The 72,089-nt window shown below is 43.9% G+C and overlaps 4 protein-coding genes across 4 annotated transcripts; all 4 read left to right on the plus strand.

Annotated features, from left to right (window-relative positions):
- Positions 1 to 2,661: 2,661 nt before the first annotated feature.
- LOC121844461 (zinc finger protein 79-like) lies at positions 2,662 to 6,895 on the plus strand. Its single transcript, XM_042314583.1, has 3 exons — positions 2,662 to 2,666; positions 4,750 to 4,850; positions 5,701 to 6,895. The coding sequence occupies exons 1-3, from the start codon at positions 2,662 to 2,664 to the stop codon at positions 6,465 to 6,467; spliced, it is 873 nt and encodes a 290-aa protein (XP_042170517.1). The 3' UTR covers positions 6,468 to 6,895.
- A 22,095-nt stretch (positions 6,896 to 28,990) lies between these two features.
- Positions 28,991 to 37,725, plus strand: LOC112242103 (vegetative cell wall protein gp1-like). The gene is made up of 2 exons (XM_024410070.2): positions 28,991 to 31,130; positions 37,612 to 37,725. Exon 1 carries the CDS (start codon positions 29,671 to 29,673, stop codon positions 31,018 to 31,020), a length of 1,350 nt encoding a protein of 449 aa, XP_024265838.2. The 5' UTR covers positions 28,991 to 29,670; the 3' UTR covers positions 31,021 to 31,130; positions 37,612 to 37,725.
- Positions 37,726 to 38,162: 437 nt separating this feature from the next.
- LOC121844463 (zinc finger protein 20-like) lies at positions 38,163 to 39,602 on the plus strand. The gene is given in 1 exon segment (XM_042314585.1): positions 38,163 to 39,602. A coding segment is annotated over 1 exon segment (777 nt). The 5' UTR covers positions 38,163 to 38,349; the 3' UTR covers positions 39,127 to 39,602.
- Positions 39,603 to 55,980: 16,378 nt separating this feature from the next.
- LOC121844465 (zinc finger protein 558-like) lies at positions 55,981 to 59,772 on the plus strand. Its single transcript, XM_042314586.1, has 2 exons — positions 55,981 to 56,214; positions 58,735 to 59,772. Exons 1-2 carry the CDS (start codon positions 56,037 to 56,039, stop codon positions 59,274 to 59,276), a joined length of 720 nt encoding a protein of 239 aa, XP_042170520.1. The 5' UTR covers positions 55,981 to 56,036; the 3' UTR covers positions 59,277 to 59,772.
- Positions 59,773 to 72,089: the final 12,317 nt, after the last annotated feature.

A 72,089-nucleotide genomic window follows, 5' to 3' on the forward strand; every position in this document is an offset into this window, starting at 1 on the left:
GAGTCTTACTTCAGTAAAGCTATCAATTCTTCCACTCTAGTGGGGACACTTCAAGGCTGAAAAGGGGACACGTCAAGGCTGAAAAGGGGACACGTCAAGGCTGAAAAGGGGACACGTCAAGGCTGAAAAGGGGACACTTAAAGGCTGAAAAGGGGACACGTCAAGGCTGAAAAGGGGACACGTCAAGGCTGAAAAGGGGACACGTCAAGGCTGAAAAGGGGACAGACACGTCAAGGCTGAAAAGGGGGACACGTCAAGGCTGAAAAGGGGACATGTCAAGGCTGAAAAGGGGACACTTCAAGACTGAAAAGGGGACAGACACGTCAAGGCTTAAAGGGGGACCTAATAGATAAATAGACTAGTCAGTATAGGATACATGTATTAGACCTAATAGATAAATAGACTAGTCAGTATAGGATACATGTATTAGACTAGTCAGTATAGGATACATGTATTAGACCTAATAGATAAATAGATTAGTCAGTATAGAATACATGTAATAGACTAGTCAGTATAGAATACATGTAATAGACTAGTCAGTATAGGATACATGTAATAGACTAGTCAGTATAGGATACATGTAATAGACTAGTCAGTATAGGATATAGACTAGTCATGTATTAGACTAGTCAGTATAGGATACATGTAATAGACTAGTCAGTATAGGATACATGTAATAGACTAGTCAGTATAGGATACATGTAATAGACTAGTCAGTATAGGATACATGTAATAGACTAGTCAGTATAGGATACATGTAATAGACTAGTCAGTATAGGATACATGTAATAGACTAGTCAGTATAGGATACATGTATTAGACCTAATAGATAAATAGACTAGTCAGTATAGGATACATGTAATAGACTAGTCAGTATAGGATACATGTATTAGACCTAATAGATAAATAGACTAGTCAGTATAGGATACATGTATTAGACCTAATAGATAAATAGACTAGTCAGTATAGGATACATGTAATAGACTAGTCAGTATAGGATACATGTATTAGACCTAATAGATAAATAGACTAGTCAGTATAGGATACATGTAATAGACTAGTCAGTATAGGATACATGTAATAGACTAGTCAGTATAGGATACATGTATAGGATACATGCAATAATAGACTAGTCAGTATAGGATACATGTAATAGACTAGTCAGTATAGGATACATGTATTAGACCTAATAGATAAATAGACTAGTCAGTATAGGATACATGTATTAGACCTAGTCAGTATAGGATACAAATAGACTAGTCAGTATAGGATACATGTAATAGACTAGTCAGTATAGGATACATGTAATAGACTAGTCAGTATAGGATACATGTAATAGACTAGTCAGTATAGGATACATGTAATAGACTAGTCAGTATAGGATACATGTAATAGACTAGTCAGTATAGGATACATGTAGAATAGACATGTAATAGACTAGTCAGTATAGGATACATGTAATAGACTAGTCAGTATAGGATACATGTAATAGACTAGTCAGTATAGGATACATGTAATAGACTAGTCAGTATAGGATACATGTAATAGACTAGTCAGTATAGGATACATGTAATAGACTAGTCAGTATAGGATACATGTAATAGACTAGTCAGTATAGGATACATGTAATAGACTAGTCAGTATAGGATACATGTAATAGACTAGTCAGTATAGGATACATGTAATAGACTAGTCAGTATAGGATACATGTATTAGACTATATGTATATGTAATATGTAAAGTGTTAGTCCCATGTTTCATGACCTGAAATAAAAGATCCCAGAAATGTTCCATACGGCACACAAAGTTTATTTCTCTCACATTTTGTGCACAAATTTGTTTACATCCCTGTTAGTGAGCAATTGATCCTTTGCCAAGATAATCCAATTCACCTGACAGGTGTGTCATATCAAGAAGCTGATTAAACTGGTGCAGCTTGTGCTGGGGACAATACGGGGCCACTCTAAAATGTGCAGTTTTGTCACACAACACAATGCCACAGATGTCTCAAGTTTTGAGGGAGCGCGCAATTGGCATGCGGACTTGCCGGAATGTCCACCAGAGCTGTTTTACAGAAAATGTCCTGTTCATTTCTCTACCATAAGCCGCCTCCAATGTTGTTTTAGAGAATTTGTCAGTACGTCCAACTGGCCAAGAAACCGCATGTGTAACCATGCCCACCCAGGACCTCCACATTCGGGATCGTCTGAGACCGACCACCTGGACAGCTGATGAAACTGAGGAGTATTTCTGTCTGTAATAAAGCCCTTTTGTGGGGAAAAACTCATTCTGATTGGCTAGGCCTGGCTTCCCGTGGGTGGGCCTATGCCCTCTCAGGGCCGAGGGCCACCCATGGCTGCGCCCCTGCCCATAGATCAGGCCCTAATAAATGTATTTCAACTGAGTTCTGAACTGTAACTAAGTTTAATAGTTGAAATTGTTGCATATTGCATTTATATGTTTTTGTTAGAGGAATTCTAAATTCCTATGTATTTTGTAGCCAAAATCAAATTCACACTCATTCTAATTCATTAATGAGTTGTAAGTTCATTAATTATGCATGAAGTAGATTGAGACCAGTCTTAAAAGCCAAAGGTAACAGCGTTTATTTCAAGAGAGTACTCCCCACATACACATTTTTCCACAGGTTATAAACTGAAAATGACGTCAGCGTTTTCTAAACGTTCTATCTATTTCACAAGTAGAGGGGCCCTCTAGCTCTCGAGCCTTCGCGTTATCAGCACGAAGTCAAGGCCAGTCAGTATAAATCAACATTCTAGACAGCCTGGAGATGGGCCGTTCCTACCACCTGGAGATTGTACAACTGAATGAACTAAGGAACAGACCTTCATTGTTACTAAACTCCTGACTACTTTATATACAATTGGGAATGGGAGCAAGAGAGAAAATTCACATGTACAGTACATTATAGCATTTGGACTAGTCAGTTCTGATTGGAATGTGTACATAATTAGTCATTTCAACCATAATTTCCTCTAACAGTTTTGTTCAGTATAGATAGACAGGGCATCATTGTATCTGTCTCATTATGGCGTCTGTGAGAGCATTGAGGCCATCTTCATTTTGAAGTAGTTGGTCATCCACTACTTCTATGACTTGGTAAACAAACTGAAAGGGTACATACTGCCCCCCTAGAGGGTTTGAACAGGTACACTGGCAGTAAGGAAGTATAATTCATTGGCTGATCCCTCTTGATGACCTGGATGGAATCATGTGGTCCTTCCTTAACCAATAGGAAGTCCCATCCAGTTGACTACTTCAAAATGGTGAAAGTCCTCAATGACAATGGCGCTGCCCATGCTAAAACAGACTATGAGAATAGCCCATGCTAAAACAGACAATCTCTATGAGAATAGCCAATGCTAAAACAGACTATGAGAATAGCCCATGCTAAAACAGACTATCTCTATGAGAATAGCCCATGCTAAAACAGACAATCTCTATGAGAATAGCCAATGCTAAAACAGACTAAGAGAATAGCCCATGCTAAAACAGACTTTTGGCCACTAGAGTCCTCTATCTATCTCTATGAGAATAGCCCATGCTAAAACAGAGTTTTGGCCACTAGAGTTCTCTATCTATCTCTATGAGAATAGCATTGAGGGTTGTTGGTAAGATTGACGTCACTACACTAATTAGGACAAGGAATTGGAGCAACAACAACCTCTGATCTCATCGATAGAAAAGTGTATGTAACTAAACCTGTATTTGGCGTTCCGTGAAGTGTCTTAGAATTTAGGAACTAAACCTGTATTTGGCGTTCCGTGAAGTGTCTTAGAATTTAGGAACTAAAGCCAATACTTTGAGTATAAACCCTTTGTTGCAGAATAGTGGTAATCAAAATGTAAAATGAAAGAAAAAAGCTGAATAAAGGTGTATGAAAATGATATGATATATACGACTGATATTTTTATCTAAGTAAAAATAAAATGAATCTATAAGAAATTGCCTTAAAGTATGTTTTAAATTATCACTCGTAATCATTCAACACAGTTTCCTTTTGTATGTCTTCATATCAATGATTATTTAATTAATAAAATTAAAATAAAAATGTTAATCAACTGCGTTACCAACTCCAGTTAGCAGATGGCGATATCCGCATTTAATGAGATGTTGCTAATGTGACGTATAATCTAGTGGACGGAACGCTTCTTCAACAACATGGCTACTGATTCAATCACCTCGGAACCTGCATAAAACATATACATTAAAGCGCTTTAGACGTTTCAGTTAGTTTAAAACACATTTATGTCGTATCTAGTTACCCTTAATTTCTATATTTATGTTTTTGTTAGCCATCTAGATGGGTGGTTAAATTACCAGTAGCCTAGAAGCTAATTAATGATAGCTAGCTAACGTTACCTCGCTAACATCCTCGACCATGAGTTCACTAAGCTACTCCCTCCCTGCTCAAGAAGAGGAGAACTGCTGGACGGAGAAAGAGGCTCCCGTGAAAGAGGAGGAGGAAGAGGAGGCTGTTACAGTTAAACAAGAAGTAGAGGGTGAGGCTTTTACAGTTAAACAAGAAGTAGAGGGTGAGACTGTTACAGTTAAACAAGAAGTAGAGGGTGAGACTGTTACAGTTAAACAAGAAGTAGAGGGTGAAGCTGTTGGAGTGAAAGAAGAGGAGGTGGATGTTACTGTGGAGGAAGAGAAAGAAGACGGTGCCGCTTTGGGAGTGAAAGAGGAGGAATTGACTGTCACAGTGAAAGAAGAAGATATTTTCAGAGTGAAAGAGGAGGATGCCGTCTTTGGAGTGAAGGAGGAGGGGGAGATTACTGTCACATGGGAGGAGGAGGAGGAAGAGATTGGAGATATAATTAACACCAGTGAGTACCGTCTCAAAAACAGAAGTACAAACTATGCAGTTGTTAAACTATTGTGTGGTTTTACTGAAGTTATATACTTGAATATGTTGTTCTGTACTGTAGAAATGGTTAAAGCTACACTGTCAGATAGTGTACACCATCAAACTGAGGGCCGTTAACAATGGGTCAATGCATCCTATGACATTGATCAAAATACTGTAGTCCTCATTATCTATTATTATAGAACTCTGCTCAGCCTGTAACCATGACATTATCTATTATTATAGAGCTCTGCTCAGCCTATAAACATGACATTATCTATTATTATAGAGCTCTGCTCAGCCTGTAACCATGACATTATCTATTATTATAGAGCTCTGCTCAGCCTGTAAACATGACATTATCTATTGTTATAGAGCTCTGCTCAGCCTGTAACCATGACATTATCTATTGTTATAGAGCTCTGCTCAGCCTATAAACATGACATTATCTATTGTTATAGAGCTCTGCTCAGCCTATAAACATGACATTATCTATTATTATAGAGCTCTGCTCAGCCTGTAACCATGACATTATCTATTGTTATAGAGCTCTGCTCAGCCTATAACCATGACATTATCTATTATTATAGAGCTCTGCTCAGCCTGTAACCATGACATTATCTATTGTTATAGAGCTCTGCTCATTCCATGAAAGCAGATTATATTTGAAGCTCTACATTATTATTATTATTATTATAGTAGCCACCAAGTTTTTCTTTAAATGAGGAATCATTTCTGGTTTAAACCTCATAGGTTGACAGTTTTATCATGTGCTGGTTTCATTCTGGTCTCTGATTAGTAGTTAATTAAATGCTATTTTTTGTCTTTAGCAGGAGAAAGACCAGACTCTCACTCTGACAGCAGGAAGAGTCCTTCAGGGGAACCAGACACAGAGACGCCCAAACCAGCAAGACGACACCACTGCTCCCAGTGTGGAAAGAGTTTTACTAAGTTACGGAATCTAAAAGAGCATGAGAGGACACACACAGGAGAAAAGCCTTTCCAATGTTCCCAGTGTGGAAAGAGTTTTACCGTGTTAACTAACCTGAAAAGGCATGAGAGAATACACACTGGAGAAAAGCCTTACCAATGTTCCCAATGTGAAAAGAGTTTTGCCGTGTTAGTTAACCTGAAAAGACATGAGAGAATACACACAGGAGAAAAGCCTTATCAATGTTCTCTGTGTGGCAAGAGTTTTACCCAGTTAAGGTCCCTGAAAAGGCATGAGAGAGTACACTCTGGAGAGAAGCCTTATCAATGTTCCCATTGTGGAAGGAGTTTTAGGTCGTCTGCAAACATGAAGGAGCATGAGAGGACACACACAGGAGAAAAGCCTTTCCAATGCTCACATTGTGGAAAGAGTTTTACCCATCTAGTGAGCCTGAAAAGACATGAGAGAATGCACACAGGAGAAATGCCCTACCAATGCTCCCATTGTGGAAAGAGTTTTTCCCAATCAGCAAAACTGAAAAGACATAAGAGAATGCACACTGGAGAGAAGCCTTTCAAATGCTCCCATTGTGGAAAGAGTTTTACCCAATCAGGGGGCCTGAAAAAGCATGAGATAAAGAAGAAGCTATGTTCTTTATGTTCTTGACTGAGTGTTTTTGTTAATGACAACTTCAATAAAACCTAATAAAAATATATTTTTGTTGTTGTTTTTACAATTTCAATACTTTAATTGAATACAGAGTACCTCCGTTTTTAAGTATATGTTCTCTGTGGATGGAGTGGAGCATTAAATATAGAGTCCTGGACAGAGTCTTGTCCATCAGTCGCTGTGGATGGAGTGGAACATTAAATATAGAGTCCTGGACAGAGTCTTGTCCATCAGTCGCTGTGGATGGAGTGGAGCATTAAATATAGAGTCCTGGACAGAGTCTTGTCCATCAGTCGCTGTGGATGGAGTGGAGCATTAAATATAGAGTCCTGGACAGAGTCTTGTCCATCAGTCGCTGTGGATGGAGTGGAACATTAAATATAGAGTCCTGGACAGAGTCTTGTCCATCAGTCGCTGTGGATGGAGTGGAAGCATTAAATATAGAGTCCTGGACAGAGTCTTGTCCATCAGTCGCTGTGGATGGAGTGGAACATTAAATATGAGTCCTGGACAGAGTCTTGTCCAAGTGGAACATTAAATATAGAGTCCTGGACAGAGTCTTGTCCATCAGTCGCTGTGGATGGAGTGGAACATTAAATATAGAGTCCTGGACAGAGTCTTGTCCATCAGTCAACTGTGGATGGAGTGGAACATTAAATATAGAGTCCTGGACAGAGTCTTGTCCATCAGTCTTGTCCTGTGGATGGAGTGGAACATTAAATATAGAGTCCTGGACAGAGTCTTGTCCATCAGTCGCTGTGGATGGAGTGGAACATTAAATATAGAGTCCTGGACAGAGTCTTGTCCATCAGTCGCTGTGGATGGAGTGGAACATTAAATATAGAGTCCTGGACAGAGTCTTGTCCATCTTGTCCAGTCCTCAGTCTTGTCGCTGTGGATGGAGTGGAACATTAAATATAGAGTCCTGGACAGAGTCTTGTCCATCAGTCGCTGTGGATGGAGTGGAACATTAAATATAGAGTCCTGGACAGAGTCTTGTCCATCAGTCGCTGTGGATGGAGTGGAACATTAAATATAGAGTCCTGGACAGAGTCTTGTCCATCAGTCGCTGTGGATGGAGTGGAACATTAAATATAGAGTCCTGGACAGAGTCTTGTCCATCAGTCGCTGTGGATGGAGTGGAACATTAAATATAGAGTCCTGGACAGAGTCTTGTCCATCAGTCGCTGTGGATGGAGTGGAACATTAAATATAGAGTCCTGGACAGAGTCTTGTCCATCAGTCGCTGTGGATGAAGTGGAACATTAAATATAGAGTCCTGGACAGAGTCTTGTCCATCAGTCGCTGTGGATGAAGTGGAACATTAAATATAGAGTCCTGGACAGAGTCTTGTCCATCAGTCGCTGTGGATGGAGTGGAACATTAAATATAGAGTCCTGGACAGAGTCTTGTCCATCAGTCGCTGTGGATGGAGTGGAACATTAAATATAGAGTCCTGGACAGAGTCTTGTCCATCAGTCGCTGTGGATGGAGTGGAGCCGAGACACAGCTCCTTGATATGTTGCCTGACCTCCTCTTCAGCTGTGATATAATAGTTTTATTATGTACATTAAACTAGACTTGGGGTTTCACAGTTTATCTTTTGTCGTAGTGATAAACTTTGCCTTTAGGGTTGGTCGTTGACCAGCTCCATTATTGCAATAGAAATGACAAATTCTCTCTAACTTGATTAGAATTTCCACGACACTCTGCTCGGGTCATGAAAATCCATTTCATGAAGCTCCAGACGAATAGTTATTGTGCTGATGATGTTGCTTCCAGAGGAATAGTTATTGTGCTGATGATGTTGCTTCCAGAGGAATAGTTATTGTGCTGATGATGTTGCTTCCAGAGGAATAGTTATTGTGCTGACGATGTTGCTTCCAGAGGAATAGTTATTGTGCTGATGATGTTGCTTCCAGAGGAATAGTTATTGTGCTGATGATGTTGCTTCCAGAGGAATAGTTATTGTGCTGATGATGTTGCTTCCAGAGGAATAGTTATTGTGCTGACGATGTTGCTTCCAGAGGAATAGTTATTGTGCTGATGATGTTGCTTCCAGAGGAATAGTTATTGTGCTGACGATGTTGCTTCCAGAGGCAGTTTGGAACTCGCTTCACCACTCGGCAGTCCCGTCCTGTGAGCTTGTGTGTCCTACCACTTTGTAGCTGAGCCGTTGTTGCTCCTAGACTTTTTCCAACTTCACGAGAACAGCACTTTCTGTTTGACTGGGGGGGCAACTCTAGCAGGGGAAGAACTTTGACGAACTGACTTGTTGGAAAGGTGAACATCGTATGACGGGTGCCACGTTGAAACTCACTGAGCTCTTCAGTAAGGCCATTCTGCCGCCCATGTTTGTCTATGGAGATTGCATGGCTGTGTGCTCGATTTTATACATATACACCTGTCAGCAACGGGTGTGGCTGCAATAGCAAAATACGCTCATTTGAAGGGGTGTCCACATACTTTTGTATATACAGTTGTAGCCGGGAAAATATTGGCACCCTTGCACTTTTTTCAAATAATACACAACATATTTTAGTGTCCACATAAGTATGTCTCCGGTTTGAAGTTGAGCAAAACCGGAATAATTTATGAAGTGTTAGCTTATTACACAAAGACATCCTAAAATGGCCTAGAAAATATCAGTGGCACCTTCTAGAAGTAGTGAAAAATATTCTCCTTTACTTTAGAATTGAACTCACCTGTGGTGAGTTGCAGGTACCTGCAATATAACAATCACTCATTCAGCCAGTTTGAATAAATAAAAGGACTCATTCAGCCAGTTTGAATAGAGAAAAATCACTCATTCAACCAGTTTGAATAGAGAAAAATCACTCATTCAACCAGTTTGAATAAATAAAAGGACTCATTCAGCCAGTTTGAATAGAGAAAAAAAACTCATTCAACCAGTTTGAATAGAGAAAAAGGACTCATTCAACCAGTTTGAATAGAGAAAAGGACTCATTCAACCAGTTTGAATAGAGAAAAGGACTCATTCAACCAGTTTGAATAGAGAAAAGGACTCATTCAACCAGTTTGAATAGAGAAAAGGACTCATTCAACCAGTTTGAATAGAGAAAAGGACTCATTCAACCAGTTTGAATAGAGAAAAGGACTCATTCAACCAGTTTGAATAGAGAAAAGGACTCATTCAACCAGTTTGAATAGAAAAGGACTCATTCAACCAGTTTGAATAGAGAAAAGGACTCATTCATCCAGTTTGAATAGAGAAAAGGACTCATTCAACCAGTTTGAATAGAGAAAAGGACTCATTCAACCAGTTTGAATAGAGAAAAGGACTCATTCAACCAGTTTGAATAGAGAAAAGGACTCATTCAACCAGTTTGAATAGAGAAAAGGACTCATTCAACCAGTTTGAATAGAGAAAAGGACTCCTTGTTGTTCCTGTTTCCACCGTACGTAATGTTATCGAGATGTTTGAGGCCCGTGCCACTAGTCAACCTCCCTGGACGTGGCCGCAACAGAACACTTGATGAAAGATCGCAGCGAAGGATTGTTCCAATGGTGGAGAAAGCACCTCTCAACTGCCACACAGATTCAACCTTCAGACACAAGGTACGACAGTTTAAACTCATACCGTCCACCTCTCAACTGCCCCACTACACTGCATAGGGCCGATAGGAAGACAGCAGTCACACACAGCGTGATGTTACAGCCCCACTACACTGCATAGGGCCGATGGGAAGACAGCAGTCACACACAGCGTGATGTTACAGCCCCACTACACTGCATAGGGCCGATAGGAAGACAGCAGTCACACACAGCGTGATGTTACAGCCCCACTACACTGCATAGGGCCGATAGGAAGACAGCAGTCACACACAGCGTGATGTTACAGCCCCACTACACTGCATAGGGCCGATGGGAAGACAGCAGTCACACACAGCGTGATGTTAAAGGATAAGCAGTCTATTCACTCTGCCATAATATGCCAGTAGGTCCCATCATACAGAAACACAACCATTAGCCTGAGCATTTCCCAATAGAAATGCACAACTATTACTGTAGAAAAACACACTATAGTGGAGGGACTTCATTATTCCTGCTGCCGCGGATATGGCTGTGACAATGCTGGAGGAAAAGGCCTAAAAAAAACTAGAGGGACAATGCCTTCATAAAACAACACTGTTTCACGACGCATCAGTGACGTGGCAGGAGACCGCTCCGCATACAAGCCAGTGAATTCTATGCATTACAGCTGGATGAGTCAACGGGCCTGGCACAGCTCCTGGTATATGTCTGTTACAGCTGGATGAGTCAACAGGCCTGGCACAGCTCCTGGTATATGTCTGTTACAGCTGGATGAGTCAACGGGCCTGGCACAGCTCCTGGTATATGTCTGTTACAGCTGGATGAGTCAACGGGCGTGGCGGGCCTCCTGGTATATGTCTGTTACAGCTGGATGAGTCAACGGACGTGGCGGGCCTGGCACAGCTCCTGGTATATGTCTGTTACAGCTGGATGAGTCAACGGACGTGGCGGGCCTGGGCCTGGTATATGTCTGTTACAGCTGGATGAGTCAACGGACGTGGCGGGCCTGGCCTGCTCCTGGTATATGTCTGTTACAGCTGGATGAGTCAACGGACGTGGCGGGCCTGGCCTGGTATATGTCCGTTACAGCTGGATGAGTCAACGGACGTGGCGGGCCTGGCCTGGTATATGTCCGTTACAGCTGGATGAGTCAACGGACGTGGCGGGCCTGGCCTGGTATATGTCCGTTACGTTTATGGGGGGTCAATTAAAGAAGACATCCTCTTCTGCAAACCACTGGAAACCAGGACAACAGGAGAGGATATTTTTAAAGTACTGGACAGCTTTGTGACAAATGGACTTTCTACTTTTAAACTCGGACAAGACAGAGATGCTTGTTCTAGGTCCCAAGAAACAAAGAGATCTTCTGTTGAATCTGACAATTAATCTTAATGGTTGTACAGTCGTCTCAAATAAAACTGTGAAGGACCTTGGCGTTACTCTGGACCCTGATCTCTCTTTTGAAGAACATATCAAGACTTTTTCAAGGACAGCTTTTTTCCATCTACGTAACATTGCAAAAATCAGAAACTTTCTGTCCAAAAATGATGCAGAAAAATTAATCCATGCTTTTGTCATTTCTAGGTTAGACTACTGCAATGCTCTACTTTCCGGCTACCCGGATAAAGCACTAAATAAACTTCAGTTAGTGCTAAATACGGCTGCTAGAATGATTGAGTGTAGTCTGGCCCAGGAGTGTGAAGGTGAACGGAAAGGCTCTGGAGCAACGAACAGCCCTTGCTGTCTCTGCCTGGCCGGATCCCCTCTTTCCACTGGGATTCTCTGCCTCTAACCCTATTACAGGGGCTGAGTCACTGGCTTACTGGACAGGCTCTCTCATGCCGTCCCTGGAGGGGTGCGTCACCTGAGTGGGTTGAGTCACTGTTGTGGTCATCCTGTCTGGGTTGGCGCCCCCCCCTTGGGTTGTGCCGTGGCGGAGATCTTTGTGGGCTATACTCAGCCTTGTCTCAGGATGGTAAGTTGGTGGTTGAAGATATCCCTCTAGTGGTGTGGGGGCTGTGCTTTGGCAAAGTGGGTGGGGTTATATCCTTCCTGTTTGGCCCTGTCATCAGATGGGGCCACAGTGTCTCCTGACCCCTCCTGTCTCAGCCTCCAGTATTTATGCTGCAGTAGTTTATGTGTCGGGGGGCTAGGGTCAGTTTGTTATATCTGGAGTACTTCTCCTGTCCTATCCGGTGTCCCGTGTGAATTTAAGTATGCTCTCTCTAATTCTCTCTTTCTTTCTCTCTCTCGGAGGACCTGAGCCCTAGGACCATGCCTCAGGACTAGCTGGCATGATGACTCCTTGCTGTCCCCAGTCCACCTGGCCATGCTGCTGTCAGTTTCAACTGTTCTGCCTGATTATTAATTTGACCATGCTGGTCCTAGGACCATGCCCCAGGACTACCTGACATGATGACTCCTTGCTGTCCCCAGTCCACCTGGCCATGCTGCTTTTTCCAGTTTCAACTTCCACCTGACTGTGCTGCTGCTCCAGTTTCAACTGTTCTGCCTTATTATTATTATTTGACCATGCTGGTCATTTATGAACATTTGAACATCTTGGCCATGTTCTGTTATAATCTCCACCTGGCACAGCCAGAAGAGGACTGGCCACCCCACATAGCCTGGTTCCTCTCTAGGTTTCTTCCTAGGTTTTGGCCTTTCTAGGGAGTTTTTCCTAGCCACCGTGCTTCTACACCTGCATTGCTTGCTGTTTGGGGTTTTAGGCTGGGTTTCTGTACAGCACTTTGAGATATCAGCTGATGTACTAAGGGCTATATAAATACATTTGATTTGATTTGACTTTGGTGGTCAAGATGTGTTGGTATCTGTACTGATGGCGCAAAAGCCATGACAGGGCATCCACCGAGAGGCTCTTGGGTCCACTGCAGCATCCGAGACCTTGGGAGCATCCACCCGTCCACTGAGATAATGGAGTTGTAACACGTGCAAGAGGTTGCTCCCACCGAGAGGCTCTTGGGTCCACTGCAGCATCCACCGAGAGGCTCTTGGGTCCACTGCAGCATCTTGGGTCCACTGCAGCATCCACCGAGAGGCTCTTGGGTCCACTGCTTCCACCGAGAGGCTCTTGGGGCATCCACCGAGAGGCTCTTGGGTCCACTGCAGCATCCACCGAGAGGCTCTTGGGTCCACTGCAGCATCCACCGAGAGGCTCTTGGGTCCACTGCAACATCCACCGAGAGGCTCTTGGGTCCACTGCAACATCCACCGAGAGGCTCTTGGGTCCACTGCAACATCCACCGAGAGGCTCTTGGGTCCACTGCAGCATCCACCGAGAGGCTCTTGCTGTCAAGGGAATGCCTGACAGCTTGAAAGACGTTTTGGACACTACAGTGAAAATGGATAACTTTGTTAAAGCAAAAGGCCCCTGAACTGTCATGTATTTTCTGCACTATGTAATGCTTTTACAACAACAGAAGTGCACTGGTGTCAAGATGGAAAGTAAATGACACGTTTTTTTTTTTTTTTTTTTTTTAATTGAGAGACGAGCTTAAAGTTTTCTTTACTGACCATAATTTTCACTTGTCTGACCCCTTGCATGATGACGAGTTTCTCACACGACTGGCCTATCTGGGTGATGTTTTTTCTCGCCCGAATGATCTGAATCTAGGATTACAGGGACTCTCCGCAACTATATTTAATGTGCGGGACAAAATTTAGGCTATGATTAAAATGTTAGAGCTCTTCTCTGTCTGCATTAACAAGGACAACACACAGATCGTTCCATTGTTGTATGATTTTTTTGTGTGCGAATGAACTCAAGCTTACGGACAAATGTCAAATGTGATATAGCGAAGCACCTGAGTGAGTTGGGTGCGCAATTACACAGGTACTTTCCCGAAACGGATGACACAAACAACTGGATTCGTTATCCCTTTCATGCCGTGCCTCCAGTCCACTTACCGATATCTGAACAAAGAGAGCCTCATCGAAATTGCAACAAGCTGTTCTGTGAAAATTTAATTTAAATCAGAAGCCACTGCCAGATTTCTGGATTGGGCTGCGCTCAGAGTATCCTGCCTTGGCAAATCGCGCTGTTAAGACACTGATGCCCTTTGTAACCACGTACCTATGTGAGAGTGGATTCTCGGCCCTCACTAGCATGAAAACTAAATACAGGCACAGACTGTGTGTGGATTTTTTTTTAGGACTCTCTCCAATACAACCCAACATCGCAGAGTTATGTGCATCCTTTCAAGCACACCCTTCTCATTAACCTGCGGTGAGTTATTCACAATTTTCAATGAACAAAATAAGGTTTTATATGTAAGATGGTTAAATAAAGAGCAAAATGATTGATTATTATAATATTATTATTTGTGCCCTGGTCCTATAAGAGCACTTTGTCACTTCCCACGAGCTGGGTTGTGACAAAAACTAATGTGTGTGTGGCAGGTTTACTATGATGGCAAAAACAAGATTTTGCGCTGACCCTGGTGGTGTTGTGAAACGGCTAGCTAGTTAAAAGCGTTTCAATCGGTGACGTCATTGCTTTGAGACCCGAAGTAGTGGTTTGGCTTTTGTGGAGAAATGCTTCGAGGGTGACTGTTGATGTGTGCAGAGGGTCCCTGGTTCGAGCCCAGGTTGGGGCGTGACGGACTGAAGTTATACTGTTACACTAGAGCTGGAGGTTAAATGTTTGAAGGTGTACGGGACTATAAAAAGTTTGGGAACCACAGCTGTAGACCATGTTATTCTGTTGAATAAGCTGTCCTGATAGGGTCATATAGACCATGTTATTATATTGAATAAGCTGTCCTGATAGGGTAATATAGACCATGTTATTCTGTTGAATAAGCTGTCCTGATAGGGTAATATAGACCATGTTATTCTGTCCTGATAGGGTAATATAGACCATGTTATTCTGTTGAATAAGCTGTCCTGATAGGGTAATATAGGCCATGTTATTATATTGAATAAGCTGTCCTGATAGGATAATATAGACCATGTTATTATATTGAATAAGCTGTCCTGATAGGGTAATATAGACCATGTTATTACATTGAATAAACTGTCCTGATAGGGTAATATAGACCATGTTATTCTGTTGAATAAGCTGTCCTGATAGGGTAATATAGACCATGTTATTCTGTTGAATAAGCTGTCCTGATAGGGTAATATAGACCATGTTATTCTGTTGAATAAGCTGTCCTGATAGGGTAATATAGACCATGTTATTCTGTTGAATAAGCTGTCCTGATAGGGTAATATAGACCATGTTATTCTGTTGAATAAGCTGTCCTGATAGGGTAATATAGACCATGTTATTCTGTCCTGATAGGGTAATATAGACCATGTTATTCTGTTGAATAAGCTGTCCTGATAGGGTAATATAGGCCATGTTATTATATTGAATAAGCTGTCCTGATAGGATAATATAGACCATGTTATTATATTGAATAAGCTGTCCTGATAGGGTAATATAGACCATGTTATTATATTGAATAAGCTGTCCTGATAGGGTAATATAGACCATGTTATTATGTTGAATAAGGCCTAGCCAATGGCTGAATTAGCTAGCTAGATTTATCTCCCCAGAGACCACCAAAGAAAATCCTGATTGGATATTTTTTCTCTTCAGTGTTAACGCTTTCCTTTTTAACAAAAAACTGAAGAATCAGAACATCATTGAAAATAATAATATAATAATTATTTGTAATTGCATTTTATAAATCCTTAGCCTTTCTTTGAAAGCGGAAAAGGCCCTCGTTGTTCGCCACTGTGTTTCAGTTAGTAATAATTTGTAGAGCGGCTCTATTTGCATTTTCTTTTACATTCTGAACGTCTAAATAATTCATGTTGTTCTGAAATATGAACACAGAAACACTGAACATTTTGAACTCTTTATTATGGCGGCGATTTGACAAAATTACAATTATGGTCCTGAATTGGACTCACATTTTTCTGGTCTCCGCCCCCCTCCCAGTCTCGGTCTTGAGTCGGTCTCGAACTCAACACTGATTAATCTTTTAATGACAGATAGTACAAAATATGTCCATAATTGTGCACATTTTCCATAATTTTCGCCATAATTATTCCTTTTCAAAGTAAACAGGATGGGACTCTTATCCTAAAGGATTCCAAAAACCTGTGACCCGGACGTACTTAGGTCTTCTTGCTTCGCAGCGGTCAACAAAGCTATTCTTTCAACCACCTCAGTAGCTTGATAGCCAACAATAAACCGAAACATTGACGGTCATAGGCCATTTTTGTGAACATTAACTAATCTTAGTGTTTTAAACACACGTCTGTTTTACGTATCTACTGGTTAAGTTTGACCTAATTTGTTCAATACATTTGCAAACCTGTTAAGGTTGATACTGAGCCTAGCACTAGGATAGTTGCTAATGCTAACTAGCTAGCTAACATCCCTGACCATGAGCTCATTAAATTATTCCCCCTCTGCTAAAGAAGAGGAGGTTTGTTGCACGGAGACCGAAGCTCTGGGGCTGAACATTGTCGTGAAAGAAGAAGATGAGGGTGTTACAGTGAAAGGAGATGAAGACGTTTTCAGAATTAAAAAGGAGGAAGAGGAGGATGTTGCAGTGAAAGAAGAGAAAGAACATTTTGGGCCAGAAGAGGGGATAGAGGCTGTCATAGTGGAAGAAGAGGAGGTAGAAGCTTTCAGAATGAAAAAGGAGGAAGAGGAAGATATCACATTGAAAAAAGAGGAGGAGGATGTTACAGTGAAAGAAGAGAAAGAACTATTTGGAGTGAAAGAGGAAGAGGGGATAGAGGCTGTCACAGTGGAAGAGGAGGAGGTGGAAGCTTCGATAATGAAAAGGGAGGAAGAGGAAGATATCACATTGAAAAAAGAGGAGGAGGATGTTATACTGAAAGAAGAGAGAGAACATTTTGGAGTGAAAGAGGAAGAGTATGCTATCTCAATAAAAGAGGAGAAGGAAGACGTTTTGGGAGTGAAAGAGGATGATAATGATGAGGAGGAGGAAGAAGAAGAAGAAGGAGGAGGAGGGGAGGAGGAGGAGACAGAAGATCTGATTAACACTAGTGAGTATTGTCTTAAAAACAGGGGGCACGAACTCTGCAGTTGTTGAACTGTGTTGTTTTTAAGGGGCATTCTATTGATGTTCTACATATGAATGTTGTTCTTTACTGAAGGATTCTGCGATTGGTCCTTGCGGTTTTAAAAACGTTTAAATTAGTGATATATAGGCCTAGCCATTCTTTCTTGGAGATTATAAACTGGGTGGTTGGAGCCCTGAATGCTGATTTGCTGAAAGCCGTGGTATACCATGGGTATGACAAAACATACATTTTACTGCTCTAATTACGTTGGTAACCAGTCTATAATAACAATAAGGCAACTCGGGTGTTTGTGGTATATGGCCAATATTCCACGGCTAAGGGCTGTATCCAGGCACTCCGCGTTGTGTCGTGCTTAAGAACAGCCCATAGCCGTGGAATATTGGCCACACCCCCCCAGGGCCTTATTGTTTAAATATAGCCTCATTTATAAATGCCCCACGAGCTTTAGTTCAACTGTCACAGTTCCCATCAGAACCAATAATATAGGTTAAGTTGTACATTAAGCCCACACAAATCTAAATGTAGACATTTCTAACGTATACAGCCCTAATGTTCCTGAAAGAAAGTGGAGCTAAAATGAAAGATGAATCGTTCGTGTTTAGTTTTATAAATAAAATATGTGAAATGTCCAGACTGGGTTTAATAGCCATACGCATTAAATAATACATTTTAAAATATAATCAATAAAAAAACATTTCCAACTGTTAAAAACAGACATTTTGTTATGTGATCTTGAATGATAATCACCGCCCCTGAAGTTACTGAAATCATTTATTACTATTCGTCATGGAAGTAGCACTCATCACAAGGGGTGTCCAATCACATCCGCAGAGATCAATTTGAGACCAGGCTTTTGTTCTTGCCAACCAGTACATACCCGATTCAACTTATAAACCAATCATAGACTTCAATCAAGACTTGATTAGTTGTTACTGATTGGTTAGAACAAAAATCTACTACCACACCGACCCTCTGTGGATAAGAACCACCACACTGGCCCTCTGTGGATAAGAACCACCACACGGGGCCTCTGTGGAACAGAACCACCACACTGGGCAACTGTGGAACAGAACCACCACACAGGCCATCTGTGGATAAGAACCACCACACGGGGCCTCTGTGGAACAGAACCACCACACCGGGCCTCTGTGGTACAGAACCACCACACCGGCCCTCTGTGGAACAGAACCACCACACCGGCCCTCTGTGGAACAGAACCACCACACGGGGCCTCTGTGGAACAGAACCGCCACACTGGCTCTCTGTGGATAAGAACCACCACACAGGCCCACTGTGGATAAGAACCACCACACCGGCCCTCTGTGGATAAGAACCACCACACTGGCCCTCTGTGGATAAGAACCACCACACCGGCCCTCTGTGGAACAGAACCACCACACAGGCCATCTGTGGAACAGAACCACCACACAGGCCATCTGTGGAACAGAACCACCACACAGGCCATCTGTGGAACAGAACCACCACACCGGCCATCTGTGGAACAGAACCACCACACCGGCCCTCTGTGGAACAGAACCACCACACAGGCCATCTGTGGAACAGAACCACCACACAGGCCATCTGTGGAACAGAACCACCACACAGGCCATCTGTGGAACAGAACCACCACACAGGCCATCTGTGGAACAGAACCACCACACAGGCCATCTGTGGAACAGAACCACCACACAGGCCATCTGTGGAACAGAACCACCACACAGGCCCTCTGTGGAACAGAACATCTCATATCAGAGAGCTCTGTGAAGTTGTTCCATATGAAGGGTGCAAAAAAACTAAAATCATCTTTTTACCCAACTCTGTTGAGACCGAAGGAGCCCTCAGGGTTATCCAACTCTGTTGAGACTGAAGGAGCCCCCAGGGTTATCCAACTCTGTTGAGACTGAAGGAGCCCCCAGGGTTATCCAACTCTGTTGAGACCGAAGGAGCCCCCAGGGTTATCCAACTCTGTTGAGACCGAAGGAGCCCCCAGGGTTATCCAACTCTGTTGAGACCGAAGGAGCCCCCAGGGTTATCCAACTCTGTTGAGACCGAAGGAGCCCCCAGGGTTATCCAACTCTGTTGAGACCGAAGGAGCCCCCAGGGTTATCCAACTCTGTTGAGACCGAAGGAGCCCCCAGGGTTATCCAACTCTGTTGAGACCGAAGGAGCCCCCAGGGTTATCCAACTCTGTTGAGACCGAAGGAGCCCCCAGGGTTATCCAACTCTGTTGAGACCGAAAGAGCCCCCAGGGTTATCCAACTCTGTTGAGACCGAAGGAGCCCCCAGGGTTATCCAACTCTGTTGAGACCGAAGGAGCCCCCAGGGTTATCCAACTCTGTTGAGACCGAAGGAGCCCCCAGGGTTATCCAAGCCTGAGACCAGGTTCGGTCATTCTGTTGGTCTAAATGTAATTCATGATGATAGATACATAGGAAGTTTCTACATGAGTGCTTTGTAGATAAACACAAGAAAATGCTCTCTTTTCATACAAAGAGGCCCAACCCACTTTTTGATACGAAACACAAATGGTGAGATCTCGAACCATCAGCAGTAATAAACCTAAGGGCCCAATGGTGAGTTCTAGAACCATCAGCAGTAATAAACCTAAGGGCCCAATGGTGAGTTCTAGAACCATCAGCAGTAATAAACCTAAGGGCCCAATAGTGAGTTCTAGAAGCATCAGCAGTAATAAACCTAAGGGCCCAATGGTGAGTTATAGAACCATCAGCAGTAATAAACCTAAGGGCCTGTCGTGCCAAATAATGTCCCCAGGCCAAATAGCGTCCCCCTCTACATCACAATGGGATTCGATTAACTATTAGCGTCCGTTGCTATATCAACGGTGTGATGACGTAATGATTAGAATCTTGGAGATCATTACAGCCTAAATGACGTTCTTTTCATCATTGCTATGCTAACAAGGCTGATTTCCACAACAATGTTGCTGTTTATTAAACAAGTTTAGTTTAGCTAATAAAATGAAAACATTCATTCAAACTATTTTTTTTGGTATGTTGTTAACATTTTAACATGTCTTAAACGTTGCTACGTTTCGTAAATGGCTAAGAGAACGTGTCATCTGCTTGACAAATTAAAGTCACTTACCTTACAGACCAGGAAGTCAGGGAGAGGAGAGAGAGGATGAGGAGAGAGGGGATGAGGAGTCATCTGCTTGACACATTAAAGTCACTTACCTTACAGACCAGGAAGTCAGGGAGAGGAGAGAGAGGATGAGGAGAGAGGGGATGAGGAGTCATCTGCTTGACACATTAAAGTCACTTACCTTACAGACCAGGAAGTCAGCTAATTTCCACTCCATTTCATATGCAAATCCATTTAATTCACACACTGGCTTGTGTCTGGCTGTGATGTTTTTAATTTAACCTGCCCTTCCCTCATCTACACTGAAATAATATTTCAATAGTCTATTATGATCTCGCATAGCTCAGATACGTCTCTGTTGTAGGTCCCTGGACTAGTCAGGATACCTTAGAGCTTACAGTAATGAACACCTAGTCAGGATACCTTAGAGCGTACAGTAATGAACACCTAGTCAGGATACCTTAGAGCAGTAATGAACACCTAGTCAGGATACCTTAGAGCAGTAATGAACACCTAGTCAGGATACCTTAGAGCAGTAATGAACACCTAGTCAGGATACCTTAGAGCAGTAATGAACACCTAGTCAGGATACCTTAGAGCAGTAATGAACACCTAGTCAGGATACCTTAGAGCAGTAAGGAACACCTAGTCAGGATACCTTAGAGCAGTAATGAACACCTAGTCAGGATACCTTAGAGCGTACAGTAATGAACACCTAGTCAGGATACCAGGCAGTAAGGAACACCTAGTCAGGATACCTTAGAGCAGTAATGAACACCTAGTCAGGATACCTTAGAGCAGTAATGAACACCTAGTCAGGATACCTTAGAGCAGTAATGAACACCTAGTCAGGATACCTTAGAGTAATGAACACCTAGTCAGGATACCTTAGACAGTAATGAACACCTAGTCAGGATACCTTAGAGCAGTAATGAACACCTAGTCAGGATACCTTAGAGCAGTAATGAACACCTAGTCAGGACACCTTAGAGCTTAGTAGCAGTAATGAACACCTAGTCAGGATACCTTAGAGCAGTAATGAACACCTAGTCAGGATACCTTAGAGCAGTAAGGAACACCTAGTCAGGATACCTTAGAGCAGTAATGAACACCTAGTCAGGATACCTTAGAGCAGTAATGAACACCTAGTCAGGATACCTTAGAGCTTACAGTAATGAACACCTAGTCAGGATACCTTAGAGCAGTAAACACCTAGTCAGGATACCTTAGAGCAGTAATGAACACCTAGTCAGGATACCTTAGAGCAGTAATGAACACCTAGTCAGGATACCTTAGAGCAGTAATGAACACCTAGTCAGGATACCTTAGAGCAGTAATGAACACCTAGTCAGGATACCTTAGAGCAGTAATGAACACCTAGTCAGGATACCTTAGAGCAGTAATGAACACCTAGTCAGGATACCTTAGAGCAGTAATGAACACCTAGTCAGGATACCTTAGAGCAGTAATGAACACCTAGTCAGGATACCTTAGAGCAGTAATGAACACCTAGTATACCTTAGAGCAGTAATGAACACCTAGTCAGGATACCTTAGAGCAGTAATGAACACCTAGTCAGGATACCTTAGAGCAGTAATGAACACCTAGTCAGGATACCTTAGAGCAGTAATGAACACCTAGTCAGGATACCTTAGAGCAGTAATGAACACCTAGTCAGGATACCTTAGAGCAGTAATGAACACCTAGTCAGGATACCTTAGAGCAGTAATGAACACCTAGTCAGGATACCTTAGAGCAGTAATGAACACCTAGTCAGGATACCTTAGAACACCTAGTCAGGATACCTTAGAGTAATGAACAGTAATGAACACCTAGTCAGGATACCTTAGAGCAGTACAGTAATGAACACCTAGTCAGGATACCTTAGAGCAGTAATGAACACCTAGTCAGGATACCTTAGAGCAGTAATGAACACCTAGTCAGGATACCTTAGAGCAGTAATGAACACCTAGTCAGGATACCTTAGAGCAGTAATGAACACCTAGTCAGGATACCTTAGAGCAGTAATGAACACCTAGTCAGGATACCTTAGAGCAGTAATGAACACCTAGTCAGGATACCTTAGAGCAGTAATGAACACCTAGTCAGGATACCTTAGAGCAGTAATGAACACCTAGTCAGGATACCTTAGAGCAGTAATGAACACCTAGTCAGGATACCTTAGAGCAGTAATGAACACCTAGTCAGGATACCTTAGAGCAGGATACCTTAGAGCAGTAATGAACACCTAGTCAGGATACCTTAGAGCAGTAATGAACACCTAGTCAGGATACCTTAGAGCAGTAATGAACACCTAGTCAGGATACCTTAGAGCGTACAGTAATGAACACCTAGTCAGGATACCTTAGAGCAGTAATGAACACCTAGTCAGGATACCTTAGAGCGTACAGTAATGAACACCTAGTCAGGATACCTTAGAGCAGTAATGAACACCTAGTCAGGATACCTTAGAGCAGTAATGAACACCTAGTCAGGATACCTTATGAACACCTAGTCAGGATACCTTAGAGCAGTAATGAACACCTAGTCAGGATACCTTAGAGCAGTAATGAACACCTAGTCAGGATACCTTAGAGCAGTAGCAGTAATGAACACCTAGTCAGGATACCTTAGAGCAGTAATGAACACCTAGTCAGGATACCTTAGAGCAGTAATGAACACCTAGTCAGGATACCTTAGAGCAGTAATGAACACCTAGTCAGGATACCTTAGAGCAGTAATGAACACCTAGTCAGGATACCTTAGAGCAGTAATGAACACCTAGTCAGGATACCTTAGAGCAGTAATGAACACCTAGTCAGGATACCTTAGAGCAGTAATGAACACCTAGTCAGGATACCTTAGAGCAGTAATGAACACCTAGTCAGGATACCTTAGAGCAGTAATGAACACCTAGTCAGGATACCTTAGAGCAGTAATGAACACCTAGTCAGGATACCTTAGAGCAGTAATGAACACCTAGTCAGGATACCTTAGAGCAGTAATGAACACCTAGTCAGGATACCTTAGAGCGTACAGTAATGAACACCTAGTCAGGATACCTTAGAGCAGTAATGAACACCTAGTCAGGATACCTTAGAGCAGTAATGAACACCTAGTCAGGATACCTTAGAGCAGTAATGAACACCTAGTCAGGATACCTTAGAGCAGTGAACAAGTGAACACCTAGTCAGGATACCTTAGAGCAGTAATGAACACCTAGTCAGGATACCTTAGAGCAGTAATGAACACCTAGTCAGGATACCTTAGAGCAGTAATGAACACCTAGTCAGGATACCTTAGAGCAGTAATGAACACCTAGTCAGGATACCTTAGAGCAGTAATGAACACCTAGTCAGGATACCTTAGAGCAGTAATGAACACCTAGTCAGGATACCTTAGTCAGGCAGTAATGAACACCTAGTCAGGATACCTTAGAGCAGTAATGAACACCTAGTCAGGATACCTTAGAGCAGTAATGAACACCTAGTCAGGATACCTTAGAGCAGTAATGAACACCTAGTCAGGATACCTTAGAGCAGTAATGAACACCTAGTCAGGATACCTTAGAGCAGTAATGAACACCTAGTCAGGATACCTTAGAGCAGTAATGAACACCTAGTCAGGATACCTTAGAGCGTACAGTAATGAACACCTAGTCAGGACACCTTAGAGCAGTAATGAACACCTAGTCAGGATACCTTAGAGCAGTAATGAACACCTAGTCAGGATACCTTAGAGCAGTAATGAACACCTAGTCAGGATACCTTAGAGCAGTAATGAACACCTAGTCAGGACACCTTAGAGCAGTAATGAACACCTAGTCAGGATACCTTAGAGCAGTAATGAACACCTAGTCAGGATACCTTAGAGCAGTAATGAACACCTAGTCAGGATACCTTAGAGCAGTAATGAACACCTAGTCAGGATACCTTAGAGCAGTAATGAACACCTAGTCAGGATACCTTAGAGCAGTAATGAACACCTAGTCAGGATACCTTAGAGCAGTAATGAACACCTAGTCAGGATACCTTAGAGCAGTAATGAACACCTAGTCAGGATACCTTAGAGCAGTAATGAACACCTAGTCAGGATACCTTAGAGCAGTAATGAACACCTAGTCAGGATACCTTAGAGCAGTAATGAACACCTAGTCAGGATACCTTAGAGCAGTAATGAACACCTAGTCAGGATACCTTAGAGCAGTAATGAACACCTAGTCAGGACACCTTAGAGCAGTAATGAACACCTAGTCAGGATACCTTAGAGTGAACAGTAATGAACACCTAGTCAGGATACCTTAGAGCAGTAATGAACACCTAGTCAGGATACCTTAGAGCAGTAATGAACACCTAGTCAGGATACCTTAGAGCAGTAATGAACACCTAGTCAGGATACCTTAGAGCAGTAATGAACACCTAGTCAGGATACCTTAGAGCAGTAATGAACACCTAGTCAGGACACCTTAGAGCAGTAATGAACACCTAGTCAGGACACCTTAGAGCAGTAATGAACACCTAGTCAGGATACCTTAGAGCAGTAACCTTAGAGCGTACAGCAATGAGGAACACCTAGTCAGGATACCTTAGAGCAGTAATGAACACCTCAGATACCTTCAGGATACCTTAGAGCAGTAATGAACACCTAGTCAGGATACCTTAGAGCAGTAATGAACACCTAGTCAGGATACCTTAGAGCAGTAATGAACACCTAGTCAGGATACCTTAGAGCAGTAATGAACACCTAGTCAGGATACCTTAGCAGTAAGATACCTTAGAGCAGTAATGAACACCTAGTCAGGATACCTTAGAGCAGTAATGAACACCTAGTCAGGACACCTTAGAGCAGTAATAAACACCTAGTCAGGATACCTTAGAGCGTACAGTAATGAACACCTAGTCAGGATACCTTAGAGCAGTAATGAACACCTAGTCAGGATACCTTAGAGCAGTAATAAACACCTAGTCAGGATACCTTAGAGCAGTAATGAACACCTAGTCAGGATACCTTAGAGCGTACAGTAATGAACACCTAGTCAGGATACCTTAGAGCAGTAATGAACACCTAGTCAGGATACCTTAGAGCAGTAATGAACACCTAGTTAGGGTACCTTAGAGCGTACAGTAATGAACACCTTGTGGAACAGCTGTGAAAACCAACCTGACATTATTTAAGATTTGAATACATAAACTTTGGTATTATTTGTGTCATTAATTTATTTTTACAGATTTATTTTTTACAGATTTATTTTTTACAGATTTATTTTTACAGATTTATTTTTTACAGATTTATTTTTTACAGATTTAGTTTTACAGATTTATTTTTTACAGATTTTACAGATTTTTGTTGTGCACTCACATGGCAATCATAGACTAAAATACTGATTTCTGGAGTGTAGAATTCTGCCTGTCACTTGTTCTCAGAAAGGGGGACTTGAAGAAGGAGACAACAAAGTCCAGACATTGCTGCTCTCTCTTTTGTTCTGAGTGTTTGCGGTGCTAATAGTTTTTAGTTCATCTGTGTATCTCTCATAGTATGTGGCCAGTATGATACAGCAAGAAAACTTTCTCAGCAGATAATGACATCAACAGTAACTGTAGATGATGTAATGAAAAGTTGGAGGTAATGGTTGGTAATGGACAACAGCAGGTGGATCCACGTCTGGGTGTTGGGCAGAACCCCCTAGGTCCTGGAGAACAGGTAATGGAGGACAGCAGGTGGATCCACGTCTGGGTGTTGGGCAGAACCCACTAGGTCCTGGAGAACAGGTAATGGAGGACAGCAGGTGGATCCACGTCTGGGTGTTGGGCAGAACCCCTAGGTCCTGGAGAACAGGTAATGGAGGACATCAGGTGGATCCACATCTGGGTGTTGGGCAGAACCCCTAGGTCCTGGAGAACAGGATATGGAGGACATCAGGTGGATCCACATCTGGGTGTTGGGCAGAACCCCTAGGTCCTGGAGAACAGGAAATGGAGGACATCAGGTGGATCCACATCTGGGTGTTGGGCAGAACCCCTAGGTCCTGGAGAACAGGAGCAGAGTTAAAGGGAACACGTGGAGGATACAGAGACGAAACAAGCAAACACACAGGTTACACTTTACTGGGGAGAAAATGTCATGGATTAGTGCAGTGTTATAAAAATAAATTAACAGCGGACAGTCATTTTTACCTGGTGAAAAATCTCCTCGTCCTTCTCAGTCCGTACCTGGTGAAAAACCTACTTGTCCTTCTCAGTCCGTGCCTGGTGATAAATCTCCACGTTCTTCTCAGTCCGTGCCTGGAGAAAAACCTCCACATCCTTCTCAGTCCGTACCTGGTGAAAAACCTCCACATCCTTCTCAGTCCGTACCTGGTGAAAAACCTCCACGTCCTTCTCAGTCCGTGTCTGGTGATAAACCTCCACATCCTTCTCAGTCCGTACCTGGTGAAAAACCTCCACGTCCTTCTCAGTCCGTGTCTGGTGATAAACCTCCACATCCTTCTCAGTCCGTGCCTGGTGAAAAACCTCCTCGTCCTTCTCAGTCCGTGCCTGGTGATAAACCTCCTCGTCCTTCTCAGTCCGTGCCTGGTGATAAACCTCCTCGTCCTTCTCAGTCCGTACCTGGTGATAAACCTCCTCGTCCTTCTCAGTCCGTGCCTGGTGATAAACCTCCACGTCCTTCTCAGTCTGTGTCTGGTGATAAACCTCCTCTTCCTTCTCAGTCCGTGCCTGGTGAAAAACCTCAACGTCCTTCTCAGTCCGTGCCTGAAGGACTCGAAGGTGTTCTGATCTGGTTCCACAACGTCCACCACAAAAATAACAATAGACAAACAACAACATTAAGTCAATCACACATTTGAAAGACTACAGTATATGTAATAAGTGTATGTACAATTGCATTGTTTACCTCAGTCGTACTCGGCCTGGAAACTGCTGTTGTGTTCTGTTAGTGGAATTCTAAATTCCTCTGTATTATTTCCCAATCAGAATTATTACTCTGTCAATGCATTCTAAAGGGATTGTAAGACCCAATATTTTTATAAGAAATGGACAGAGTCCCGGTCTTAAAAGTCAGGTAACAGCATTTATTACAAGAGAGTACTGAAGCGAAATACAAAGAACCTTACATTTTAAAGAGAGAACATAAAATGACATCATCAGTTTCTCACACTCTCTCCGATCCCCTACAATAGCACAGTGTTTTCAGGTCCGGAGGTTTCTTCTACTCCCCTCATAAACCAGACATTCCAATCTGTCTAGAAGATATCTTCTCCTCCACTAACGAAATATCAAGGACCATTCTTATCTGTCAGAAAAGATATATCATCCCTCTCCCTTAAACTTCCCGCAAGGTACTGACAATTAATTCGTTTTGCTTACATTTTCAGAAACAGCTTAACCAAGAGCCCATACATTTCGTACCATAACATGATAGTATTAGAATAAATGGTTCTAATTGAAATGTATACATTATTAATCATTTCAACTATAATTTCCTCCAACAGTTCGAAGAGAATTACCTTCAGGTTGTTCTCCCACCCTTCCTGGTACCAATCAAGGGATTTGCCCATGGCAGTCTTCAGGGTCTGGTTGGTCCATTCACCAAACCTGGAGGAGGGGATAGGAAAGGGATATCTATTGATAATGTAAGGAACTTACCCATGGCAGTCTTCGGGTTCTGGTTGGTCCATTCTCCAAACCTGGAGGAGGGGATAGGAAAGAGATATCTATTGATAATGTAAGGAACTTGCCCATGGCAGTCTTCAGGGTCTGGTTGGTCCATTCACCAAACCTGGAAGAGGGGATAGGAAAGGGATTCTATTGATAATGTAAGGAACTGGAAGAGGGGATAGGAAAGGGATTTCTATTGATAATGGAAGATATTGAAATATGTCTAATTATGTACCATGAAAAAACTAATTGTAAAAAAACTCTGCTGTGGTCAAATAAAAAGAAACCATCACAAAACAACTTATCAGGGCAACATTTGAATTGGGACTTCAACTCCGGCACCACAGTCTCCGCACTCTCAAACTTCTGGCAGGCTAGACAGGGTACTGACCTTGTGCTCTCTGATATGACATTCATTGAATTCATAATAATTCCAGATATAATAGAATGTGATTGATAAACAAAAAGGTTCATCCACTTGCCCCGGCTGTCCACCTCCTTGGTAATTCCCCGTCAGGAGGAAGCGTAAAGTTGATTTTGGCATTCATGCGCTTCACTCCGAAATTACCAGCATGCATCTCGGTCAGCACGGCCTCCTTCTCCTCCGTAGTAAAAAAAATCACCCTCCTGTGTGGCTGGCCATCCTTTCCCCGGTAGGTAGATATATGATTGCCTAACAAGTTGGAAGAGAAGAGTTGTTGAAATACTCAAGTCTAAGTATATTTGCACTGCTGTCTATCTCTCTCTCCATCTCTCTGTCTTCCACTCTCTTCCCCACCTCTCTCACTTTCATCCCCCCAACTCTCTCTTCCCACCTCTCTCACTTTCATCCCCCATCTCTCTCTTCCCACCTCTCTCACTTTCATCCCCCATCTCTCTCTTCCCACCTCTCTCACTTTCATCCCCCATCTCTCTGTCTTCCACTCTCATCCCACCTCTCACTTTCGTCCCCCCCATCTCTCTGTCTTCCACTCTCTTCCCATCTCTCTCACTTTCATCTGTTCCCCCTCTCTGTGTCTGTCTAGCGTTGATTGATCAGGTTTAACTTATAGCTAAACACCTCAATATGACATACAGTTGAAGTCTGAACTTTACATACACCTTAGCCAAATACATTTAAACTCCGTTTTTCACAATTCCTGACATTTAGTCCTAGTAAAAAATTCCCTGTCTTGAGATAGAATCACCACTTAGGATCACCACTTTATTTTGGACAGGATCCAGGCATCCAAATTATTAGGATGGATCCCACCCTCCTTATAGAGCATCCTCTGCTTCCAAAAGGTGTCAAAGTTGCCTGCAAAAGTTACACACCGGGACGGGGAGGACAAAATGGCGCCGTAAAGAAAACACTGCGTTTCAGAGAGCTCCCGTGGCATTCGTTAATTTGCTTTCTTTTTCGCTTGAAAAAGTGGTAGAACACCCTAACCTGAAATAAGTTGCACTACAATGAGTCTTGACGGCTATGTCTCAAAAGTTTCCCGACAACATGCCCAGCAGAACTACTAAGAACTCGACCAGAACCACCACCCCGTGTAGGAGGAGCTAACTAACGTTAGCGAAGCTAATACCATTGCAGATCCAGGCACAATGGACCTGGTGATTCAAAATATGACTGATAGCATTACTAAAGTGATCGATATCAAGATAGGAACGGTCTTGGAAGCAATAGCAGGCCATTCAGCTGAACTACAGAAAGTTGTCAAGCGTGTTGATGAGGCGGAAGAATTGCTACTGTGGAAACTTTAACTACATCAATGGACATTAAGATTAAAGGCACTTGAGAAACAGGTGCGCAAAATGGCCCGCGCACATTGATGACTTCTTCTCGGATAACCGAGGACGCAGATGCATTATCCGTGTGGCGGGACTCCCGGAAAATACTGAAGGGACACGTTCAGTTAAATTCTTTTCAGGAATCAATTCCTGGCTCCCGACAAATGGATACTAAGGCTGGACGTGTGAAGCTGAATAGAACCCATCGCTCTGAAACATCGATACCCCAACCAGTGGTCCCAACCAGCGCCCACAACCAGTGGTCCCAACCGGCGCATCACGACCAGTGGTCCCAACCAGTGGTCCCAACCAGTGGTCCCAATCAGCGCCCACAACCAGTGGTCCCAACCAGTGGTCCCAACCAGTGGTCCCAACCAGCACCCACAACCAGTGGTCCCAACCAGCGCCCACAACCAGTGGTCCCAATCAGCGCCCACGACCAGTGGTCCCAACCAGTGGTCCCAATCAGCGCCCACGACCAGTGGTCCCAACCAGTGGTCCCAACCAGCGCCCACAACCAGTGGTCCCAACCAGCGCCCACAACCAGTGGTCCCAACCAGCGCCCACAACCAGTGGTCCCAACCAGCGCCCACAACCAGTGGTCCCAACCAGTGGTCCCAACCAGCGCCCACAACCAGTGGTCCCAACCAGCGCCCACAACCAGTGGTCCCAACCAGTGGTCCCAACCAGCGCCCACAACCAGTGGTCCCAACCAGTGGTCCCAACCAGCGCCCACAACCAGTGGTCCCAATCAGCGCCCACAACCAGTGGTCCCAACCAGCGCCCACAACCAGTGGTCCCAACCAGTGGTCCCAACCAGCGCCCACAACCAGTGGTCCCAACCAGTGGTCCCAACCAGTGGTCCCAATCAGCGCCCACAACCAGTGGTCCCAACCAGCACCCACAACCAGTGGTCCCAACCAGTGGTCCCAACCAGTGGTCCCAACCAGCGCCCACAACCAGTCGTCCCAATCAGTGGTCCCAACCAGTGGTCCCAACCAGCGCCCACAACCAGTGGTCCCAACCAGCGCCCACAACCAGTGGTCCCAATCAGTGGTCCTAACCAGCGCCCACAACCAGTGGTCCCAACCAGCGCCCACAACCAGTGGTCCCAATCAGTGGTCCCAACCAGCGCCCACAACCAGTGGTCCCAACCAGCGCCCACAACCAGTGGTCCCAATCAGTGGTCCCAACCAGGCCCACAACCAGTGGTTAGAAAGTTCCACAACTTCACCGACAAGCAGCGCCTCACGGGCTCGGCCAGACGCATCGGATCGGACGATAATCAACGCCACGGTCCAAGGGTCTCATTCTTCAATGATTACTCCCCAGCGGTTGTACGAAGATGCAAGGTGTTTGATGAGGTAAAAGGCTCAACTCCAAGGGAATGAAAATGGACTACTCACTGCTGTACCCAGGCCACATTGAAGATTATGGTCAACGGAACGCCTAAGAAGCTTTACACACCCGAAGAGGCTGCTGCGTTTATTGACTCTCTCAGGTAAATAACTTCACGCAAGTCAGTTAAGAACACATTCTTATTTTCAATGATGGCCTAGGAACAGAGGGTTAACTGCCTTGTTCAGGGGCAGAACGACACATTTTTTTTATCTCGTCAGCTCGGGGATTCAATCTTGCAACCTTTCGGGTTACTCAGTCCAACGCTCTAACCACTAGGCTGCCTGCCGCCCCATTGATCTTCGTATGTATAAACAACGAGGCTATAGAGAGGTTCCTAATGTCATCCTGTTTCAGTTGTTCAGAGCTACCATTCCTAATGTCATCCATTTTGTTGTTCAGAGCTACCATTCCTAATGTCATCCATTTTGTTGTTCAGAGCTACCATTCCTAATGTCATCCATTTTGTTGTTCAGAGCTACCATTCCTAATGTCATCCATTTTGTTGTTCCGAGCTACCATTCCTAATGTCATCCATTTTGTTGTTCAGAGCTACCATTCCTAATGTCATCCTGTTTAAGCCGTTCTGAGCTACCATTCCTAATGTCATCCATTTTGTTGTTCTGAGCTACCGTTCCTAATCTCGTCCTGTTTCAGGCGTTCCGAGCTACCGTTCCTAATCTCGTCCTGTTTTAGGCGTTTCAAGCTGTCTACTCCAAACGTCTTGGAGAGAGTACAGAGGTTTCTAATTGTTCTTAATATTGGTAATGGTATTATATGAGTCTCTTTAGTAAGCATAACTGTAGTTTGAGTATTTTAAACAACTTAAATCTGAAGTAAAGACATTCATGTTCAGGTTTACATCAACACACAATCTCCATGTGTTTCAATGCAAACTGGGCTTAATAGGAGCGGCAATGATTTATTTATTTTAATTTCCATTATGTATAGAGGCTTTTAGTGCTACTGTACCCTTAATAGGAGCAACCTGGGCTTAATTGGAACAGCAATGATGTATGGTATAAATAAAATACAGAATAGCTAAATGTACTTCAAATATTTGGAAACCATTTGGTCTGGGGTATAAATATACACTATATATTACCACATTATATACATTATATACGCTATATATTACAACATTATATACATTATATACACTATATATTACCACATTATATACATTATATACATGATATATTACCACATTATATACATTATATACACTATATATTACCACATTATATACATTATATACGCTATATATTACCACATTATATACATTATATACGCTATATATTACCACATTATATACACTATATATTACCACATTATATACGCTATATACGCTATATATTACCACATTATATACATTATATACACTATATATTGCCACATTATATACATTATATACACGATATATTACCACATTATATACATTATATACACTATATATTACCACATTATATACATTATATACGCTATATATTACCACATTATATACACTATATATTACCACATTATATACGCTATATACGCTATATATTACCACATTATATACATTATATACACTATATATTGCCACATTATATACATTATATACACGATATATTACCACATTATATACATTATATACACTATATATTACCACATTATATACATTATATACGCTATATATTACCACATTATATACACTATATATTACCACATTATATACGCTATATACGCTATATATTACCACATTATATACATTATATACACTATATATTACCACATTATATACATTATATACACTATATATTACCACATTATATACATTATATACACTATATATTACCACATTATATACATTATATACACTATATATTACCACATTATATACATTATATACACTATATATTACCACATTATATACATTATATACGCTATATATTACCACATTATATACACTATATATTACCACATTATATACATTATATACACTATATATTACCACATTATATACATTATATACACTATATATTACCACATTATATACATTATATACACTATATATTACCACATTATATACATTATATACACTATATATTACCACATTATATACACTATATATTACCACATTATATACATTATATACACAATATATTATATACACTATATATTACAACATTATATACATTATATACACGATATATTATATACACTATATATTACAACATTATATACATTATATACACTATATATTACAACATTATATACATTATATACACTATATATTACAACATTATATACATTATATACACTATATATTACAACATTATATACATTATATACGCTATATATTACAACATTATATACATTATATACACTATATATTACAACATTATATACATTATATACGCTATATATTACAACATTATATACATTATATACACTATATATTACAACATTATATACACTATATATTACAACATTATATACATTATATACACTATATATTACAACATTATATACATTATATACGCTATATATTACAACATTATATACATTATATACGCTATATATTACAACATTATATACATTATATATACTATATATTACAACATTATATACATTATATACACTATATATTACAACATTATATACATTATATACACTATATATTACAACATTATATACATTATATACGCTATATATTACAACATTATATACATTATATACACTATATATTACAACATTATATACATTATATACACTATATATTACAACATTATATACATTATATACACTATATATTACCACATTATATACATTATATACACTATATATTACCACATTATATACGCTATATATTACCACATTATATACATTATATACACTATATATTACTACATTATATACACTATATATTACCACATTATATACATTATATACACTATATATTACCACATTATATACGCTATATATTACCACATTATGCAAAGTTAGTATTGATCGTATTAAACAATGTTTATTTATTTTGATTTCCATTTTGTATAGAGGGTGCTTTTTGTGCTACTGTACCTTTAAGCCCTCGTGAGATAATTGGAAAATTGACAAAACAGGCATCAATGTATAACAATGCAAGGCTTATTTCACAGTAAAATAAGATTTGCATGCATACAACCATTTAAGCTGAGATCTATTATCTTGTTGTGGTTCACCAAGTTATGTTGCTACTGTATACAGTGAGGCAAAAAAAGTATTTAGTCAGCCACCAATTGTGCAAGTTCTCCCACTTAAAAAGATGAGAGAGGCCTGTAATTTTCATCATAGGTACACTTCAACTATGACAGACAAAATGAGAGAAAAAAAATCCAGAAAATCACATTGTAGGATTTTTAATGAATTTATTTGCAAATTATGGTGGAAAATAAGTATTGTTGCGAAAAGTGCAAATCAATCCCAGAACAACAGCAAAGGACATTGTGAAGATGCTGGAGGAAACAGGTACAAAAGTATCTATATCAACAGTAAAACGAGTCCTATATCGACATAACCTGAAAGACCGCTCAGCAAGGAAGAAGCCACTGCTCAAAAACCGCCATAAAAAATGCCAGACTACGGTTTGCAACTGCACATGGGGACAAGGATTGTACTTTTTGGAGAAATGTCCCCTGGTCTGATGAAATAAAAATACCAACTGTTTGGCCATAATGACCATTGTTATGTTTGGATGAAAAAGGGGGAGGCTTGCAAGCCGAAGGGGTGCTTTGCTGCAGGAGGGCCTGGTGCACTTCACAAAATAGATGGCATCATGAAGAAAGAAAATTCTATGGATATATTGAAGCAACATCTCAAGACTTCGGTCAGGAAGTTAAAGCTTGGTCGCAAATGGGTCTTCCAAATGGACAATCACCACAAGCGTAATTCCAAAGTTGTGGCAAAATGGCTTAAGGACGACAAAGTCAAGGTATTGGAGTGGCCATCACAAAGCCCCGACCTCAATCCCATAGACAATTTGTGTGCAATACAATAACAAGATGCAATCATTTAGCTGTTAGTGAGAAGAGCGAAAATGTATCATTATTGTAGATGTGGAAACGAATTGGTCCAAGCAAGGCTAAATCTTTCTCAGTATTACAACAAACAAAAAAATGGAAGGGGAAGGAAATAGATCTATTATCTTGTTGTGGTTCACCAAGTTATGTTGCTACTGTAATGACTGACATGTGGTACGGCTGTTAGCGTGAAAATCCCATCTGTTTAATTAGCAGGAAATAGTCATTACTCAAGTGAAAGGGGAAGGAAGTAGATCTATTATCAACACAGTCACATCTTCGTTTTTACATGAAGTATTATCACTTATCTCACAAGGTACTTAAAAATATAGGGAAAATGTGTTTATCCTGAGAGTCAAGACCTCAACACAAGTTTTTCTTTTTTCAGCTTTTGAAATTGTCAACGAGTGGAAACTTACACAACTGTCAATAACTAAATAATCTGATTGGCTTAGAATTTAAAACGGGTACGGATACAACCACCACATTAACTGGATACAACCACCACATTAACTGGATACAACCACCACATGAACTGGATACAACCACCACATTAACTGGAACGAAAGGCGGCCAAATGAGGTGTTGGCTTTAGGGATGATCAGTGAGATACACCTGCTAGTTATCTATTAGGTCTAATACATGTATCCTATACTGACTAGTCTATTTATCCATTAGGTCTATTACATGTATCCTATACTGACTAGTCTATTACATGTATCCTATACTGACTAGTCTATTACATGTATCCTATACTGACTAGTCTATTACATGTATCCTATACTGACTAGTCTATTACATGTATCCTATACTGACTAGTCTATTTATCTATTAGGTCTAATACATGTATCCTATACTGACTAGTCTATTACATGTATCCTATACTGACTAGTCTAATACATGTATCCTATACTGACTAGTCTAATACATGTATCCTATACTGACTAGTCTATTACATGTATCCTATACTGACTAGTCTATTACATGTATCCTATACTGACTAGTCTATTACATGTATCCTATACTGACTAGTCTATTACATGTATCCTATACTGACTAGTCTATTACATGTATCCTATACTGACTAGTCTATACATTATCCATGACTAGTCTATTACATGTATCCTATACTGACTAGTCTATTACATGTATCCTATACTGACTAGTCTACATGTATCCTATACTGACTAGTCTATTACATTACATGTATCCTATACTGACTAGTCTATTTATCCATCAGGTCTAATACATGTATCCTATACTGACTAGTCTATTACATGTATCCTATACTGACTAGTCTATTACATGTATCCTATACTGACTAGTCTATTACATGTATCCTATACTGACTAGTCTATTACATGTATCCTATACTGACTAGTCTATTACATGTATCCTATACTGACTAGTCTATTACATGTATCCTATACTGACTAGTCTATTACATGTATCCTATACTGACTAGTCTATTACATGTATCCTATACTGACTAGTCTATTACATGTATCCTATACTGACTAGTCTATTACATGTATCCTATACTGACTAGTCTATTTATCTATTAGGTCTATTACATGTATCCTATACTGACTAGTCTATTTATCCATTAGGTCTAATACATGTATCCTATACTGACTAGTCTATTACATGTATCCTATACTGACTAGTCTATTACATGTATCCTATACTGACTAGTCTATTACATGTATCCTATACTGACTAGTCTAATACATGTATCCTATACTGACTAGTCTATTACATGTATCCTATACTGACTAGTCTATTTATCCATCAGGTCTAATACATGTATCCTATACTGACTAGTCTATTACATGTATCCTATACTGACTAGTCTATTACATGTTTCCTATACTGACTAGTCTATTACATGTATCCTATACTGACTAGTCTATTACATGTATCCTATACTGACTAGTCTATTACATGTATCCTATACTGACTAGTCTATTACATGTATCCTATACTGACTAGTCTATTTATCCATCAGGTCTAATACATGTATCCTATACTGACTAGTCTATTACATGTATCCTATACTGACTAGTCTATTACATGTATCCTATACTGACTAGTCTATTACATGTATCCTATACTGACTAGTCTATTACATGTATCCTATACTGACTAGTCTATTTATCTATTAGGTCTAATACATGTATCCTATACTGACTAGTCTATTTATCTATTAGTTCTAATACATGTATCCTATACTGACTAGTCTATTTATCTATTAGGTCTAATACATGTATCCTATACTGACTAGTCTATTTATCTATTAGGTCTAATACATGTATCCTATACTGACTAGTCTATTTATCTATTAGGTCTAATACATGTATCCTATACTGACTAGTCTATTTACCCATTATGTCTATTACATGTATCCTATACTGACTAGTCTATTTATCCATTGCTCTTTTATTGAGGGATCTAGTCTAGATTAAACCTCATAGGTAGACAGTTTTACCATGTGGAGGTTTCATTCAGGTCTCTCTGTTTAACCAAATACTCTGTCTTTGACAGGAGAGAGAACAGACTCTCATTCTGAAAGCGGGACGAGTCCTTCAGAAGAACCTGACCCAGAGACATCCAAACCAGCAAGAGCACACCACTGCTCCCAGTGTGGGAAGAGATTTATCCGGTTAGGGCACCTGAAAGAACATATGAAAACACATACAGGGGAGAAGCCTTACCACTGCTCCCAGTGTGGAAAGGGTTTTGGACAGTCAGGGCATCTAAAGGTGCATGAAAGAAGACACACTGGAGAGAAGCCATATCAATGCTCCCAGTGTGAAAAGAAATGTTTCTCACCAGGGGACCTGAAGTCACATGAGAGAACACACACACAGTCTTTAGAGAGGCCTTTCCAATGCGCTCAGTGTGGAAAGAGATTTATCCAGTCGTCGCATCTGAAAGAGCATGAAAGAATACACACAGGGGAGAAGCCGTATCAATGCTCTCAGTGTGGAAAGGGTTTTAGATACTCAGGTCATTTAAAAGTGCATGAAAGAACACACACTGGCGAGAAGCCGTATCAATGCTCCCAGTGTCAAAAGGGTTTTTTCTCACCAGGGGACCTGAGAAAACATGAGAGAACACATTTAGTAGATAGGCCTTTCCAATGCTCTCAATGTGGAAAGAGATTTATGCAGTCATCACATCTGAAAAAAACACAAGAGAATACACACAGGCGAACAACCATTCCAATGCTCTCATTGTGGAAAAAGTTTTACCCGTTTAGGGAACTTGAAAACGCATGAGATGACACACACGGGAGAGAAGCCTTTCCATTGCTCCTTCTGTGGAAAACGTTTTACCCATTTAGGGAACCTGAAAATGCATGAGATGACACACACAGGAAATAAGCCTTATCACTGCTCCCAGTGTGGAAAAGGTTTTGGACACTCAGGGCATCTAAAAGTGCATGAAAGAACACACACTGGAGAGAAGCCGTATCAATGCTCCCAATGTGAAAGTAAATTTTTCTCATCAGGGGACCTGAAATCACATGAGAGAACACACACTGTAGAGAGGCCTTTCCAATGCTCTCAGTGTGGAAAGAGTTTTACCCGGTTAGGGAATCTGAATATGCATTTGAGAACACACACAGGGGAGAAGCCATACCACTGTTCAGACTGTGGAAAGAGATTTATCCAGCTAGGGGACCTGAAATCACATGAGCGGACACACACAGGAGATAAGCCTTTCCAATGCTCTCAGTGTGGAAAAGCTTTTGCCTGGTTAGGGAACTTGAAAATGCATGAGAGAATACACACAGGAGAGAAGCCTTTCCACTGCTCCTTGTGTGGAAAGAGTTTTACCTTTTTAGGGACACTGAAAAAGCATGAGATGACGCACACAGGAGAGAAGCCTTTCCAATGCTCCCAATGTGGAAAGAGTTTTACCCAGTTAGTGAACCTGAAAAGGCATGAAGGAACACACACGGGATAGAATCCGTTCCAGTGTTCTCAGTGTGGAAAGACATTTTCCCAGTCAGAGGACATGAAATCACATGAGAGAATAGAGGCTGTGTTCTGACTTATAGTTTTGACAAACTTTTTGTGCTTTGGTTTATGCCACATTAAAGAAAATTGTAAGAAAAAAAATAGGCTTACTTTTGTTCTTAGTTAATTTTTTCTCTCAAAACATGTTCGCATCTAAAATTAGAATAGATTTTGAATGTATTTGATTTTCATTATGAATTTTTATTGATAAATATAAACCCTTAAGTGTTTATTATATGATTTGGATATTGTTATTTAAAAAAAAAAATGAAATTAATCATTCATGTGTTTTTCTTGATTCTGATCTTAACCTCTTGAATTTAGTCGTTGTGTTTTTCATTGAGTTCATTTGTGTAGTAGTTATTAATAAGCTGTGTGATAATTAGATGACGTTGTTCTGATAACATTGATAAGTTGTTGACATGATAAAACATTTACTACCTCAATGTCCATCAGTACTGATTTGTAAAAATGATTTGATTATTTCAACATGTAACTGAATAAAAGTAAACTGGTATTTTTTTTAAACTGTGTGGATGTTCATTTTATATCTATGTATTGTTAAACCATGTAGGAGCAGTATAGACCTAGTCTGTTCATTATATACATCTACATGATGTATTGTTACACCATGTAGGAGCAGTATAGACCTAGTCTGTTCATTATATACATCTACATGATGTATTGTTACACCATGTAGGAGCAGTATAGACCTAGTCTGTTCATTATATACATCTACATGATGTATTGTTACACCATGTAGGAGCAGTATAGACCTAGTCTGTTCATTATTAGTTATATACATCTACATGATGTATTGTTACACCATGTAGGAGCAGTATAGACCTGGTCTGTTCATTATATACATCTCATTGTTACACCATGTAGTTACCTGGTCTGTTCATTATATACATCTACATGATGTATTGTTACACCATGTAGGAGCAGTATAGACCTGGTCTGTTCATTATATACATCTACATGATATATTGTTACACCATGTAGGAGCAGTATAGACCTGGTCTGTTCATTATATACATCTACATGATGTATTGTTACACCATGTAGGAGCAGTATAGACCTAGTCTGTTCATTATATACATCTACATGATGTATTGTTACACCATGTAGGAGCAGTATAGACCTAGTCTGTTCATTATATACATCTACATGATGTATTGTTACACCATGTAGGAGCAGTATAGACCTAGTCTGTTCATTATATACATCTACATGATGTACTGTTACACCATGTAGGAGCAGTATAGACCTAGTCTGTTCATTATATACATCTACATGATGTATTGTTACACCATGTAGGAGCAGTATAGACCTAGTCTGTTACACCATGTAGGAGCAGTATAGACCTAGTCTGTTCATTATATACATCTACATGATGTATTGTTACACCATGTAGGAGCAGTATAGACCTGGTCTGTTCATTATATACATCTACATGATGTATTGTTACACCATGTAGTAGCAGTATAGACCTGGTCTGTTCATTATATACATCTACATGATGTATTGTTACACCATGTAGGAGCAGTATAGACCTGGTCTGTTCATTATATACATCTACATGATGTATTGTTACACCATGTAGGAGCAGTATAGACCTAGTCTGTTCATTATTAGTTATATACATCTACATGATGTATTGTTACACCATGTAGGAGCAGTATAGACCTGGTCTGTTCATTATATACATCTACATGATGTATTGTTACACCATGTAGGAGCAGTATAGACCTGGTCTGTTCATTATATACATCTACATGATGTATTGTTACACCATGTAGGAGCAGTATAGACCTAGTCTGTTCATTATATACATCTACATGATGTATTGTTACACCATGTAGGAGCAGTATAGACCTGGTCTGTTCATTATATACATCTACATGATGTATTGTTACACCATGTAGGAGCAGTATAGACCTAGTCTGTTCATTATATACATCTACATGATGTATTGTTACACCATGTAGGAGCAGTATAGACCTAGTCTGTTCATTATATACATCTACATGATGTATTGTTACACCATGTAGGAGCAGTATAGACCTGGTCTGTTCATTATATACATCTACATGATGTATTGTTACACCATGTAGGAGCAGTATAGACCTGGTCTGTTCATTATATACATCTACATGATGTATTGTTACACCATGTAGGAGCAGTATAGACCTGGTCTGTTCATTATATACATCTACATGATGTATTGTTACACCATGTAGGAGCAGTATAGACCTGGTCTGGTCATTATATACATCTACATGATGTATTGTTACACCATGTAGGAGCAGTATAGACCTGGTCTGTTCATTATATACATCTACATGATGTATTGTTACACCATGTAGGAGCAGTATAGACCTGGTCTGTTCATTATATACATCTACATGATGTATTGTTACACCATGTAGGAGCAGTATAGACCTGGTCTGTTCATTATATACATCTACATGATGTATTGTTACACCATGTAGGAGCAGTATAGACCTGGTCTGTTCATTATATACATCTACATGATGTATTGTTACACCATGTAGGAGCAGTATAGACCTGGTCTGTTCATTATATACATCTACATGATGTATTGTTACACCATGTAGGAGCAGTATAGACCTAGTCTGTTCATTATATACATCTACATGATGTATTGTTATACCATGTAGGAGCAGTATAGACCTAGTCTGTTCATTATATACATCTACATGATGTATTGTTACACCATGTAGGAGCAGTATAGACCTAGTCTGTTTATTATATACATCTACATGATGTATTGTTACACCATGTAGGAGCAGTATAGACCTAGTCTGTTCATTATATACATCTACATGATGTATTGTTACACCATGTAGGAGCAGTATAGACCTAGTCTGTTCATTATATACATCTACATGATGTATTGTTACGTTCCTTATATACAGAGCATTTGGAAAGTGTTCAGACCCTTTGACTTTTCCCCACATTTTGTTACGTTACAGCCTTATTCGAAAATGTATGAAATTGTTTTTTTCCCCCCTCAATCTGCACACAATACCTCAAAATGACAAACGCAAAAACTGGTTTTGTAAAATGTTTTGCAAATGTATTAAAAATATACAACTGAAATATTCAGAATGAGTAAGTGTGTCCAAACATTTGACTGAAATTGTCAGTATTCAGACCCTTTACTCAGTGCTGTTTCGAAGCATCTTTGGCAGCGATTACAGCCTCGAATCTTCTTGGATATGACGCTACAAGCTTGGCACACCTGTATTTGGGGAGTTTCTCCCATTCTTCTCTGCAGATCCTCTCAAGCTCCGTCAGTGTGGATGGGGAGCGTTGCTGCACAGCTATTTTCAGGGCTCTCCAGAGATGTTTGATCGGGTTCAAGTCCGGGCTCTGGCTGGGCCACTCAAGGACATTCAGAGACTTATCCCGAAGCCACTCCTGTGTTCTCTTGGCTGTGTGGTTAGGGTCATTGTCCTGGAAGGTGAAACTTTGCCCCAGTCTGAGGTCCTGGAGCAGGTTTTCATTAAGGATATCTCTGTAATTTGCTCTGTTCGTCTTTGCCTCGATCCTGACTAGTCTCACAGTCCCTGCCGCTGAAAAACATCCCCACAGCATGATGCTGCCACCACCATGCTTCACCGTAGGGATGGTGCCAGGTTTCCTCCAGACATGACTTTTGGTATTCAGGCCAAAAGAGTTCAAGCTTGGTTTCATCAGAGCAGAGAATTTTGTTTCTCATGGTGAGAGTCCTTTAGGTGTTATTATTTTTACATTTTACATTTTACCTTAATTTAACTTGGCAAGTCAGTTAAGAACAAATGTTTATTTTCAATGACGGCCTACCGGGGAACAGTGGGTTAAATGCCTTGTTCAGGGGCAGAACGACAGATTTTTACCTTGTCGGTTCAGGGATTCGATCTTGCAACCTTTCGGTTACTAGTCCAACGCTCTAACCACTAGGCTACCCTGCCGCTCCATCACTAAGATATGTGGATAACGTGTTATAACAGCATCCATCACATGGTTATAAACATGACATAATAAATGTCTTAGTCAGCAACTCTTAACAGCTTGGTGAAATCTCTCCAGGTGTTTATAACCATCATTAAAGATAGATGGATGGAAGACAGCATGATATCCAACCAGGAGATAAGCGTAAGGACCCTTTTGGAAAACTCCAAGTGGGCTGTCATGTACCTTTTTACTGAGGAGTGGCTTCTGTCTGGCCACTCTACTACAAAAATGCCTGATTGGTGGAGTGCTGCAGAGATGGTTGTCCTTCTTGGAAGGTTCTCCCATCTCCACAGAGGAACTCTGGAGCTCTGTCAGAGTGACCGTCAGTTCTTGGTCACCTCCTTGGTGATAATGAGGGATGTTGACCAAAACAAATGAACAATAATATCAATATTCTCAGAACCACTATGTTGACACAATGTTTCAATATTCTCAGAACCACTATGACACAATGTTTCAATATTCTCAGAACCACTATGACACAATGTTTCAATATTCTCAGAACCACTATGACACAATGTTTCAATATTCTCAGAACCACTATGACACAATGTTTCAATATTCTCAGAGCCATTATGACACAATGCTTCATATTCTCAGAACCACTATGTTGACACAATGTTTCAATATTCTCAGAACCACTATGTTGACACAATGTTTCAATATTCTCAGAACCACTATGTTGACACAATGCTTCAATATACTCAGACTATATCCAACCCAGCTCCATGTGTTGCCACTATCATGTATCCTACCATGACTATATCCAACCCAACTCCATGTGTTGCCACTATCATGTATCCTACCATGACTATATCCAACCCAACTCCATGTGTTGCCACTATCATGTTTCCTACCATGACTATATTCAACCCAACTCCATGTGTTCAGAAAATTGAAGGAAATCATTGATTGAAGGAAATCAAATCACTCAGGTGAATTTAACGCTGACGTGGGGCAGTGGGTTCTAAACAAATCAGACAAAAAAAACATAAACACGTTACACAAACTCTGGCAAAGTGAGCACTGCTTCATGTGGCGGCAACAACACCTAAAAACACCTAACCCTAACCCAACAACACCTAAAAACACCTAACCCTAACCCAACAACACCTAAAAACACCTAACCCTAACCCAACAACACCTAAAAACACCTAACCCTAACCCAACAACACCTAAAAACACCTAACCCTAACCCAACAACACCTAAAAACACCTAACCCTAACCCAACAACACCTAAAAACACCTAACCCTAACCCAAAAACACCTAAAAACACCTAACCCTAACCCAACAACACCTAAAAACACCTAACCCTAACCCAACAACACCTAAAAACACCTAACCCTAACCCAACAACACCTAAAAACACCTAACCCTAACCCAACAACACCTAAAAACACCTAACCCTAACCCAACAACACCTAAAAACACCTAACCCTAACCCAACAACACCTAAAAACACCTAACCCTAACCCAACAACACCTAAAAACACCTAACCCTAACCCAACAACACCTAAAAACACCTAACCCTAACCCAACAACACCTAAAAACACCTAACCCTAACCCAACAACACCTAAAAACACCTAACCCTAACAACACCTAAAAACACCTAACCCTAACCCAACAACACCTAAAAACACCTAACCCTAACCCAACAACACCTAAAAACACCTAACCCTAACCCAACAACACCTAAAAACACCTAACCCTAACCCAACAACACCTAAAAACACCTAACCCTAACCCAACACCTAAAAACACCTAACCCTAACCCAACAACACCTAAAAACACCTAACCCTAACCCAACAACACCTAAAAACACCTAACCCAACAACACCTAACCCAACAACACCTAAAAACACCTAACCCTAACCCAACAACACCTAAAAAACACACCTAACCCTAACCCAACAACACCTAAAAACACCTAACCCTAACCCAACAACACCTAAAAACACCTAACCCTAACCCAACAACACCTAAAAACACCTAACCTAACCCAACAACACCTAAAAACACCTAACCCTAACCCAACAACACCTAAAAACACCTAACCCTAACCCAACAACACCTAAAAACACCTAACCCTAACCCAACAACACCTAAAAACACCTAACCCTAACCCAACAACACCTAAAAACACCTAACCCTAACCCAACAACACCTAAAAACACCTAACCCTAACCCAACAACACCTAAAAACACCTAACCCTAACCCAACAACACCTAAAAACACTAACCCTAACCCTAACAACACCTAAAAACACCTAACCCTAACCCAACAACACATAAAAAGCCCATATGCCCCTCGGTGAGAGAAGCTTTCATTGTTTTTGTGTAGGTGTTGTTGGCGGTGCGTCTTGGTCAATTTAGCTCGGGAAAATGCCGCCCTCTTCAATCTGTCACCTAATCCTGCATAATGGGCAGGCCAGCCTTGGATAAATGTATTGGCTGTAAGAAGTACGAGAAAACATAACATCTGGTTGTTTTTAAATGACTCCTTATGACATTGTTTGTCAGATTAAACAATGCAATACATATTTTTTCCAATCTGCGTTACCCACTCCAGTCAGCAGGTGGCGATGTGCCTATTGCGTATAATCTAGTGGAAGGGAGGCTTCTTCAACAGCGTCAACAGGCTTCTGATTCAACCACTTCCGTAGCTTGATAGCAAAATAAAACCGAAACATTGAAGCTCTTTAGACCAATGTTGTGTTTATTAATCTTAGTGTTTTGAACATAATTCTGTTTACATATCTACTGGTTAATTTAAACGTAATTTACTTGTTAAATTACATTTTGCAAATGTGTTAAATTAATACTGAGTCTAGCACAAGGCTAATGCTAGCTAGTTAGCTAACATCACCATGAGCTCACTAAACTACTCCCATCCCGCTAAAGTAGAGGAGGTCTGCTGGACGGAGAAAGAAGCTCTGGAGCTGAACATTGTCGTAAAAGAAGAGCAGGGGGATATTTCAGTGATAGGAGAGGAAGACGTTTTCAGAGTAAAACAGGAGGAAGAGGAGGATGTTAAAGTGAAAGAAGAGGAAGAACCTTTTGGAGTGAAAGAGGAAGAGGGAATAGAGGCTGTCACAGTGGAAGAGGAAGAGGTAGAAGCTTTCAGAATTAAAAAGGAGGAAGAGGAAGATGTCACATTGAAAGAAGAAGAGAATGTAGTGAAAGAAGAGGAAGAGCCTCTTTTACTCCAACATGTTATCTCAATATGTTATCTCAATAAAAGAGGAGAAAGATGTTTTGGGAGTGGAAGAGGAGACTGAATATCTGATTAACACCAGTGAGTACTGTCTTAAAAACAGGGGACACAAACTATGCCGTTGTTGAACTAATGTGTGTTTTTTAAAGGTAAAGGGGCATTCTACTGAAGTTCTACACTTGAATATTGTTGATGAATCGATACATGAGACCAAGTTGAAACACTGGACAGGGTGGATCAGGCGCCGACAGAGATGGCCGCCTCGCTTCGCGTTCCTAGGAAACTATGCAGTTTTTTGTTTTTTTACGTGTTATTTCTTACACTAGTACCCCAGGTCATCTTAGGTTTCTTTACATACAGCCGAGAAGAACTACTGAATATAAGATCAGCGTCAACTCACCATCAGTACGACCAAGAATATGTTTTTCGCGATGCGGATCCTGTGTTCTGCCTTACAACCAGTGTAACGGAGTGGATCACATGCAGCGACCAAAAAAAAAACGACTCAGAAAAAGAGGGAAACGAAGCGGTCTTCTGGTCAGACTCCGGAGACGGGCACATCGTGCACCACTCCCTAGCATTCTTCTTGCCAATGTCCAGTCTCTTGACAACAAGGTTGATGAAATCCGAGCATGGGTAGCATTCCAGAGGGACATCAGAGACTGTAACGTTCTCTGCTTCACGGAAACATGGCTAACTGGAGAGACGCAATCCGAAGCGTTGCAGCCAGCGGGTTTCTCCACGCATCGCGCCGACAGAAACAAACATCTTTCTGGTAAGAAGACGGGCGGGGGCGTATGCCTTATGGCCAACGTGACATGGTGTGATGAAAGAAACATACAGGAACTCAAATCCTTCTGTTCACCTGATTTAGAATTCCTCACAATCAAATGTAGACCGCATTATCTACCAAGAGAATTCTCTTCGATTATAATCACAGCCGTATATATCCCCCCAAGCAGACACATCGATGGCTCTGAACGAACTTTATCTAACTCTCTGCAAACTGGAAACGATTTATCCGGAGGCTGCATTCATTGTAGCTGGGGATTTTAACAAGGCTAATCTGAAAACAAGACTCCCTAAATTTTATCAGCATATCGATTGCGCAACCAGGGGTGGAAAGACCCTGGATCATTGTTACTCTAACTTCCGCGACGCATATAAGGCCCTGCCCCGCCCCCTTTCGGAAAAGCTGACCACGACTCCATTTTGTTGATCCCTGCCTACAGACAGAAACTAAAACAAGAAGCTCCCACGCTGAGGTCTGTCCAACGCTGGTCCGACCAAGCTGACTCCACACTCCAAGACTGCTTCCATCACGTGGACTGGGAGATGTTTCGTATTGCGTCAGACAACAACATTGACGAATACGCTGATACGGTGTGCGAGTTCATTAGAACGTGCGTTGAAGATGTCGTTCCCATAGCAACGATTAAAACATTCCCTAACCAGAAACCGTGGATTGATGGCAGCATTCGTGTGAAACTGAAGGCACGAACCACTGCTTTTAATCAGGGCAAGGTGTCTGGTAACATGACTGAATACAAACAGTGCAGCTATTCCCTCCGCAAGGCTATCAAACAAGCTAAGCGCCAGTACAGAGACAAAGTAGAATCTCAATTCAACGGCTCAGACACAAGAGGTATGTGGCAGGGTCTACAGTCAATCACGGACTACAGGAAGAAACCCAGCCCAGTCACGGACCAGGATGTCTTGCTCCCAGGCAGACTAAATAACTTTTTGCCCGCTTTGAGGACAATACAGTGCCACTGACACGGCCTGCAACGGAAACATGCAGTCTCTCCTTCACTGCAGCCGAAGTGAGTAAGACATTTAAACGTGTTAACCCTCGCAAGGCTGCAGGCCCAGACGGCATCCCCAGCCGCGCCCTCAGAGCATGCGCAGACCAGCTGGCCGGTGTGTTTACGGACATATTCAATCAATCCCTATACCAGTCTGCTGTTCCCACATGCTTCAAGAGGGCCACCATTGTTCCTGTTCCCAAGAAAGCTAAGGTAACTGAGCTAAACGACTACCGCCCCGTAGCACTCACATCCGTCATCATGAAGTGCTTTGAGAGACTAGTCAAGGACCATATCACCTCCACCCTACCTGACACCCTTGACCCACTCCAATTTGCTTACCGCCCAAATAGGTCCACAGACGATGCAATCTCAACCACACTGCACACTGCCCTAACCCATCTGGACAAGAGGAATACCTATGTGAGAATGCTGTTCATCGACTACAGCTCGGCATTCAACACCATAGTACCCTCCAAGCTCGTCATCAAGCTCGAGACCCTGGGTCTCGACCCCGCCCTGTGCAACTGGGTACTGGACTTCCTGACGGGCCGCCCCCAGGTGGTGAGGGTAGGCAACAACATCTCCTCCCCGCTGATCCTCAACACTGGGGCCCCACAAGGGTGCGTTCTGAGCCCTCTCCTGTACTCCCTGTTCACCCACGACTGCGTGGCCATGCACGCCTCCAACTCAATCATCAAGTTTGCGGACGACACAACAGTGGTAGGCTTGATTACCAACAACGACGAGACGGCCTACAGGGAGGAGGTGAGGGCCCTCGGAGTGTGGTGTCAGGAAAATAACCTCACACTCAACGTCTACAAAACTAAGGAGATGATTGTGGACTTCAGGAAACAGCAGAGGAACACCCCCTATCCACATCGATGGAACAGTAGTGGAGAGGGTAGCAAGTTTTAAGTTCCTCGGCATACACATCACAGACAAACTGAATTGGTCCACTCACACAGACAGCATCGTGAGGAAGGCGCAGCAGCGCCTCTTCAACCTCAGGAGGCTGAAGAAATTTGGCTTGTCACCAAAAGCACTCACAAACTTCTACAGATGCACAATCGAGAGCATCCTGGCGGGCTGTATCACCGCCTGGTATGGCAACTGCACCGCCCTCAACCGTAAGGCTCTCCAGAGGGTAGTGAGGTCTGCACAACGCATCACCGGGGGCAAACTACCTGCCCTCCAGGACACCTACACCACCCGATGCTACAGGAAGGCCATAAAGATCATCAAGGACATCAACCACCCGAGCCACTGCCTGTTCACCCCGCTGTCATCCAGAAGGCGAGGTCAGTACAGGTGCATCAAAGCTGGGACCGAGAGACTGAAAAACAGCTTCTATCTCAAGGCCATCAGACTGTTAAACAGCCACCACTAACATTGAGTGGCTACTGCCAACACACTGTCAATGACACTGACTCTACTCCAGCCACTTTAATCATGGGAATTCATGGGAAATGATGTAAATATATCACTAGCCACTTTAAACAATGCTACCTTATATAATGTTACTTACCCTACATTGTTCATCTCATATGCATACGTTGATACTGTACTCTATATCATCGACTGCATCCTTATGTAATACATGTATCACTAGCCACTTTAACTATGCCACTTGGTTTACATACTTATCTCATATGTATATACTGTACTCGATATCATCTACTGTATCTTGCCTATGCTGCTCTGTACCATCACTCATTCATATATCCTTATGTACATATTCTTTATCCCCTTACACTGTGTATAAGACAGTAGTTTTTTTGGAATTGTTAGTTAGATTACTTGCTTTTTATTACTGCATTGTCGGAACTAGAAGCACAAGCATTTCGCTACACTCGCATTAACATCTGCTAACCATGTGTATGTGACAAATAACATTTGATTTGATTTGATTTGATCAGGTATATGTATGATATATATATATATGAGTATTATCTTAAAAGAGGGGACACAAACTATGCAGTTGTTTAACTAGGATGTGTGTTTTTTAAAGGGGCATTCTACTGAAGTTCTACACTTGAATATTGTTGATGAATCGATACATGAGACCAAGTTGAAACACTGGACAGGGTGGATCAGGTATTTGATTTGATTTGATTTGATCAGGTAAAGGCAGTTTATTTGACAGAGTGGAGATATCTGGCACGGACTCTCCTTCGTCTGGCTCTTAGGGAACCTTCAGAAAAGAGCCCCGATACATTGTGTGCAGTTCATTTTATCCATGGGTATGACGTAGGTAGATTCTGGTAGATTCAGGCCTCTGGTAGGTTGCTGGTAGTCGATTGGCAGTTCCCTCCAGACTGGTGTCGCCGTCCCATTGGCAGTTGGAAGAGTTCTTTGTCTTTGGAGCCCATTCCCAGGGAAGGGAGTGAGTGTGTGTATGTGTGTGCGTTCCTGTCTTGGCAAGTCTGTGTGTCCTCGGAGTGAGTGTGTGTAATGTGTGTGCGTCCCTATCTTGGTGTCCTCGCAGTGAGTGTGTGTAATGTGTGTGCGTTCTTGCAGTCTGGGATGTTGTGGCCGAACTGACGGCTAGCACCTGTGGCTAGGATGTATCCTGTTTTGCCAGTGTTGTGGATGATTTAAGTGAGTGTGTGTGTGAGAGATATCCTGTATGAGGCCTAACATGTTTTACTGTGAAAATACGTTGCTATGTGTTGTCTCAGTTATAGCAATGCAATAGCAGTAAGCTGATCATTTGCATAGGAAATAGCACTTCATTACAATATGTTGTTCAGTACTGTGTTCATGTATAAAGGGGCATTCAACAGTTGTTTAACTAGGCTGTGTGTTTTTTAAAGGGGCATTCTACTGAAGTTCTACACTTGAATATGTTGTTCATTTATAAAGGGGCAATCTGCGATTGGTACATGCATTGTTTTACTTTTCAATGAATGATAGAGCCTACGCTTTGGTTCTTGGGGAATATAACTCTGAAATGCCCAATGAGCTTACTTCAACAGTCTCACCCCTTCTGGGGGTAGACCTACACTATGTACATTTACATTGAGTCATTTAGCAAATGCTGTTATCCAGAGACACTTACAGTACTGAGTCATTTAGCAGACTCTCTGATCCAGACACTACAGTACTGAGTCATTTAGCAGACTCTCTTATCCAGAGAGACTTACAGTACTGAGTCATTTAGCAGACTCTCTGATCCAGAAACACTTACAGTAGTGAGTCATTTAGCAGACTCTCTTATCCAGAGAGACTTACAGTACTGAGTCATTTAGCAGACTCTCTGATCCAGAAACACTTACAGTAGTGAGTCATTTAGCAGACTCTCTTATCCAGAGAGACTTACAGTACTGAGTCATTTAGCAGACTCTCTTATCCAGAGACACTTACAGTAGTGAGTCATTTAGCAGACTCTTACCCAGAGAGACTTACAGTAGTGAGTCATTTAGCAGACTCTCTTATCCAGAGACACTTACAGTAGTGAGTCATTTAGCAGACTCTCTTATCCAGAGACACTTACAGTAGTGAGTCATTTAGCAGACTCTCTTATCCAGAGACACTTATGTTACTGTCTGTCAACCCTGATACACTTACAGTGGGGCAAAAAAGTATTTAGTCACCCACCAATTGTGCAAGTTCTCGCACTTAAAAAGATGAGAGAGGCCTGTAATTTTCATCATAGGTACACTTCAACTATGCAGACAAAATTAGGAAAATCACATTTTTATGAATTTAATTGCAAATTAGGGTGGAAAATAAGTATTTGGTCACCTACAAACAAGCAAGATTTCTGGCTCTCACAGACCTGTAACTTCTTATTTAAGAGGCTCCTCTGTCCTCCACTCGTTACCTGTATTAATGGCACCTGTTTGAACTTGTTATCAGTATAAAAGACACCTGTCCACAACCTCAAACAGTCACACTCCAAACTCCACTATGGCCAAGACCAAAGAGCTGTCAAAGGACACCAGAAACAAAATTGTAGACCTGCACCAGGCTGGGAAGACTGAATCTGTAATAGGTAAGCAGCTTGGTTTGAAGAAATCAACTGTGAGAGCAATTATTAGGAAATACAAGACCACTGTTAATCTCGCTCGATCTGGGGCTCCACGCAAGATCTCACCCCGTGGGGTCAAAATGATCACAAGAACGGTGAGCAAAAATCCCAGAACCACACGGGGGGACCTAGTGAATGACCTGCAGAGAGCTGGGACCAAAGTAACAAAGCCTACCATCAGTAACACACTACGCCGCCAGGGACTCAAATCCTGCAGTGCCAGACCCCCCTGCTTAAGCCAGTACATGTCCAGGCCTGTCTGAAGTTTGCTAGAGAGCATTTGGATGATCCAGAAGAAGATTGGGAGTATGTCATATGGTCAGATGAAACCAAAATATGAATTTTTGGTAAAAACTCAACTCGTAGTGTTTGGACGACAAAGAATGCTGAGTTGCATCCAAAGAACACCATACCTACTGTGAAGCATGGGGGTGGAAACATCATGCTTTGGGGCTGTTTTTCTGCAAAGGGACTAGGACGACTGATCCGTGTAAAGGAAAGAATGAATGGGGCCATGTATCGTGAGATTTTGAGTGAAAACCTCCTTCCATCAGCAAGGGCATTGAAGATGAAACGGGGCTGGGTCTTTCAGCATGACAATGATCCCAAACACCCAAACGAAGGAGTGGCTTCGTAAGAAGCAGTTCAAGGTCCTGGAGTGGCCTAGCCAGTCTCCAGATCTCAACACCATAGAAAATCTTTGGAGGGAGTTGAAAGTCTGTGTTGCCCAGCAACAGCCCCAAAACATCACTGCTCTAGAGGAGATCTGCATGGAGGAATGGGTCAAAATACCAGCAACAGTGTGTGAAAACCTTGTGAAGACTTACAGAAAACGTTTGACCTCTGTCATTGCCAACAAAGGGTATATAACAAAGTATTGAGATAAACTTTTGTTATTGACCAAATACTTATTTTCCACCATAATTTGCAAATAAATTCATAAAAAATCCTACAATGTGATTTTCTGGATTTTCTTTCTCATTTTGTCCATCATAGTTGAAGTGTACTTATGATGAAAATTACAGGCCTCTCTCATCTTTTTAAGTGGGAGAACTTGCACAATTGGTGGCTGACTAAATACTTTTTTGCCCCACTGTACAAGAACACACACATACATGTAATAGTACCAGACATGCAGCCAAACATATACAGTTGGCATTGCTGTTATGGTTTTTGTTGTCCTTGATATATTTTGTTTTTAATATATATTTTATTTTTTTGCTGTTGTTTGCTGTTTTCTTCTGTCTTTTTCTTTTTTCTCTTTCTCTTGGTTGTTGGTGCATCGGGGGGTTCTTGGGGAATGGAATTAATTGTATTTTTTATTTTTATCTTGTGGGGGATTGTGGGAGGGGTCTCGAATGGTTGAGGGACAGCTATTGGGGCACTGTGGGGGATCTTGGAGGGTTCAGGTTCACGTTTTTTGGCCTGGTGGTAGATCTGTCAACGTGCCCTTGAGCAGGGCATTGACCCTGGATGCTTCTGTGTGTCGCTCTGAATGGGAGTCTGTTGGATGACTGGTGTGATGTAGTTGCTGATCGGCTTCACTGCAAGTATATTGTATGTTTCGGATATTCAATAATAATAAAAAATCAAACAAAAATAAAAAAATAAGGAAATCTGAAATGTCTTGAGTCAATAAGTATTCAACTCCTTTGTTATGGCAAGGAGCCTAAAGCCTAAATAAGTTTGGGAGTAATCATTTACTTAAAACAAGTCACATAATAAATTGCATGGACTCACTGTGTGCAATAATAGTGTTTAACATGATTTTTGAATGACTACCTCATCTCCGTACCCCACACATACAATTATCTGTAAGGTCCCTCAGTCAAGGAGTGAATTTACATCACAGATTCAACCAATACCTCACAGAGAAGGACACCTATTGGTAGAGAGGCAAACAAAAACTTAAAAAAACATCTGAGATTGAATATCCCTTTGAGGTGAAGTTATTAATGACACTTTGGATGGTGTATCAATACACCCAGTCACTACAAAAGATACAGGCGTCCTTCCTAACTCAGTGTATCAATACACCTAGTCACTACAAAAGATACAGGCGTCCTTCCTAAACTCAGTTGCTGGAGAGGAAGGAAACCGCTCAGGGATTTCACCATGAGGCCAATGGTGACTTTAAAACAGTTACAGAGTTTAATGGCTGTGAAGTTATTAATTACACTTTGGATGGTGTATCAATACACCCAGTCACTACAAAAGATACAGGCTTCCTTCCTAACTCAGTAGATAGTGTATCAATACACCCAGTCACTACAAAAGATACAGGCGTCCTTCCTAAACTCAGTTGCTGGAGAGGAAGGAAACCGCTCAGGGATTTCACCATGAGGCCAATGGTGACTTTAAAACAGTTACAGAGTTTAATGGCTGTGAAGTTATGAATTACACTTTGGATGGTGTATCAATACACCCAGTCACTACAAAAGGGATTTCACCATGAGGCCAATGGTGAGGCCAAAACTTTGTATCTGTTTTATAGCTGTGATAGGAGAACTGAGGATGGATCAACGACATTGTAGTTGCTCTACAATACTCACCTAATTGGCAGAGTGAAAAGAAGGAAGTCTGTACAGAAGACAAATATTTTAAAAATATTTATAAATATTCCAAAACACGCATCCTATTTGCAACAAGCCACTAAAGTAATACTGCAAAACATGTGGCAAAGCAATTCACTTTTTGTCCTGAATACAAAGTGTGATGTTCGAGGTAAATCTGAGTACCACTCTCCATATTTTCAATCATAGTGGTGGCTGCGTCATGTTATGGGTATGCTTGTAAGCGTTAAGGACTGGAGAGTTTTTCAGAATAAAAAAATGAACTGAATTGAGCTAAAAACAGGCAAAATCCTAAAGGAAAACCTGGTTCAGTCTGCTTTCCACCAGACACTGGGAGATTAATTCACCTTTCAGCAGGACAACAACCTAAAACACAAGGCCAAATCTACACTGGGGTTGCTCACTAAGAAGTTTTGACTTAAATCTACTTGAAAATCTATGGCAAGACCTGGAAATGGTTCATTAGCAATGATTAACAACCAATTTGACAGAGCTTGAAGAATGTAAAAAAAAAATGGACAACGAGCTCTTAGAGATTTTCCCAGAAAGACTCACAGCCATAATCGCTGCCAAATTGCTTAATTAAACTCCAGGCAGCAGATGGCGACGTGAATCTTTCAGGTGATGTGTCTTGCGTGACGTATAATCTAGTGGACAAGACGCTCAAGAACCACAACACAGCTACTGTTTAAAACACCTCCGTAGCTTGCTAGCCAACATGCAACCGAAACATTGAAGCTCTTTAGACCACTTTTGTGAATATTAATCTCGTTGTTTTAAAAACAGTTCTGTTGAGGTATCTACTGGTTAACTTTAACGTAATGTACTTGTTACATTTGCACACTTGTTCTGAGCCTAGCACTCGGCTAGTCGCTAATGCTAACTAGCTAGCTAACATCCACAACCATAAGCTCTTTAAGCTACTCGCCCCCAGCTAAAGAAGAGGCGATATGTTGGACGGAGAAAGAATCTCTCGGCCTGAACGTTGTCATAAAAGAAGAAGAGGAAGATATCTCATTGAAAGTAGAGGAAGAAGCTTTCAGAATTAAAAAGGAGGAAGAGGAGTCTATCAGCATCGCATTGAAAGAGGAAGATGTTGTAGTGAAAGAAGAGAAAGAACCATTTGGAGTGGAAGAGGAGGCTCTTATATTAAAAGAGGAGTATGATGTTACAGTGAACCTTTTGGAGTGGAAGAGAAAGAACCCATTGATGAGTGAAGGAACCCATTAGGAAGAAGAGGAGGGGATAGAGGCTGTCACAGTGGAAGAGGAGGAGGTAGAAGCTTCGATAATGAAAAAGGAGGAAGAGGCTATCACATTAAAAGAAGAGGATATTGTAATGAAATTAGAGAAAGAACCTTTTAGAGTGAAAGAGGAGGCTATCTCAGTAAAAGAGGAGGAAGACATTTTGGGAGTGAAAGAAGAGGAGGAAGGAGAGGAAGAGGAGACTGAAGATCGGATTAGCACCAGTGAGTATTGTCTTAAAAACAGGGACACAAACTTTGCACTTGTGAAGTAATATGTTGTTTTAAATAGGTGTTCTACTGAAGTGCTATACTTCAATAGGTTATTCAGTACTGTAGACATTGTTCAAGGGCAATCTGCCATTGGTACATGCATTTTTTGACTTTTTAATTAATAATATATAGGCCTAGCTATTGCTTATTGGAGAATATAACTGATAAATGCTCAATGAACTTACTTCAACTAACTCTTACAGCCTTGTTATAAAATTGCTTAAATATTTTTATTTTTACACACAATACCCAATGATGACAAAGCAAAAACTGTTTTATATTTATTTTTAGTAAATGTATTTTTAAAAAACAGGAAATATCACATTTACATAAGTATTCAGACCTTTTACTCCGTACTTTGTTGAAGCACCTTTTGGCAGCGATTACAGCCTCGAGTCTTCTTGGGTATGACGCTACAAGCTTGGCACACCTGTATTTGGGGAGTTTCTCCCATTCTTCTCTGCAGATCCTCTCAAGCTCTGTCAGGTTGGATGGGGGAGCGTTGCTGCACAGTTATTTTCAGGTCTTTTCAGAGATGTTCGATCGGGCTCAAGTCTGGGCTCTGGCTCGGCCACTCAAGGACATTCAGAGACTTGTCCTGAGGTACAGTAGCACAAAAGCTATACAAAATGGAAATCAAAATAAATAAACATTGTTCAATACGATCAATACTAACTTTGCATAATGTGGTAATATATAGTGTATATAATGTATATAATGTGGTAATATATAGTGTATATTTATACCCCAGACCAATGGTTTTAATGTGGTAATATATAGTGTATATAATGTATATAATGTTGTAATATATAGCGTATATAATGTATATAATGTGGTAATATATAGTGTATATAATGTATATAATGTGGTAATATATCGTGTATGTAATGTATATAATGTGGTAATATATAGTGTATATTTATACCCCAGACCAATGGTTTTAATGTGGTAATATATAGTGTATATTTATACCCCAGACCAATGGTTTCCAAATATTTGAAGTACATTTAGCTATTTGGTATTTTTTTATACCATAAATCATTGCCGTTCCAATTAAGCCTAGTATGCTCCTATTAATGGTACAGGTGCACAAAAAGCATTCTCTATACAGAATGTAAATGACAATAAATAAATCATTGTCGTTCCAATTAAGCCCAGGTTGCTCCTATTAAGCCCAGTATGCTCCTATTAAGCCCAGTATGATCCTATTAAGCCCAGTATGATCCTATTAAGCCCAGTATGATCCTATTAAGCCCAGTATGCTCCTATTAAGCCCAGGTTGCTCCTATTAAGCCCAGGTTGCTCCTATTAAGCCCAGGTTGCTCCTATTAAGCCCAGGTTGCTCCTATTAAGCCCAGGTTGCTCCTATTAAGCCCAGGTTGCTCCTATTAAGCCCAGGTTGCTCCTATTAAGCCCAGGTTGCTCCTATTAAGCCCAGGTTGCTCCTATTAAGCCCAGTATGCTCCTATTAAGCCCAGGTTGCTCCTAGTAAGCCCAGTATGTTCCTATTAAGCCCAGGTTGCTCCTAGTAAGCCCAGTATGTTCCTATTAAGCCCAGGTTGCTCCTATTAAGCCCAGGTTGCTCCTATTAAGCCCAGGTTGCTCCTATTAAGCCCAGGTTGCTCCTATTAAGCCCAGGTTGCTCCTATTAAGCCCAGTTTGCTCCTAGTAAGCCCAGTATGTTCCTATTAAGCCATGAAACACATGGAGATTGTGTGTTGATATAAACCTGAGCATGAATGTCTTTACTTCAGATTTAAGTACTCAAACTACAGTTATGCATATTATTCATAGTGATCTTTACCAAGATTAAATCATTAAGAACAACTAGAAACCTCTGTACTCTCTGCAGCACGTTAGAAGTAGACAGGTAGTTGTTGATGCAGAGAGAGAAGAAGAAGAAGATCAGGGTTGAAGGATATCAAGGATAGAAGATCTGGGCAAACAAATGAAGGACAAGAAGATGACTACTGTCCGACTACTCATGCAGTTCGGGCCGGGCGTTGTCATATTGTTGTCCTTCCTTCATCCAGGTGATTCTGTTTTTTTGGGGAGTTTCACCACCTGTACATTTCTAATACAAGAGCAGATTAGAAAGATTAGGGAGATTAGAAACGGTCTTTAGGCTTTAGAAAGACAAGTTGAACTAATTAACAACAATAGGAGTACAGCAAATGTTAACCAGCTTTCAGATAATTCATTAAAAGTTGTTTGTGTTATGGTCTTTGTGCATGGCAGCTGCATGATCAATATCCACCTTTATAATATGGGATGAAGCCTGAGCTGGAATGTAAAGCTAACTGAAGCTGGCTAGCTTTAGAAAACCCTGACTAAATCTCTCTAGTGTCGTAGTATACCCATCAGAACCCCAAAGATAAGCTTGTAATTGTAAAAAAACACTGTATAGTCAAAAAAAAAAAAAAAATCCATGTTTTTAGTATTAAACTAAATACTTTTTTTTGTCTTTGGCAGGAGCGAGACCAGACTCCCACTCGGACAGAGGAAAGAGTACTTCAGGGCAACCAGACCCAAAGATGGCCAAACCAGCGAGACCACACCACTGCTCCCATTGTGGAAAGAGTTTTATTAATTTAAGGAGTCTAAAAGTTCATCAAAGAGTACATACAGGAGAAAAGCCTTACCACTGCTCACAGTGCGGAAAGAGTTTTACTCAGTTAGGGAATCTGAAAATGCATGAGCGAATACACACAGGAGAGAAGCCTTTCCACTGCTCCCTGTGTGGAAAGAGTTTTACCCAGTTAGCTGCCCTGAAAATACATGAGAGGACGCACACAGGAGCGAAGCATTTTCACTGCACCCTGTGTGGAAAGAGTTTTACCCGGATAGGGTCCCTGAAAACGCATGAGCGAATACACACAGGAGAGAAGCCTTTCCACTGCTCCCTGTGTGGAAAGCATTTTACCCAGTTAGGGGCCCTGAAAACACATGAGAGAACACACACTGAGAGAAGAATTTTCACTGCTCCTTGTGTAGAAAGAGTTTTACCCAGTTAGGGGCCCTGAGAAAACACGAGAGGACGCATACAAGAGAGAATCATTTCCACTGCTCCCTGTGCGGAAAGACTTTTACCCAGTTAGGGTCCATGAAAACGCATGAGATGACACACACTGGAGAGAAGCCATATCGCTGCTCCCAGTGTCAAAATACCTTTTCCGTATTAAGGGACCTGAAATCACATGAAAGAACCCACTTAGTAGAGAGGCAGAGGCCGTTCCAATGCTCTCAGTGTGGAAAGAGATTCATCCAGTCATCACATCTGAAAGATCACATGACAACACACACAGGAGAAAAACCGTTCCAATGCTCTCAGTGTGGAAAGGGTTTTACCAGGTTAAGCACACTAAAAACACACAAGAGTACACACAGGAGATCAGCATTTCCAATGCTCCCAGTGTGAAAAGAAACGGTTAGAAAATGCATCCATTAACAACAATTGATGGATTTATTAGGGGGAAAAGATGCACCGAGTACGAGTACAACCCAGGGGTAACGCGTTAAAGTGAAAATCACTTGTTTCCAACGTGGTCCTCGATGGAATAAACTCAATACAGACAAGACACAAGATAAATATATCTTCCTCCCAGTGTGGAAAGGTATTTATACATAGTTAGGGAACCTGAAAGACCACGACGGAACACACACCGGGAAGATACCGTACCACTGCTCCCAGTGTGGAAAGAGATTTTTCACATCTCATAACACACAGTGCTCCCACACTGAGAATGTGTGTTCCTGGGTTGGATCGGTCATGAACATCTGGGAAAAGTCATGAATTTTTTGTTGTTGTGTTTTCAAAAAGTCAATGGTACTTACTTTAACTTCTGTTAGCCATTTATTTAGGCATAGTTTGTAAATATTTTATTGATCACATACAAATCACCATATCAACCAGGATCAGAATGCTTTAATGCTGTGTGACCGCATCACCTGCACGTACTCTGTGGAGTGGGCCTCAAGGGGAGAGAGACAGTAGCACTGTGGAGTGGGCCTCAAGTGCTGTTAGCATTTATTCATGCTAGTTAACTGTTTAGCTGTTAGCATTTATTCATGCTAGTTAACTGTTTAGCTGTTAGCATTTATTCATGCTAGTTAACTGTTTAGCTGTTAGCATTTATTCATGCTAGTTAACTGTTTAGCTGTTAGCATTTATTCATGCTAGTTGTTTAGCTGTTAGCATTTATTCATGCTAGTTAACTGTTTAGCTGTTAGCATTTATTCATGCTAGTTAACTGTTTAACTGTTAGCATTTATTCATGCTAGTTGTTTAGCTGTTAGCATTTAATCATGTTTTCGTCATGTCCCAAAAACTTTCCACCGTCACATGCAGGTTAAGGTCATGCAAAGTTTATTCACTTTTTTTGGACAATTCATTTAAACTGTTTTTTAAATTTATTTTAAATTTTTTTGCAAACAAGTGATTCACTTCGCCATTTGTATTAGTTAGGATTCTGGTGAATCAAAATAATCAATTGTGAATCACGAGGACAAAACCTGCCGTAATTATCTATTATCTAATTCTTCAATCTCCAATAAATGTTATTCATCTTATATATTTATTAATGTCTGTGTTTCTTCCTCCAATATGATAATGAGGTGGTGTCAAGCCAATGTCTGTCTGTGGTAACTAACACACCAATATGATAATGAGGTGGTGTCAAGCCAATGTCTGTCTGTCTGTGGTAACTAACACACCATTGGTTGATCAATGTCACAGCGCTTTGCTCAATAGTAGAATTTGCGGTTTGCCTTCAAAATAAAAGTCCCGCATTTGAAACGGAAGCAAACAGATTCACATAGTGCAATCACTCCATATTTGGACCAGATTATGTTTGGAATGTTGTATAAATACAACAAAAGACAATAATTTGTTAATTTACTCCCCCCCCCCCCAAAAAAAAAATGTAATCAGTTGACATCGCACTGTGGATGTATTAGACTTCATAGAACATTGTTCAGCCTTGGATCTGAGAGGTCCATGATAGAACATTGTTCAGCCTTGCCTATGGATCTGAGAGGCCCATGAAATGTTCACAACTGAGTTAATTTCCCACAGTCAAAGTCCTGCAATAAGAGATACGACGCTAATAGTTGTGTGAACTAGAGCTCGACCGATTATGATTTTTCAACGCCGATACCGATTATTGGAGGACCAAAAAAGCCGATGCCGATTAATTGGCCGATTACATTTTTGAAAAAAAGTGTTTTATTTGTAATAATGACAATTTCAGTCATGTAACAGAATGGACAGTACCTTGGGGGAATGAATGCAAACCAAACAACAGTCCAAACACCTATCAATGGAAATAGATTTTTCATCTCCTATTTATTTCTTTGTGTGGACCTGTAGAGTCACTCCTCCTCCACCATCCATCTCTACCTTTTCAGTCTCATTAAAAGGCAGAGGAGCTCCCTCCAATGCCCTGTGCCAGGTACAGGGAAAACACTTTGGCTCGGCAGTAGGTATTTTCCTGTCACTCCAGGAAAGCCGGTATGTGTGTGAGGGCTGTTTGGGCCTTGTTTCAGCGGCTGGTGGCAGAAACTGTACAGATGGCTGTTGGGGCCTTGTTTCAGCGGCTGGTGGCAGAACCTGTGCAGATGGCTGTTGGGGCCTTGTTTCAGCGGCTGGTGGCAGAACCTGTGCAGATGGCTGTTGGGGCCTTGTTTCAGCGGCTGGTGGCAGAGCATGTACAGATGGCTGTTGGGGCCTTGTTTCAGCGGCTGATGGCAGAACGTGTACAGATGGCTGTTGGGGCCTTGTTTCAGCGGCTGATGGCAGAGCATGTACAGACGGCTGGAGGGATGCTGCTCTGAGGATTTTTTTCTTTCCTCTGTTTGCTTCTTCTTCACTGCCTCCCTCTGCCTCCCTCTGCTTCAAGGCCTCCCTCTGCTTCAAGGCCTCCTCTACTTCCCACTGCCTCCCTCTGCTTCAAGGCCTCCCTCTGCCTCCCTCTGCTGCAAGGCCTCCCTCTACCTCCCACTGCCTCCCTTTGCCTCACACTGCCTCCCTCTGCTTCAAGGCCTCCCTCTGCCTCCCTCTGCTGCAAGGCCTCCCTCTACCTCCCACTGCCTCCCTTTGCCTCCCACTGCCTCCCTCTGCTTCAAGGCCTCCCTTTGCCTCCCTCTGCTTCAAGGCCTGGGGCCCCTCTGCCTCCCCTCTGCTGCAAGGCCTCCTCTGCCTCCCACTGCCTCCCTCTGCAAGGCCTCCCCCTTTTCTCCCACTCTCCTCCCACTGCCTCCCACTGCCTCCCTCTGCCTCCCTCTGCCTCCCAATGCCTCCCAATGCCTCCCTCTGCCTCCCACTGCCTCCCTCTGCCTCCATCTGCCTCCCACTGCCTCCATCAGCCTCCCTCTGCCTCCCACTGCTTCAAGGCCTCCCACTGCCTCCCTCTGCCTCTCTCTGCCTCTGCCCTCTGCCTCTCTCTGCTTCAAGGACTCCCACTGCCTCCCTCTGCTTCAAGGCCTCCCTCTGCCTCCCTCTGCTTCAAGGCCTCCCACTGCCTCCCTCTGCCTCCCTCTGCCTCTCTCTGCTTCAAGGCCTCCCTCTGCCTCCCACTGCCTCCATCTGCCTCCCACTGCCTCCCTCTGCCTCCATCTGCCTCCATCTGCCTCCCTCTGCCTCCCACTGCCTCCCACTGCTTCAAGGCCTCCCACTGCCTCCATCTGCCTCCCACTGCCTCCCACTGCCTCCCTCTGCCTCCCTCTGCCTCCCTCTGCCTCCTCTGCTTCAAGGCCTCCCACTGCCTCCCTCTGCCTCTCTCTGCTTCAAGGCCTCCCCTCTGCCTCCCTCTGCCTCCTCTGCCTCACTCTGCCTCCCTCTGCCTCACTCTGCCTCACTCTGCCTCCATCTGCCTCCCTCTGCCTCCCACTGCCTCCCTCTGCCTCCCACTGCTTCAAGGCCTCCCACTGCCTCCCTCTGCCTCTCTCTGCTTCAAGGCCTCCCACTGCCTCCCTCTGCTTCAAGGCCTCCCACTGCCTCCCTCTGACTCCCTCTGCTTCAAGGCCTCCCACTGCCTCCCTCTGCCTCCCTCTGCCTCTCTCTGCTTCAAGGCCTCCCTCTGCCCTCTCTGTTTCAAGGCCTCCCACTGCCTCCCTCTGCCTCTCTCTGCTTCAAGGCCTCCCACTGCCTCCCTCTGCCTCCCACTGCCTGCCTCTGCCTCCCTCTGCTTCAAGGCCTCCCTCTGCCTCCCTCTGCCTCTCTCTGCTTCAAGGCCTCCCTTTGCCTCCCCTCTGCCTCCCGCTGTCTCTCTCTGCTTCAAGGCCTCCCACTGCCTCCTCTGCCTCCCACTGCCTCCCTCTGCCTCCCTCTGCCTCCCACTGCTTCAAGGCCTCCAGCTCCCATTGATAGAAGGCAGCGGCAGTAAAATCCTCAAATGGTATTTTTGAATTAGTGATGCTGTGGCAGGGGGGGCGGGGGGGGGGGCGTGACTGAGACACTGATCGTTTCACTCTCTGCAGTAACATAATACCACAGCTGTGTGTCTCTAGGAGCTTCTCTGGGCTGGTGTTAAGAGCAGAGCAGATCCACCCACTTCAGGATCTCTTCCTCCCCGTGGTGCTTGACCAATAGGACATCACTGTCAGCTCTAATGGGCTCTGTCCATTGGCTGTGGTCCAAGATGAAGACGGGAACCTCATCTCTTGATGGGCACAGTGGAGAAGCTTGTCAAGGGCAGTGGTGTGCTCAGCAAATCTGAAATATTATTTTCATGACAAAGTCTTACCTATACACCAGGGAACTTCAACTAGATTCAGCTGCGGGACGTTTTTTTCTTCTGGAATGGATGGTTGTGTGGCCGGAACATAATTACAAATAATTTGTAGACTGCAAAATGACCCACCAAACCCAAACAGATATAATGTTTGACGAAAACATAATCTGTAGACTGCAAAATGTCCCAAGAAGCCCAAACAGATATAATGTTTGACTAAAACATAATAATTTAAAACCTTGCTTCCATTTGATATACGATCACGTGTCTCTCTATCAACCACTGGAATACTTGGGAACAGATGTCTTCCATTAAAATCACTAGGAGCTGATTTCCTGGAGTTTTTACAGGAATGAAAAAAATATTATTATTTTTTTGCTCTGAAAACTTGGAGGGTCAAATAAAACCAGGCCTGCTGGAACCTAAAGCAGGTGTGTGTGTGTGTAAGACAGAATGACTTAGTGCCTGCACACATAAATATGTGTGTGATATCATTTTAATTATCTGTATCAGTATGTGTGTGATATCATTTTAATTACCTGTATCAGTATGTGTGTGATATCATTTTAATTACCTGTATCAGTATGTGTGTGATATCATTTTAATTACCTGTATCAGGCAGGAACTCTTTGGATGGATTATCTTCAAATTAAATCAAATTTGATTGGTCAGAACACATATTAAGCAGCTGTTATTGTGGGTGTAGCGAAATGCTTGTGTTCCTCGATCCACCAGTGCAGTAGTATCTAACAATTCACAACAATACACTCACATTTTTAAGTAAAATAATGGATTTATATAAATATATAAATATTAGGACAAGCAATGTCAGAGTGTCATTGAGTAGAATACAGTATATACATATGAAATTAGTAAAACAGTGTGTAAACATTGTTAAAGTGGCCAGTGATTCCATGTCTATGTACACAGGGCAGCAGCCTCTAATGTGCAGGGATGAGTAACTGGGTGGTAGCCGGGTAGTGACAGTGACTAGGTTCAGGGCAGGGTATTGGGTGGAGGCCGGTGAGTGATGGCTATTTAACAGTCTGATGGCCTTGAGATAGAAGCTGTTTTTCTGTCTCTCAGCTTTGATGCACCTGTACTGACTTTGCTTTCTGGATGATAACGGGGTGAACAGGCCGTGGTTCAGGTGGTTGATGGTCTTTTTGGCCTTCCTGTGACATCGGGTGCTGTAGGTGTCCTGCAGGGCAGGCAGTGTGCCCCCGGTGACGCTTTGGGCAGACCGCACCGCCCTCTGGAGAGGGTTGCGGACGGTGCTGTTGCCGTACCAGGCGGTGATACCACGCAACGAAATGCTCTCAATGGTGCATCTGTAAAAGTTTGTGACGGTATTGGGGGCCAAGCCACGTTGTCTGTGTGGGTGGACCATTTCAGATTGTCAGAGATGTGTACGCTGAGGAACTTGAAGCTTTTCCGCCTTCTCCATTGTAGTCCCGTCGATGTGGATGGGGGCGTGCTCCCTCAGCTGTCTCCTGTCCCGTCGATGTGGATGGGGGCGTGCTCCCTCTGCTGTCTCCTGTCCTGTCGATGTGGATGGGGGCGTGCTCCCTCTGCTGTCTCCTGTCCTGTCGATGTGGATGGGGGCGTGCTCCCTCTGCTGTCTCCTGTCCCGTCGATGTGGATGGGGGCGTGCTCCCTCTGCTGTCTCCTGTCCCGTCGATGTGGATGGAGGCGTGCTCACTCTGCTGTCTCCTGTCCTGTCGATGTGGATGGAGGCGTGCTCCCTCAGCTGTCTCCTGTCCTGTCGATGTGGATGGGGCCGTGCTCCCTCTGCTGTCTCCTGTCCTGTCGATGTGGATGGGGGCGTGCTCCTCTGCTGTCTCCTGTCCTGTCGATGTGGATGGAGGCGTGCTCCCTCAGCTGTCTCCTGTCCTGTCGATGTGGATGGGGCCGTGCTCCCTCTGCTGTCTCCTGTCCTGTCGATGTGGATGGAGGCGTGCTCCCTCAGCTGTCTCCTGTCCTGTCGATGTGGATGGGGCCGTGCTCCCTCTGCTGTCTCCTGTCCTGTCGATGTGGATGGGGGCGTGCTCCCTCTGCTGTCTCCTGTCCTGTCGATGTGGATGGGGCCGTGCTCCCTCTGCTGTCTCCTGTCCTGTCGATGTGGATGGAGGCGTGCTCCCTCAGCTGTCTCCTGTCCTGTCGATGTGGATGGGGGCGTGCTCCCTCTGCTGTCTCCTGTCCTGTCGATGTGGATGGGGGCGTGCTCCCTCAGCTGTCTCCTGTCCTGTCGATGTGGATGGAGGCGTGCTCCCTCAGCTGTCTCCTGTCCTGTCGATGTGGATGGGGCCGTGCTCCCTCTGCTGTCTCCTGTCCTGTCGATGTGGATGGGGGCGTGCTCCCTCTGCTGTCTCCTGTCCTGTCGATGTGCATGGGGGCGTGCTCCCTCTGCTGTCTCCTGTCCTGTCGATGTGGATGGGGGCGTGCTCCTCTGCTGTCTCCTGTCCCGTCGATGTGGATGGGGGCGTGCTCCCTCTGCTGTCTCCTGTCCCGTCGATGTGGATGGGGGCGTGCTCCCTCTGCTGTCTCCTGTCCCGTCGATGTGGATGGGGGCGTGCTCCCTCTGCTGTCTCCTGTCCTGTCGATGTGGATGGGGGCGTGCTCCCTCTGCTGTCTCCTGTCCTGTCGATGTGGATGGGGCGTGCTCCTCTGCTGTCTCCTGTCCCGTCGATGTGGATGGGGGCGTGCTCCCTCTGCTGTCTCCTGTCCCGTCGATGTGGATGGAGGCGTGCTCCCTCTGCTGTCTCCTGTCCTGTCGATGTGGATGGGGGCGTGCTCCCTCTGCTGTCTCCTGTCCTGTCGATGTGGATGGGGGTGCTCCCTCAGCGGTCTCCTGTCCTGTCGATGTGGATGGGGGTGCTCCCTCTGCTGTCTCCTGTCCTGTCGATGTGGATGGAGGCGTGCTCCCTCAGCTGTCTCCTGTCCTGTCGATGTGGATGGGGCCGTGCTCCCTCTGCTGTCTCCTGTCCTGTCGATGTGGATGGGGCGTGCTCCCTCTGCTGTCTCCTGTCCTGTCGATGTGCATGGGGGCGTGCTCCCTCTGCTGTCTCCTGTCCTGTCGATGTGGATGGGGGCGTGCTCCCTCTGCTGTCTCCTGTCCCGTCGATGTGGATGGGGGCGTGCTCCCTCTGCTGTCTCCTGTCCCGTCGATGTGGATGGGGGCGTGCTCCCTCTGCTGTCTCCTGTCCCGTCGATGTGGGATGGGGGCGTGCTCCCTCTGCTGTCTCCTGTCCTGTCGATGTGGATGGGGGCGTGCTCCCTCTGCTGTCTCCTGTCCTGTCGATGTGGATGGGGGCGTGCTCCCTCTGCTGTCTCCTGTCCCGTCGATGTGGATGGGGGCGTGCTCCCTCTGCTGTCTCCTGTCCCGTCGATGTGGATGGAGGCGTGCTCCCTCTGCTGTCTCCTGTCCTGTCGATGTGGATGGGGGCGTGCTCCCTCTGCTGTCTCCTGTCCTGTCGATGTGGATGGGGGTGCTCCCTCAGCGGTCTCCTGTCCCGTCGATGTGGATGGGGGTGCTCCCTCTGCTGTCTCCTGTCCCGTCGATGTGGATGGGGGCGTGCTCCCTCAGCGGTCTCCTGTCCCGTCGATGTGGATGGGGGTGCTCCCTCAGCTGTCTCCTGTCCCGTCGATGTGGATGGGGGCGTGCTCCCTCAGCGGTCTCCTGTCCCGTCGATGTGGATGGGGGCGTGCTCCTCAGCGGTCTCCTGTCCTGTCGATGTGGATGGGGGCGTGCTCCCTCTGCGGTCTCCTGTCCTGTCGATGTGGATGGAGGCGTGCTCCCTCTGCGGTCTCCTGTCCCGTCGATGTGGATGGGGGCGTGCTCCCTCTGCTGTCTCCTGTCCTGTCGATGTGGATGGGGGCGTGCTCCCTCTGCGGTCTCCTGTCCTGTCGATGTGGATGGGGGCGTGCTCCCTCTGCGGTCTCCTGTCCCGTCGATGTGGATGGAGGCGTGCTCCCTCTGCGGTCTCCTGTCCCGTCGATGTGGATGGGGGCGTGCTCCCTCTGCGGTCTCCTGTCCCGTCGATGTGGATGGAGGCGTGCTCCTCTGCGGTCTCCTGTCCTGTCGATGTGGATGGGGGCGTGCTCCTCTGCGGTCTCCTGTCCTGTCGATGTGGATGGAGGCGTGCTCCCTCTGCGGTCTCCTGTCCTGTCGATGTGGATGGGGGCGTGCTCCCTCAGCGGTCTCCTGTCCTGTCGATGTGGATGGGGGCGTGCTCCCTCTGCGGTCTCCTGTCCTGTCGATGTGGATGGAGGCGTGCTCCCTCTGCGGTCTCCTGTCCTGTCGATGTGGATGGAGGCGTGCTCCCTCTGCGGTCTCCTGTCCTGTCGATGTGGATGGAGGCGTGCTCCCTCAGCGGTCTCCTGTCCTGTCGATGTGGATGGGGGCGTGCTCCCTCAGCGGTCTCCTGTCCTGTCGATGTGGATGGGGGCGTGCTCCTCAGCGGTCTCCTGTCCTGTCGATGTGGATGGGGGGCGTGCTCCTCTGCGGTCTCCTGTCCTGTCGATGTGGATGGAGGCGTGCTCCCTCTGCGGTCTCCTGTCCTGTCGATGTGGATGGGGGCGTGCTCCCTCTGCGGTCTCCTGTCCTGTCGATGTGGATGGAGGCGTGCTCCCTCTGCGGTCTCCTGTCCTGTCGATGTGGATGGGGGCGTGCTCCCTCTGCTGTCTCCTGTCCCGTCGATGTGGATGGGGGTGCTCCCTCAGCGGTCTCCTGTCCCGTCGATGTGGATGGGGGTGCTCCCTCAGCTGTCTCATGTCCTGTCGATGTGGATGGGGGCGTGCTCCCTCTGCTGTCTCCTGTCCTGTCGATGTGGATGGGGGCGTGCTCCCTCTGCTGTCTCCTATCCCGTCGATGTGGATGGGGGCGTGCTCCCTCTGCTGTCTCCTGTCCCGTCGATGTGGATGGGGGCGTGCTCCCTCTGCTGTCTCCTGTCCCGTCGATGTGGATGGAGGCGTGCTCACTCTGCTGTCTCCTGTCCTGTCGATGTGGATGGAGGCGTGCTCCCTCAGCTGTCTCCTGTCCTGTCGATGTGGATGGGGCCGTGCTCCCTCTGCTGTCTCCTGTCCTGTCGATGTGGATGGGGGCGTGCTCCCTCTGCTGTCTCCTGTCCTGTCGATGTGGATGGAGGCGTGCTCCCTCAGCTGTCTCCTGTCCTGTCGATGTGGATGGGGCCGTGCTCCCTCTGCTGTCTCCTGTCCTGTCGATGTGGATGGAGGCGTGCTCCCTCAGCTGTCTCCTGTCCTGTCGATGTGGATGGGGCCGTGCTCCCTCTGCTGTCTCCTGTCCTGTCGATGTGGATGGGGGCGTGCTCCCTCTGCTGTCTCCTGTCCTGTCGATGTGGATGGGGCCGTGCTCCCTCTGCTGTCTCCTGTCCTGTCGATGTGGATGGAGGCGTGCTCCCTCAGCTGTCTCCTGTCCTGTCGATGTGGATGGGGCGTGCTCCCTCTGCTGTCTCCTGTCCTGTCGATGTGGATGGGGGCGTGCTCCCTCAGCTGTCTCCTGTCCTGTCGATGTGGATGGAGGCGTGCTCCCTCAGCTGTCTCCTGTCCTGTCGATGTGGATGGGGCCGTGCTCCCTCTGCTGTCTCCTGTCCTGTCGATGTGGATGGGGGCGTGCTCCCTCTGCTGTCTCCTGTCCTGTCGATGTGCATGGGGGCGTGCTCCTCTGCTGTCTCCTGTCCCGTCGATGTGGATGGGGGCGTGCTCCCTCTGCTGTCTCCTGTCCCGTCGATGTGGATGGGGGCGTGCTCCCTCTGCTGTCTCCTGTCCCGTCGATGTGGATGGGGGCGTGCTCCCTCTGCTGTCTCCTGTCCCGTCGATGTGGATGGGGGCGTGCTCCCTCTGCTGTCTCCTGTCCTGTCGATGTGGATGGGGGCGTGCTCCCTCTGCTGTCTCCTGTCCCGTCGATGTGGATGGGGCGTGCTCCCTCTGCTGTCTCCTGTCCCGTCGATGTGGATGGGGGCGTGCTCCCTCTGCTGTCTCCTGTCCCGTCGATGTGGATGGAGGCGTGCTCCCTCTGCTGTCTCCTGTCCTGTCGATGTGGATGGGGGCGTGCTCCCTCTGCTGTCTCCTGTCCTGTCGATGTGGATGGGGGTGCTCCCTCAGCGGTCTCCTGTCCTGTCGATGTGGATGGGGGTGCTCCTCTGCTGTCTCCTGTCCTGTCGATGTGGATGGGGGTGCTCCCTCAGCTGTCTCCTGTCCCGTCGATGTGGATGGGGGTGCTCCCTCAGCTGTCTCCTGTCCCGTCGATGTGGATGGGGGCGTGCTCCCTCTGCTGTCTCCTGTCCTGTCGATGTGGATGGGGGCGTGCTCCCTCTGCTGTCTCCTGTCCTGTCGATGTGGATGGGGGCGTGCTCCCTCAGCTGTCTCCTGTCCTGTCGATGTGGATGGAGGCGTGCTCCCTCAGCTGTCTCCTGTCCTGTCGATGTGGATGGGGCCGTGCTCCCTCTGCTGTCTCCTGTCCTGTCGATGTGGATGGGGGCGTGCTCCCTCTGCTGTCTCCTGTCCTGTCGATGTGCATGGGGGCGTGCTCCCTCTGCTGTCTCCTGTCCTGTCGATGTGGATGGGGGCGTGCTCCCTCTGCTGTCTCCTGTCCCGTCGATGTGGATGGGGCGTGCTCCCTCTGCTGTCTCCTGTCCCGTCGATGTGGATGGGGGCGTGCTCCCTCTGCTGTCTCCTGTCCCGTCGATGTGGATGGGGGCGTGCTCCCTCTGCTGTCTCCTGTCCTGTCGATGTGGATGGGGGCGTGCTCCCTCTGCTGTCACCTGTCCTGTCGATGTGGATGGGGCGTGCTCCCTCTGCTGTCTCCTGTCCCGTCGATGTGGATGGGGGCGTGCTCCCTCTGCTGTCTCCTGTCCCGTCGATGTGGATGGAGGCGTGCTCCCTCTGCTGTCTCCTGTCCTGTCGATGTGGATGGGGGCGTGCTCCCTCTGCTGTCTCCTGTCCTGTCGATGTGGATGGGGGTGCTCCCTCAGCGGTCTCCTGTCCCGTCGATGTGGATGGGGGTGCTCCCTCTGCTGTCTCCTGTCCCGTCGATGTGGATGGGGGCGTGCTCCTCAGCGGTCTCCTGTCCCGTCGATGTGGATGGGGGTGCTCCCTCAGCTGTCTCCTGTCCCGTCGATGTGGATGGGGGCGTGCTCCCTCAGCGGTCTCCTGTCCCGTCGATGTGGATGGGGGCGTGCTCCCTCAGCGGTCTCCTGTCCTGTCGATGTGGATGGGGGCGTGCTCCCTCTGCGGTCTCCTGTCCTGTCGATGTGGATGGAGGCGTGCTCCCTCTGCGGTCTCCTGTCCCGTCGATGTGGATGGGGCGTGCTCCCTCTGCTGTCTCCTGTCCTGTCGATGTGGATGGGGGCGTGCTCCTCTGCGGTCTCCTGTCCTGTCGATGTGGATGGGGGCGTGCTCCCTCTGCGGTCTCCTGTCCCGTCGATGTGGATGGAGGCGTGCTCCCTCTGCGGTCTCCTGTCCCGTCGATGTGGATGGGGGCGTGCTCCCTCTGCGGTCTCCTGTCCCGTCGATGTGGATGGAGGCGTGCTCCCTCTGCGGTCTCCTGTCCTGTCGATGTGGATGGGGGCGTGCTCCCTCTGCGGTCTCCTGTCCTGTCGATGTGGATGGAGGCGTGCTCCCTCTGCGGTCTCCTGTCCTGTCGATGTGGATGGGGGCGTGCTCCCTCAGCGGTCTCCTGTCCTGTCGATGTGGATGGGGGCGTGCTCCCTCTGCGGTCTCCTGTCCTGTCGATGTGGATGGAGGCGTGCTCCCTCTGCGGTCTCCTGTCCTGTCGATGTGGATGGAGGCGTGCTCCCTCTGCGGTCTCCTGTCCTGTCGATGTGGATGGAGGCGTGCTCCCTCAGCGGTCTCCTGTCCTGTCGATGTGGATGGGGGCGTGCTCCCTCAGCGGTCTCCTGTCCTGTCGATGTGGATGGGGGCGTGCTCCCTCAGCGGTCTCCTGTCCTGTCGATGTGGATGGGGGCGTGCTCCCTCTGTGGTCTCCTGTCCTGTCGATGTGGATGGAGGCGTGCTCCCTCTGCGGTCTCCTGTCCTGTCGATGTGGATGGGGGCGTGCTCCCTCTGCGGTCTCCTGTC

This window comes from Oncorhynchus tshawytscha, unplaced genomic scaffold, assembly GCF_018296145.1.
Source record: "Oncorhynchus tshawytscha isolate Ot180627B unplaced genomic scaffold, Otsh_v2.0 Un_contig_9448_pilon_pilon, whole genome shotgun sequence".
Taxonomy (NCBI): Eukaryota; Metazoa; Chordata; class Actinopteri; order Salmoniformes; family Salmonidae; genus Oncorhynchus; species Oncorhynchus tshawytscha.

Coding starts and splice junctions, on each gene's coding strand:
- LOC121844461 (XM_042314583.1), top strand. Junction 4,851..5,700: donor TGGAGATATAATTAACACCA/GTGAGTACCGTC, acceptor TTTTGTCTTTAG/CAGGAGAAAGACCAGACTCT.
- LOC121844465 (XM_042314586.1), top strand. CDS start 56,037: ATGAAAAAGGAGGAAGAGGCTATCACATTAAAAGAAGAGGATATTGTA. Junction 56,215..58,734: donor TGAAGATCGGATTAGCACCA/GTGAGTATTGTC, acceptor TGTCTTTGGCAG/GAGCGAGACCAGACTCCCAC.
- LOC112242103 (XM_024410070.2), top strand. CDS start 29,671: ATGACTTCTTCTCGGATAACCGAGGACGCAGATGCATTATCCGTGTGG.